Source organism: Perognathus longimembris, chromosome 1 (assembly GCF_023159225.1).
Source record: "Perognathus longimembris pacificus isolate PPM17 chromosome 1, ASM2315922v1, whole genome shotgun sequence".
Lineage (NCBI taxonomy): Eukaryota > Metazoa > Chordata > Mammalia > Rodentia > Heteromyidae > Perognathus > Perognathus longimembris.
In genome coordinates this window covers 107,888,172-107,956,744 of record NC_063161.1, presented here as the reverse complement: position 1 = coordinate 107,956,744, position 68,573 = coordinate 107,888,172, and the positions used below count along the sequence as shown (strand labels likewise).

The window sequence follows — 68,573 nt, the reverse complement described above, 5'->3', positions numbered from 1 at the left end:
TTATTCTTTCTAATGGAGGAGTAAAATCCTATTATATATAATATATATGTACTATATTTTCTTGATCCACACTCCTGTTTAGCTTTTTGCCACAAGACTGCCACTCTACCACTTGAACCATATCTCCATTTCTGGCTTTTTGTTTTGCTTTGTTTTTTGCCAGTCCTAAGGCTTGAACTCAGGGCCTGAGAACTGTCCCTGGCTTCTTTTTTTGCTCAAGGCTAGCACTCTGCCACTTGAGCCATAGCTCCACTTCTGGCTTTTTCTATATATGTGGTGCTGAGGAATCAAACCCAGGGCTTCATGTATATGAGGCAAGCACTTTACCACTAGGCCATACTCCCAGCCCTTTTTAAAAATGTATTTTGTTTTATTTTACTTTATTTATTAAAATTTTTTTTTCCAGTTCTGTGGCTTGGACTCAGGGCCTGAGCATTGTCCCTGGCTTCCTTTTTGCTCAAAGCTAGCACTCTACATCTTGAGCCACAGTGCCACTTCCGGCTTTTTCTATTTATGTAGTGCTGAGGAATCAAACTCCGGGCTTCATGCATGCAAGGCAAGTGCTCTAGAGAGCACTCTACTGCTAAGCCATATTTCCAGGCCCACTTCTGGCTTTTTGCTAGCTAACTGGAGATAAAAGTCTTTCAAATTTGTCTGTGCTGGCTTCAAACCTCAAAGAACTGCAGAGTACCTCAGGCAGCTGTTAAGGCAGTCAGTATGAATCAGTCTCATCTCAATATGATTTTCACCTGCAATCTGATTCTGGACTGTGTCTGGACACTGTCTCTCTCTTAGTGGTACTGAGGTTTGAACTTATGGTCTCACATTTGTTATGGAAACATTCTACCATTTTGAGTCCTAGTTATTTTTCATGCCTCACCCCCACCTCCAGGCTGGCTTGGACCACCATTCTCTCCATCTCCACCTTTGGGGTAACTGTGATTACAGATGTGAGTCAACACACCTGAACTAGACTCCTAATTTTTAAAATATATTTGATCTCCATATTTGGAATGTTTTCCCTGGCCTTCCTCTAGTGATTCCTATTATCCTTCAGGGGTCACAAGCATCTCTTGAGGAAGCCTTCACTCTTCTGTCAAGCCTCATTGCACCTGGGCTGAGGTACAGAGCTTTGTTCTCTTCTACTCAGTCGGTTTGGTCACTGGGGATGCACAGTTTCCTATTCTGTTACACCAAGTTATTGGGAGCATGATTCCTGCTCTATTTGTTTCCATTTAAGACTGACATTTTAGCTGGGTGCCAGTAGCTCATGACTGTAATCCTAGCTGAGATCTGAGAATCACAGTTTGAAGCCAACCTAGGTAGGAAAGTCCATAGACTCTTATCTCCTGTTAACCATCTGAAAACCAGAAGTGGCACTGTTGCTCAAAGTGGTAGAGCATTAGCCTTGAGCAAAAATGCTCAGAGACAGTGCCCAGACCATGAGTTCAAGCCCCATGGTCTATGGAAAAACAACAACCCAGTCACATAGTGTAAGGATAAATGTAAATGTATGCTAATGATTACAACTTCCAATTTTTGACTACAGTCAGGACCATTTCACAGACTGCTGACTATGCAATCCCAGGGATTCTGACTCAAGAGGGCCCTGCGTTTGGTGTAGTGTTCTACTGACACCACTTTAAGTTAATAATGAATTAAGAACAAATTATTAATTAATTAACTAATACTTTACTCTTTGAAGTTATTCTTTTTGTTTGTTTTTGTGTCAGTATCGAGTCTTCCACTCAGAGCTTGGGGACTGTCCCTTAGTATTTTAACTCAAAGCTGATGTTCTAGCACTTGAACTACACCTCCACTTCTGGTATTTTGGTGGTTAATTGGAGATAAGAGTCTCATGGACTTTCCTGCCATGATTGGCTTCAAACCATGATCCTCAGATCTCAGCTTCCTGAGTAGCTAGGATTACAGGCATGTCACCAGTGCCCAATGGAACTCAGGTTTTGAAAATTATATCCAATAAGATAATTTTCCAGGAGTACCGCACTTATTGCCTCCCTGAGACTAGGTTTTTTTTGTTTTTGTTTTTTTGTTTTTTTGTTTTTTTGCCAGTCCTGGGCCTAGGAATCAGGGCCTGAGTAATGTCCCTGGCTTCTTTTTGCTCAAGGCTAGCACTCTGCCACTTGAGCCACAGTGCCCCTTCTGGCTGTTTTCTATATATGTGGTGCTGGGGAATCAAACCCAGGGCTTCATGTATACGAGGCACGCACTTTTGCCACTAGGCCATATTCCCAGCCCCACTAGTTCTTTTTTGATACTGGAGTTTGAACTCAGTGCCTGGCAATTGCTAGGCAGGCACTCTTACCACTGAGCCATGCCTCTAGTCCTACCCTGGGACAATTTCTCAGTGGCTCGTTTATTTCCCTGAAATCCCAGGCCCTCCCACTGGCCCTCCCTTGGCCTGGTGCAGTAACCAGATCACGTAGGACCAAAGATGGATAGTGTAGGCACCAGAATGTTGGGTTCAAGTGTGTGAATTATGGAACCTCTAGGTTCTCTGGATCTACCCTGATCATCCAGGTTACCTGTGTGTCACAGATTAGGGAGACTGGCTTGACTCCCTCAGAGCCCAATCAGGCTGGCAGAGGAGCCCAGTCAGGGGCAGTGGATGCCTGTAACAGTTTGCACTTCCATGACTTTCCCAAGCTTAGGAGCTGGGGTTTCTTCTCTTTCAAATCTAGCTTGAGTTTGGCTCTTCTGTTCATTTTGTTGCTCCTCCTTTCAGAAAGAGCCACAAAGTATAGATTGTATAATTGGTGATTCTGCTTTTGAGCTAAATACATTTATGTTTTCATTTAAAGCTGACATGCACAGTGTAAATACAAGCCATAAAGCCATAAATGTCACAGTAATGATTGCAACGTTTTAGTTTTGCAGTAATGGTGTTTGAACTTAGGGACTTGTGTTTGCTAGGCAATTACTCTACCACTGGACCTATATTTTACTGTTTTAATTTTGCCTAGGTTAGTCTGGACCATAATTCTCCTATTTATGCTTCCCAAGTAGCTAGGATGGCAGGTACATGCCATGATACCCAGATTTTAATTGAAATGGGGATCTAACAATGATCCTCTCAAATCTTTACCTCCACAGTAGCTAGGACTACAGGCGTGAGTCATCATGCATGGCTTAATTTTTCTTATGAAAAGTCAGGACAGATAAAGAGATGTTGCATTGGTTACACCTTCAAGTATGGCCTGTATTTATCTTTTGCAGTGGGACTTGCATAAAACTTTCCCTTAGCATCTAGCAGAGAGCAGACTCCAGAGACTGCCAAACTACCTTGAACTTCAATAGCAGGTCTCATTCTAGACATGTTTGAAGTCAGTCTGGCTCACAGCTTGGGAATAAGATTCTGCCCCCACTCTAGCTGGCCTGTGTAGTGAACAGCTTTCCTGGCCAAGGATAGCCACTGTGTAGGGACAACAGGGCAGCTATAAGAGGAATAACTTCCTGGGACCAGTCCCCCAGGATTAACTTTGAGGGATTCCAGGAGAATGGAGTTCCTACAAGACAATCCTCACGAAACAGCAGCAGCTATCCATGCCTGTAGGCCAAGTGCCAGAATGGGTACTGAGTGATGTCCCCATGGCTCTGTCCCCTTAAGCTCCGGAGAGAGCACTCTATCCCTATAAAGAAACTAAAACAACCAGGCAAGAGTGCCTAGCTGCTCAGAAGGCTGTGATCTGAGGATTGAGTTTCAAAGACAGCCCAGGGAAGAAAAGTCTATGAGACGCATTCAATTAACCACTTCCAAAAAGCCAAAAGTGGTGGTGTGGCTCAAGTAGTAGAGCACCAGCCTTGAGCAAAAAGGCTAAAGGACATTGGCCAGGCCCTAAGTTCAAGCCCCAGGACCATCACAAAAGAAAGAAAGAACAAAAAAAAAAAAGGAAAAAAGGAAGAAAGGAAAGAAGGAAGGAAGGAAGGAAGGAGAGAGGGAAGGAGAGGAGGGAAGGAGAGATGAAGAGAGGGAGAGAGGGAGGGAGAGAGAGAAAGGGAAGAAAGGAAGAACAGAAGGAAGACAAAGCAAGGAACAAAGAAAGGAAGAAAGAAAAAAGAAACTAAAAATAAATTGCAACTACTCAGTTTCTATTATGAGCAGAAGTATTCAGGAGGAATAAAAAATATGTAGAAATGAAAAACTGCTCCATAATGAAAAACTTGAGACCTATATTGGAAGTATTGGTTTCTGTAAAATGGCCACTAAGTTTTCATCGCTCTCTTTCTCTTTCTCTCTCTCCCCTTCTCTCTTTATCTCCCTCTCCTTCTCTCTCTCAACATTAAGTCATTTTTTTGCCAGTCCTGGGGCTTGAACTCAGGGCCTGGGCACTGTCCCTTAGCTGCTTTTGCTCAAGGCTAGCACTCTACCACTTGAGCCACAGCACCACTTCCAGCTTTTTCTGTTTATGTGGTACTGATATTCTTCTTCAAACTTGTCTTATTTCTTGAAGTTTTAGTAATTTAGATGGATCTTAAAAACTCAGTTTCTAGTTGCCAGAAAAATTTTGGTTTTCTGTTTCTGCTATTAAATGACCACAGACTTGTGACTTAACAGAAACATACATTTTTTAACAGTTCATTGACTTAGTATTCCAATCCGGGTCTCCCAGAGCTAAGAACCAGATGTTGGCAATAGTGCATTCCTTTTGGAACTTCTGAGGCAGAAGCTGGTTCCTTGTGAATTCAGGTTGTTGGCCAAATTCAGTTCTTTGCAGTTGTAGGGTTGAGATTTCCATTTCCTGGCTGTTTGCTAAGGCTATGCCCCGTGCTTTCTGGCTGGGCATTGTTTTGTTTCTGGGTCCTGATGCTCTCTGAGGAGTAGAAGTGCTTGAAACAGAGTTTTGTAACTCTGTCCTCCCCCTCTCATCTTCCATTCCTCCCTTCCTCCTTCCCTCTCTCCTTTGCTCCATCCCTTGCTCCTGCCCTCTCTCTCTCTCCTCTCTTTCAATCTTTCAATATGTAGGCCAGTCTATACTACAACTCTCCATCCTCCTGTCATACCTGTGGTAAATTTGATAAAGCATGGGTCTCATGGCCATGACTAAGTGATGATGGAGGTTCCTAACTCAGCACACTAGCTTGGGATTTGGAACAAGTTGACACTACTACCTGCTCTTTCTCTTTTGAATTAGCTTCAAGGGTGGGGGCCAGTAGGAGAGGGCATGGGACTGAATATGTGGGGTGGCAGGAAGTTTTTGTAAAATGTTAACAGTATGTGGGCAAAACAGGTGCCGGTGGCTAGGATTACAATCCTAGCTACTCAGGAGGCTGAGATCTGAGGATCGGGGTTCAAAGCCAAAGCAGGTAGGAAAGTCTTATTTCCTATTAACCAGCAGTGGAGCTATGGTTCAAGTGGTAGAGAGCCATCCTTCCGTGAAAAAGCCAAGTGAGAGTAAAAGGCCCTGAGTTGAAGCCCCAGTACTGGTACATAGGAAAGAAAGAATGTGGGCAAATACAGAGGAGAGCATGTCTGGCTTGCTGAGGGCAAGACACGTAGACCTTTGTTCCCCTTGGTGGCCAAGAAGAAATGTTGTATGGACACAGGCTGTCTGATTAGGATATCTTTACATCTAATAGATGAAGCAGAGATCAAGCATGTCTGACAGAAACCCACACTGCTCAAAGTTCAAGTACAGACACCTTTCTTTACTTAGGTCTTGAACTTCAAAAGTCCACCATCAATTCAGGTCCTTTGGAGCTGAGTTCTATGTGGCATAGTAAGGCTGGCATGTGATTGGAAGCTATCTTGAGGGGATAAGATGGGGTGAATCCTGGAAATGCAGCAGTGCCTGCCCCACTCCACCTTAATTTCCACTCACAGTTTTAGGAGTTGTGATACAGCCCATTTTCCTGAGAGACAAACTGAGTATTGGGGCAAAAAGATCTGAATTTGGGCAAATTAAATGAAGCCACTTATTTATAGTGCCAGAACATGATGAATGCATTAAGAACAAGGGAAATTCCCTTGTTTCCTAGTTTTTATTTATTACATATCTTTCATTAATATAAAGAGAAAAAAAGAGGGACATGTACCAAGTCCCATCATATTACCTGTTTTCTCCACATTTTCAGAGACTGTTTTTAACAACTCACAGTGCCTGCGGTTCTGCCTTTCTTTTCTGCAAGTGTTTTTGGTGGCCATTTCCTACCCATGGCTCAGATCTTCAGGACCACCAGAACTCTTCAGGAGACAAAGGCATGTGCTCTAGGCTACATACAGCTCATGACTTTATTTTCAGGAATTTCCTCAGTATAGCAAAGGCCAGATGGAGACAATCCAGAGTTAGGAAGCCAGAGCTATCTTCATGGGGACCAGAAGTAAGCATTTTCTCCGTACCAAGCACTTAACCCTGGGCATGGCCTCATTCCTGATACTGCCTTACCAATTATGTGAATGTGAATGATCATGACAAATTTCTGGAAGCGGGGACTGTGAGACTGAGGTGAAGATTGTCTAGCTATATTGCTTCTCCTTGCTGAAGAGCAAGTTAGCAATATAGACCCATAGGAAAGAGCCTAACTTAACAGACCTGTATTCCCAGTGCAAAAAGATCACCAGATCTTCCAGGTGCTGATGACTCACATCTGTAATCCTAGTTACTCAAGAGGCTGGGATCTGAGGGTTATGGTTTGAAGCCAGCTTAGGCAATAAAGTCTGTGAGATGTTTATTTCCAATCAAGCAGTAAAAAGTTGGAAATGGAGGCATGGTTCAAGTGATAGAGCACCAGCCTTGAGTGAAAAAAACCAAGCAACAGAGCAAGGCCCTGAGTTCCAAGGTGAAGTGATCCACGTGTGCTGGGCAGCATGAAGTATGCTGAGCTTGCAGATGTTTGTCTGCTCATCTTTAAAATGGCCACATGAACATGTAAAAAATGAGTTACTATTCATGTAGGACAGAGGACGGCAGTTAGGGTTGGGTGGTAGGTGGGTCACTTAGTGCTGAGGTAGAGAGTTATACCCTTTGGAGAAAGAAAGTGATTAATCAGTAGTTTCTGTCCACTCCCACCTCGCTGTTGGAAACTCAAGGAGTGGAGGGTAGAAAAAAGCCCTGGGGAAAAAGCTGACCAGGATCCAGGAGGGTCTGAGTGGGAAGGACTTCCTGGTCTTAGGAGTATAGTTATTAATAGGGAAAAAAAGGAATAGGTTTCTGAGTAAGAAAAATATGCTTACAATAACACACATGGTAGATTATTTTTTTAATGGAAATCACATGAAAATAGTGGCAATACTGGCTGACTTTCACTAAGCAATGACCTTGAGCTGATCCTGGTCTCAGAACCATGAGCATTGGTTTTCTTCTGCATCTTCCAGCCACGAGGAGGGAGGGCTGCTAGAAAGTCTCCACTTCACAGAGAATACAAGGTCTGCTGCTCAAGGCGGAGGCTGAGTCCTGCAACTAGTAAGGTCATCTTTTTCCTTTCAAATATTTTCCTTGCATATTTATATTTTTCATAAGTAAAATTGGTGCATTCCATTTGTGAGGATTTTTCTGTGTGTACATACATACATTAAAAAGATCCAGAGCAGGAAGTGAAGACTTCTTAGTTCCTCCAATTTCTTCCAGGTCCTCTAAGCACCTCATGGAGGGTACCATAGGGAGTGGGTAGGGGGAGGGGATGGTAGCAGTGAGGACTTTAGACATTCCCCTGATGCATTCCAGATATGTGGGGAGATGGCAGGTGTATGACCAATGGACAACACAGGACAAACTCTTGGCTTGGAGGTGGACAGTTGGACAGCATTGGCCACTCAGAACTGACACTTTTGTGTGTGGGCCAATCCTGGGGCTTGAACTCAGGGCCTGAGTGCTGTCCTTGAGTTTTTGTGCTCAAGGCTAGCACACTCTTCCACTTGAGCCCCAGCTCCATTTCTGGCTTTTGGGGACTTAATTGGAGATAGGTCTCAGGGATTTATGGTTGGCTTTGAACCTGGATCCTCAAATCTCAGCCTCCTGAGTAACTAGGATTACAGGTGTGAGCCACTAATGCTCTGCTCAGAGTGGCCACTTTATGACTTCTGGTCAGTCTGTGAGCATTCTGGGCTCTGAGATTCTGAAAAGTTTGACTTGACCTTTTCACTTATAAGAAGAGTACATCATGGGCATGAACTGTGTGAGCTCCTCACCCACACTCCCTCCCCATCAAACACCACACCTAACCACACACCCACACCACACCATAATCTCACACATACACATATACACACACCACCTCTCTCTCACAACACACTCACACACATACACATATTTACACATAGCCTCCACACAAAGATCTCTCCAAGCAAATGCTCATTTCCCACTATAGCTCTCCTGTGCACAAAATAAATTGTCCACATACTTTGGTTCTGGCCTGTTGAAGGATTTCTGCTGCTTCAGGATGCTCTAACAGTCTGCCACAGGTGGTGTCTGAGCAGTGGTGTCAAGACAAATAAGTAGCCTTCCCTCCTGAGTCCTTTCCCAGCTCAAAGCCTCAGGGACTCATCTGCTCCCTGAGACCATAGGCTCAGGCTCACCACCAGCCCAGAGCCTGCCGCGTTGCCATGGGGACCAGCCTGTGGCATCCCAGGCTGTGCTCCAGCCCCTCCTCACTGTCTCTCCACGTGCTGGCTTTGTCAGGGCTCAGTGTGTCTCTGCAGCTGTGGCCAGCAGAAGACAAGGGGGCTGCCAGGGAGGCAGGACCACCCTGCAGGACCCAAGCCAGCTTCAGTCCTAGGCTGATTGGCACCTAGAAGCACAACTCAGCCCTTGAGATCCCGGAAGAGAGACCCACCTCCTGAAATCTTCTCCCCTTGTACCACACCCAGGGTTCTTCTAGAAGCTGTTCCCTGATTGGGAGCTGTCATCTGTTTCCAAGTTTGTCTGCTCCAGCCTGAGAGGAGACATGCCTTTGTTTGTTTATTTTTAACTGATTTTCATCTCTAAAAGAAGCTGGTAAGTAAGTTGGATTTCAAGTGGCTTTGGGATCCTGGGGGGGGGGGGGTGACCCATCCCCCTGCTAATTTCCCAGGGAGTAGAGCTGGCTCAGGAAGAGGTGATGCCTGCCTGGTATATAATTTGATGAGGGGCTCTCATCAGCCCTGTGCCCCCTCCCAAGCCTTCTTGGGGGAGGCTGGGCTGTTACGAGATTACCATAGCTACTCTTGCTGTGGATCTGGGGTCCTGAGCTTCTGAGAAGAATGACTTGGACTTTCATTGGACAATATGTGCTAGGATGGATGTGGATGCTTTGATGAGCCCTGGTTTGATCTCCAGATTTCTCCACCCTTGCCCCACTCTTCCCAATTGTTTTTTAAAATGGACAGAAGGGGAAAGTAGAATCTTTCAAAAATCTCAGTGCCTGTGAGGTTCTTATGATAATGAGACTTCATGTCAGATGCTAGACTTGTCTTCTTTTCTTTGCCTTTTGTTAGTGTTAGTACTGCTGGTCAACATAAACCTTCTGTTACTTTTTCTTTTTTTTCTTTTTCTCTCTCTTTAAAATAATGATATTGGGGTTTTAACTTAGGCTTTTACACTTACTAGGCAGGCTCTCTATCATTTGAGTCACACTCCTGGCCCTTATTGTTTTTGTTATTTTTCTAATAGGGTCTTGGGCTATCCCAGACTTCAGTCTTCCTATTTATACTTCCCTTATATCTGGTATGACAGAAGCATATTACTATGTATGTTTGTTGAGATGGGAGTCTCACTAACTTTTTGCCCTGACTGGCCTCAAACTGTGATCCTCCCAACCTGTCTTCTGGGTATTGGGGATTATAGGCATGAACTTCCATGCTTGGACTTGGACCAGCTCTTGGGAGAAAATAAACCAAGGTGAAAAGAGGTCTTTGACACTGCTGTGGGGGAAGTTTGCGATTCATTAAAGAAACCTGCTCCTTCAGATGAATGTGGATAATCAGAACGTTCTGGAAAAGCTACACAGTACAGTTTCTTCTATACTTCACATCTTGGGTCCCTGGCACTTCAGGTTGTTCCTGCTCTTTGTATTTTCTTATGTTTTATATCCATCCATGAATTAGGACATCGAGAAGGTTTTCATTTTTTCAGGATAACCTGAGAATTCAGACATCATTGTCAGCAATCTATCTGGAGTAAAAAGAACAATGTGTGTATGTATCTGTGTACATGTGTACATTAATGAGCAGGACTCATTTTGTGTATTGCATAGATAGAGGAAACCCTGGCACTAGTGAGGTTGTCATAGGTTTTACCTGGTACAGAAAAGTTAACAATTTCTTAGCAGCAAGGAAGCCTGGCTACTCTCTGGCACAGACTGTGGCTCCTCATTTCCCCGGGCTAGGCAGGGCAGCTGGTGATCTACTGTAGGACCACCTGAGGGTCGTGTCGTCACTTACCCAGAGCTGATGGCCTTCCAGTCTTTCTGCTTTAGGGTGAGACTGTATCCTAAGAGCATCTCATTTTCATAATTGGGACTCACAGACATGATTGGGTGGAGTTTGGGCTAGAGTTAGAGGCTTCAGTTTTTTTCTCATCTGCAAAAGGAGAGCTCATCTCTTAGATTCTTGGAGAAGCTCCTGGATGACCTCAGGCTTCTTCAAGTCCCCTAGGGTTCTGGATGTACTCCAGGTGTCTAAGGGCCTGGTCATGCATGGTCTAAGAGCTAGAGTAGAGCATGTCCACTATGAGGATTATGAGCCAGTGCCTCAGTTTCTCTAGCTGTAAATGGGGTGTCAACTGGACATGAAGAGCACAGGCAGGGCCTATTTCTCTCTAGTGGTGGAGTGTTACTGGCTGAGGCAATGCAGCTGCCCTGTAACAATGTTGGAATTATCCTCTATTCAGTGTTTTAGGGTGGGGGCGTGGCCATCTCTCTAATACTTCCGTTTTTTATGCATCGCTCTCGCTATTTACACATCGATAATTTTTTTCTTACAATATAAAGAAAAAAATAAAAGCAGCAGGCACAGCCCATGTGAAAGGGTAGAGCTTTTTGTTGAAGATAAGAAGAAACAATTGCCTCCACTTCAGGCTCAAATGTTATCCTAGCAGGCTGCCAGTACGACCCTGTAATTACACCCCCTGTCTGAAAAGCTTTCAAAATGTCACTTTAGCTATGTGTGGAAGCTGAGATTGCTCCTGTAGTTCAAGGCTAACGGGTCTTTGTGCTAAGATGACTAAACCATCAAGTATTTTTAAAGCAGCTCTTCTTTTGTTAACAATAAGTAAATGAGGGATGATTAATCAACTATTACTGAATTTTATATGTCTTTCTCCATGGAGTCGTCTAGTGGTCTGATGTTTTATTTTGGGGTGAAAGAGTTCACTTAAGGTCAGTTAGCTTGGCTAAAGTCCTAAGTGGGCATCACAGATTCCAGATCTGGGCTTGAACACTCTCCAGCTACCCAACCAGAAGGGAAGTTAAGTGAAGGTAAGTTAAAAAAAATATTCTCTATCTGTAATAAATGTAATTTCACTTGAGTTCAAACTAAAAAAAACAACTTTTTTTTTTTTTTCAAAAACTGTTTCCAGAAAGCAAAATTATACTCAGAGTCTTTTCCATCTTGGTTTCATGACCACATTTTTTTTTCCTCAGAGAGATTTAGGACAGCGAAGTACAAATTAAAATTTCCATACGTAAACAGACGTGGAGACAGCTGGCTTTCATTGTGCAAGAGCTCTCGCCTGGGAATCTTGGATGAGCAACGAGAAGCTTTTATTTTCTTACTTTTAAACAGATTGGCTTTGTCACGATGACAAATATTATAAATGTTCTTTATGTAAATTTATATGTTATTGAGAAGTATCAAGAAGAAAATGAAAATTCCCAGAAACTCACCACCCAAGGACAGCCACATAAGCAGTGGTCCACACCGTCTCCAGGGAGCATTTGTTTCCTGGGGTCTAGCCTATTGTTAGGTTGAATGTTCAGCAGGAATTGTCTTAGGGGCCCAAAGCTGACAAAGAGGTCCCCAGTCCCTGCTAGCTGGAAACAAACCCTGTGAGACCAACTTCATTCCTGCCCTGCTAAGATAATACTGCTCTTGTCTTGATAAAAAACCGATGAGAAAAACGTGAATACTTGGAATCTGAGGGTACCAGGAAGGATGTGGGACCCATGGCTCTGAGTTCCTAGAAACAGGATAGGGTGATTGGAGAAAGCAACTGGGCTCTGAGCACCATGCCCCTTGTCACTTGCTATCAGCTTAACAAAGGAGCCAGCACAAGGTCACCTTGCTCAGGAGGAGTGGCAAAGACTAGGACATCTGTAAGTTTCCTATAGTAACTTCCTTCAGGGCCTGCTGGATAAACTTCTGTATTTAGTAGCTGCTTAGCAAATGATTGGTAACCAACTGAGTGAAGGCTTTTGATTTCCCTTAACCTCAGTGGTAGATTCATCTCACAACCTGGTGCCTCTCTCTTCTACTACCAGCTCTGCCCTACAAAAACCTGGTATGCATTTGGAGTTGCTGAGTATGGGAGTGAGGCCCCACTTAAGTAGACAACCTTTGGGTATGTACAGAGAAACTTGCCACTTTGTGGAAATGTTCAGGAAAGTTACCCTGGATTACAGAAACCCTCCTTGTTATTGGGTCCTTTTATTGCTTCCTGCAGTGGTAGCTTGAGTTTATTTGTCCTCTATTTGTATAACCTTTTCCAAGAGCCAGGCACTGGCACAGGTGCTTCAAAGGTGGTTGTTCACAGGGATACTGCTTCCCCCCGACACCCCATGCCCCTGTGTGTTGCTCCCACTCAACAACAAGGAGATGGAGGCCCACAGGTACTGTTTGTTTTGAAAATTAGTGTTCAGGATGGATTAAGAAGGCTGTAATGGAGCCTGGTAAATTGAGGAGATGGATGGAATAGGAAAGATAGGGGAAAATGATGAAAGGGGTGACATTGGTCAAGATTCATTGTGCTCATAAACTGACACATCCAATCAAAATCCCTTTGTACACTATTTAAAAATAATTTAAAAAAATAGCTATGTGCTGGTGGGTCACATCTGTAATTCTAGCTACTCAGGAGGCTGAAAACTGAGGCTTAAGGTTCAAAGCCAGCCTGGTCAGGAAAGACTGTCAGACTGTTATCTCTAATTAACCAGCAAAAATCTGGAAGTTGAGCTGCAGCTTAAGTGCTAGAGTGCCAGCCTTGAGCCCAAATCTCAGGGACAGTGCCCAGGCCTTGAATTCAAGCCCAGTACCAGTGTGCATGCATGTGCGCATGCACACACACACACACACACACACACACACACACACACACACACACACCCAGCTTAGGCAGAAAAATCTGCAATACTCTACCTGTAATTAACCAGCACAAAGTCAGGCTGTTGGCATGACTCAAGTGCCAGCCATGAACAAGCAAGCTAAATGAGAGTGTGAGGTCCTGAGTTCAAACCCTGGTACTGGAAAAAAAAATCCATTTGTTATGGGGCCTCTCCATTCATGGCCAGTTTACTGTTTACACCCATGAAACCCATGAAGGTCTGAAGAAGATTCTAAGGGGGCTTCTGGATCTGCCAGGATTGGCCAACCCATGGTAGATACCTCCTCTATAAAGACCTTTGAAGCTACAGGTCTACTTAGTGAAGTCCATTGAGACAGATGTGGGATAGTGGTCATGGCAGGTCCTTACCCAGAGTACCCAGGGTTCCTGCCCAGTAGCCTGTTCAGTTTTAACCCAGCCTGGGCTGCTGTGGCGATGGGGGTGAGAATTGCATTTTTAGGTCACCCTCACCCTCTGTAAATGAGGCCCCTAAGAACCAGTGAGCCAAGCTCCATCTCAGGCTGCTGCGTAACAATCCGGAAATGTAAATACATTGTCGTTTTGTGACCCATATTGCGAAAATAAAAAAAAGGAAGTTCTATTGCTACTGCATGAAGTTTCAGCCCCTGGAGGAGAAACCCGCTCTTCTTGGAGGGACGGTGAGTAGGGATGGGTTCCCAGGATCCTCTCCAAGTATCTGTCTGGTGTTGAAAGGGGTAACTTTGGGGTTACAGAGAATACGCAGAACAAAACAAGAGCCACTTGAGGGAGACGGGTGTTTTCAAGGCAGGAAACTGTCCCGTGATGTGTGTGGTGTCTTGTTCTGTCCTGTTGTCTGGCTATGGATTTCTCTAGCATTATTGTGAGGTATGAAAAGGTAAGTGTGAGAAGGTTTTGTAAACTTCACAGTGCCAGGCAGTGCTGGCTGCCGTGCTCGGGAGCAGCACAGGCTCACAGGATGGTTGGGGATAGTCAGTTACATTCGTGCCTCACAGGAGTCCAAGATGGTAACAAGTCCAAAGCTGACCCCATTCAGGGTTGACCTCATACAGGCTGACCTTATAAAGTAGAGCTATGACCCCGACCCCTCTCATGTCATCCAGACTTGGGGTGATCTTTTGCCTAAACTCAATAAGTATTAATTAATTAATTTTGTTTATTTTTGTGTGTTGGTTTGGGGGCTTGAACTCAGGGCTTTGTGCTCTTGGCTTTTTCCCTCAAGGCTAGCACTCTAACACTTGAGTCATGGCCTTTTGCTGGTTAATTGGAGTTAAGTGTTTCATAGACTTTCCTGTGTAGGCTTGCTTTGAAATGTGGTCTTCAGATTTCAGCCTCCTGAGTAGCTAGGATTACTGGCATGAATTACTGGGGCCTGGCTATGGACTATGAAATTTAAATTACAGGTGTGCCTATCTAATGGGGTACTACTAGGAAATAGAGTTGAGCCCATTGACCTACTGGGCATTGGGGATTGGGCCTGGACATCTCAGGGCAGTGGTAAGGCCATCTCAGGAGGCTGGCAGCCTGAGAGCAGGGTCCTAGCAGCTATGATGGTACAGTCTGATACCACTAGGATAGTTTATGTCATGCAGTATGGAGACAGTGGGGGCAATAAGGCCCTAGGGACCAAATGTGTTCTAGAAGTTGGGGTCTTGGGTCTGTGGGATTTGTAGAGTAGGGAACCTTTGTCATTGTGGATGGCTAGCCCATTTCCATTTTTTCCTGGGGTCAGTGAGTGCTGTGGGGTGTGAGCCACTGTATGGGGAAACAGAAAGGAGGTCTGGGGCTTCTGAGACACTGATGGAGAAAGGGAGCCAGGCACAGGGCAGTAGGGAATGTTGCTGGAGTGGGGCCCAGCATTGTGACTTTAAGCAGACTCCATTTCCCTGGCAGTGTAGCTACTCTAACATTCATACTGGTCCTCCCCAATATGCAAGGGTGGTCTTTGTCAGCCTTTTACATGAGACAAGAAATCCAGGCACAGAGCATTCTGCCTGTTTGTTTCAGCTCCCCTACTCCCCTTAAGCCTGGGAGGTAACTGGCTGGCCCCACATACAACTTTTCTGAGCCGGAAATTTACACAGTAGCTGAAAAGAGGGTAAGGAAGGGAGGAAGTGGTTTTCCTCAGCTGGGCTTTTACAGACAGTTTAGAGGCCCAAGTTCTGCTCTTGGGGTATGGGGCTGGCTCTTGTGTCTGTAGATACTAGAATCCCTCAATGTACAGAGACCCTCAAAGCCACACTGGGCTGCAAGCTTTGTATAACTCAGGCCTGGAGCTTGTTGTTCTATGAGATCAGAGCTGACATGATCTCTGATGCCACCGTACCCCTGCCCTCCTCTCCTTCCCTCCCCGAGGCCACTGGGCTAGAACCATAGCTGTGCAATCTCAGAGTTCTTATGGCACCCTTTTCCCTACCTGTTCCAGATGGGCTCTTTGTGATTTCCATTTACAGATCTGGAAACTGAGGCTCTGTGGTAAATGGAATAATCAAGACAGGCAAATGTAGCAGTTGTAAAATGCAGGCAACAGTGAGGTTGTGGAATATTCTGGAGGCAAGTGTGCACTGGAAACAATGAACAAGGCCTGAAGAAAGCAGAGCTGATCACTGCAGTGACAGCCTGGCTCGGCCTGTCTCTGGGCCGGGTGATTGACAGTGGGCTGGTTCTGAGCTAGTCCAGGAAGGAAATGAGGTGAGAGGGCCCCGCCTTCACCATCGGCATTTCCCTCTGGGTATTGGATCCTCCTGGCCACAGGTATTACGAGCCCTGGTAGGTGATGAAGAGACCATCTCAGGGTAGGGGAGGGATGGTGATGGGCAGAGTGCCAGCCATGGACAATCTGTGCTAACAACAGGGTGGAGTAGACCCTCTGAGAAATGGGACATCATGAAGATCTGGATCTAATTGTCTGGTGAGAGGTCTTGTGCCTTTGGCACTTTCGGCCTGGGGATGAAATGGACACTTGGCCTAAGCCCTGTTTCTGCTTTGTGTTTTTCTTTTTGCTCTTTTCCTATGCTGGTCTTAGAGCTTGAACTCAGGGCTTGGGCACTGTCCCTGAACTTTTTTGCTCAAGGCTAGCCTCTACCACTGGAACCACAGCTCTACTTTCTGCTTTTTGGTAGTTAATTGGAGGTAAGAGTTTCATGGACTTTCCTACTTGGGGGCTGGCTTCAAACTATGAGCCTCAGATCTCAGCCCCCTGAATAGCTAGGATTATAGGCATGAGATACCAGCACCCAGCATTCTTGGTATTTTAACTTAAATGCTAATAGCCTCTTTCATGATCATCAACAGGTCATGTGACTTCTGAGCCCCACAAATTGACCCTCCTTCCTGTCTACAACTATTTCATAACTTGTATCAGACTCATTTTGTTGGCTGAGTCCCACAGCTGCCAGCTATATGGAGATGCCTCTTCGTCCTCCCATTCTCATACCCTCTTCTCCCCCTCAGTCAGTGCTCCCCATCTAGGCAACCGTACCCCATATGGCCTGGTTTATTCACTGAGCCTCTGAGTCTTCCTTCCCTTCCTGCTGTCTCCAATGCTGTTTCCTACCCAGAAATGTGGGATTCCTTTACACATTGGTCTTAAGAGGTGGAGTGACCTAGACATGCAGATCCCATGAGGTGGGGTGTCCCAGTCACTGGGCACTGCGTTCTGTCTAATGATGTTTTCCAAATCAGTGTTTGGGGGGGGGGTCTTTGGGGATATCAGGCACTTTACTACTTTAGTCATACTCCAAGAGCTTTATACTTAAGGGATATTTATTTATTCTTATTTATTTGTTTATTTTTTGAATAGGGTCTCACACATTTGCCAGGGAATAGCCTAGACCACTATCCTTTTACTTATGCATAGCTGTGACTGCAGTCATGTGCCACAGCACTCAGCATATTGTGTGTGTGTGTGTGTGTGTGTGTGAGAGAGAGAGAGAGAGAGTGAGTGAGAGAGAGAGAGAGAGAGAGAGAGAGAGAGAGAGAGAGAGAGAGAGAGAGAGAGAGAGAGCTGGTGCTGATACTAGGTACTGGGGCTTGAACTCCAGGCTTCTCACTCATCACTTGAGCCCTGCCTCCGCTTCTGACTCTTTGCTAGTTAATTGGCAATAAAGTCTCTGTGCAGACCCTGAAGGGTCTTCCCTAGGGCAAAGTCAGAGCAGGGGAGGAGGAATGGAGGGAGAGGCAAGAATGGACAGTGATGTGAAGAATTTCAGCAGTGTAGATGGGAGGTCCTTGTTTGTCTTATTTCACTGCTTTTTTTTTTTTTTTTTACCATTGAAACTGTCAAACATAATCAAAGGTAGCTATAAAGAATTACATAATGGGGGCTGGGGATATAGCCTAGTGGCAAGAGTGCCTGCCTCGGATACACGAGGCCCTAGGTTCGATTCCCCAGCACCACATATACAGAAAACGGCCAGAAGCGGCGCTGTGGCTCAAGTGGCAGAGTGCTAGCCTTGAGCGGGAAGAAGCCAGGGACAGTGCTCAGGCCCTGAGTCCAAGGCCCAGGACTGGCCAAAAAAAAAAAAAAAAGAATTACATAATGAACCCAAGCTAATTGAGAAGGTAGCTTGGACTCATGGAAACAATGGAATTCATAACCTTTCCTTTGTCAAGAAAAGGCCTGAGGCTCTTGGGAGCTTTGAGTTAAATTGTTTTCTCCTAGTACATGTGTGTATGTGTGTGTGTGTATATGTGTATGTGTGTATTCCCGATCCAGGTTCAACCTCGGGGCCTCACATTCTTACTTAGCTTTTTTGCTCAAAGCTGGCATTCTATCGCTTGAGTCACACCTTCACTTCAAGAATTTTGGTAGTTAATTTGGATAGAAGAGTCTTTTGGATTTTGTCTGCCTGGGCTGGCTTCGAATCAAAATCTTCTTGTCTCTGCCTCCTGAGTAGCTAGGATTATAGCATGAGCCACCAGTCCTGGGCCCTTTCACAATATTTTGTTCTGAAGATTTTCAAATACATGGCCAGGCTCAAATAATTTTAGAGTGAGCACTGTACACCTGCCCTCTGAGATTCTACCTGCTATATCCTACATCTATTTTATTTTAAAGTTTGGATTTTTGTTTCTCCCATTGCTTTATATGAATGACAGCAGATGGTGGTGTTTTATTCATGGCTGTAATGTTTGTGTTTATGTTACTTCTCCATGAAAGAAAAAAAGGAAAAGGAGCAGAGGAAATTAGCTAGAGGCATGGCTCAAGTGGAAGAGTGCTTGCTTAGCAATCCCCAGAGCCACTGAACAAATAAACAAATAAACAAACCCAATTCCCTATTAAATACTAACTCCCTGCTTCCCCCTCCTCCAGCTTCTGGCTGCCATTATTCTTCCTTTTTTTCCCCCTCTCTATGAATTTAATTAGAGAGACTTTGGGTTGGCTTATTTCACTCTAAATAGTGTATTTAAAGGACACCCATAGAGCAGCTGTCAGAATTTCCAATCTTTTTATAAGGATGGACAATATTCCATTGTATGAGTAGATTGTAGTTTGCTTATCTATGTGTGTTAGTAAGTTTTCTGTTGCCATACCAAATACATGAAATAAATCATCTTATAAGGAAGAAAGGTTAATGGTTTCAGAGGTTTCCATTTATGATCACTTAGCCCTATTGCTTTGGGCTGTGGAGGCACAATACACTGGAGCAGACGCATGTGGAAAAAGAGGCCTGTTTACCTCATTGTGGCCTGGAAGTGAAAAGAGACAAGGAATGGCTAAGGATCTCACTATCCCTTTCAATAGCATGCCCCAATGACCTAAGATCCACTAGATCTCACCTCTTCAGATTCTACCACCTTCCCAGCTCTTAACATATAGACCCTTAGGAAACAGGTAAGATCCAAGCTGTATCAGACTCCTACAGTTTTTTAGAATTGTTATTATAAAGATGATATACAGAGGGATTATAGTTACATAAGACAGGTCATGAATATATTTCTTTATGGACAGCCTCACCCCTTCCCTTGCTCTCTCCAAGTTTTCCAGTCTCTTCCCACCCTCAAATTGTATAGTTCATTTTCAACATAGTGTCTAGTGAGTACCACTGTTGCATTTGTTCATCCTTCGTCCCTCCATTTCTGTTCCCTCCTCTTACCCTCCTAAAGACAAGAACAAACAAACAAGACAAAAAGAAAAGAAGACAAAAATGACAAAGAAAAAACCCTCGTTTCCATTTCCTGAAATTCATTTTGATAAATATAATTTTACATGACCAGAGGCACATAGGCATTCTACTTTTGTGTTCCTCCCCTAAGAGTGTCCTCTTTTGGTCTCACTGTGTGTGAATGCCTAGAGTCCTGTATAATTTATCATGTCCCTGGGTATTTTAGATCTAGCTTCCATATATAAAAGAGAACATACACTGTTTCAGACTCATACAATTTTAAACAGTATGTTTTGCACTGGTTAAACAGTTTGTTTGTTTGTTTGTTTTTAAAAAAAAATACAGCTACGTTTTAGAGGTGGTAGTGTGAGCTGAATTTGCCAGTATCTGATCAAGGTGTCTCAGCATACAGACTCAATGTTGTAAATGTTTCCTTGCATTGGTGCCCCTGTCCTGCTCTGAGGTTCACTGACTCAATGTCATGGTCTGAGACAGCCTACCATGTTCTTAGCAGAGAAAATGGAGACCCTTGACAGCATGCACTACTGTCCTTCTCAGGCTGAGGCTCCATGTGAGTAGTTAGTGCTCCTGGACAATTGTGGGTGTTAATTCACCTGGACATGGCCAAGACACACTGGGCCTTGCTCACTGCCTTGGTAGGTTTTAGAAGCAAAGCTATTAAGTTAAGCCAAAAAGGAACCCAAGCAGGGACCAGCACAAACTATGATTAGCAACCACTGTGTCATTATTTTTTTTTCACTTTGTCTTTATTATTTGAATATAGACATACTATCTTATTTATTTACTTATTTTTGTGCCAGCATTAGGGCTTGAACTCGGGGCCTGGGTACTGCCTTTTAGCATTTTTTTGTTGTTGTTCAAGGCTGGTGGATCTACCACACTTAAGCCACAGATTCACTTCTGGCTTTTTTGGTGATTAATTGGAGATAAGAGTCTCACAGACTTTTCTGCCCAGGCTGGCTTCAAAAATCTTCAGATTTCAGTCTCTGGAGTAGCTAGAGGTGTGAGCCACTGATACCTGCCTTTAATGTTTTAATATGCCCTGTCTACTATATCCAACATCTGTGTCAGTTATGGAACAGATTCAACTGACAGAGGGTTTTTTTTTCTTTTCATTATGTGGTATTAGTTCCTTTGTACCTGGTAATTAAAAACTTTTTATTCTCAAGGTGATGTACAGAGGGGTTATGGTTATATACATAAGGAAATGAGTACCTTTCTTGTCAAACTTGTCAACTTCTCCCTCATTTCTCTCATTTTTCTCCCTCCTTCCCTCCTCCCCAATCCCCCCCAACAGTTGTACAGTTGGTTTGCAACATATTGTCTTGTAAGTATTGCTGTTGCATTGGTTCACCTTCTACTCTTTGTCTCACCATTTTGATGTTCCCCTTCCCTTCCCTAATTCAGACAAACATATATACAACACCCAGGGTACCTAAATCAAATACAGTGACAACAGGGGCTAAACCATAGGGAAGATAAGATAAGAAAAAAGAAATAATTTCACATAGTATATTAATCATAACAATAATGACAAACCACTTGATTCCATATCCTGGAGTTCATTTTGCTTAGCATCATCTTATGTGATCATATTGTACTTGGTAATTTTTTTTATTATGAAAAAATCAACTGTGTGTTTTTTGTTTTGTTTTGTTTTTTTTTTGGCCAGTCCTGAGGCTTGGACTCAAGGCCTGAGCACTGTCCCTGGCTTCTTTTTGCTCAAGGTTAGCACTCTGCCACTTGAGCCACAGCGCCACTTCTGGCCGTTTTCTGTATATGTGGTGCTGGGGAATTGAACCCAGGGCCTCATGTATATGAGGCAAGCACTCTTGCCACTAGGCCATATCCCCAGCCCCTCAAATGTGTTTTAATATGAGATATTTTAAAACTTTCCATCATTGCAGGATTAAAAAAAACACAACAGAGTAATAGGGTCTTGCAATCTGTGTATGTGTGTGTTACTAGGGATTGAACCAGGGCTTTATGCTTTTAAGCAAACATCTTTATCACTTAGCTACTCTCACCTACTATTTTTTTTAGTTTTATTTATTTATTTATTTATTGTCAAAGTGATGTACAGAGGGGTTGCAGTTTCATACGTAAGGCAGTGAGTACATTTCTTATCAAACTTGTTACCTCCTCCTTCATTTTTCTCCCACCTTCCCTCCTCCCCTTGACTTAGTAATTTTTGATTGGATGTCAGACATTATGACTTTTACCTTGCTGGATGCTGTCTTTATTACTATTGTTATTATCCTTATTTTTTAAAATTAATATTATAAATACTGGTGTTTGAACTCAGGACCTTAACTTAATAGGCAAGCACAGAACTTGGGCCACACCTATAGCCCTTTTTGCTTTTTAGCTTATTTTTAGATTAGGCTAGCCTAGGACCATAATCCTCTTAGCTGTGCCTCTCATATAGCTTCAATCATAGGCATACATTCAATACCCAGCTTGTTAGTTGGGATGAGGATCTTGCTAACTTTGCCCAGGCTGGCCTCAAACGATGGTGGGTCTCTGGAGGTGGGTCAGGCTAGATGGTGGAATAGGCACAACCTTGTCCTCTTTGAATATCAGAGAATGCTCCCTTTGGTCCTCTCAGGGTTTTTGTTGTTGTTGTTGTTTTGTTTTTTTCCCCTCTCCAGCCTCATGTGGTTTCCTAACACCCGGGGTCCCTCTGCAGGTCTCCAGGTTCTTTCTCTGTAGCTCTCTCCTTTCCAGAGCTCTGTCCTGTGAGCTTCAGTTTCCTTTGTCCCCCAGACTCCTAGTGCTGTCTTTTCTATTTGAAGAGTCCCAAGAGCTTCCTTATCCAGCTTCTTCGCCCAGAAATGTTTCCTATCTCTCAAGAATCACAGGGCTTTGCTATCTGGCATACAGTGTCTTGTAAACTGTTCTTTGTTGGTGTGCCGTAAGAAAAAAAATCACATTTCTGCATTTCCTTCTTGGAGAAGCGTAATTTCCCCACGTGCTCCCTGCCCGTAGGTATGGTTGGACCCATCTCTGTCCTGCCAGGCTGCTGCTCCTGACTACACCAAAGCTGAGTCTGGCTCACATTCCACCCATGTACTCTTATTGGCCGTATCATGTCTGACTTTTGGAAACCTGAGTTTATCTCTGGTGCTATGACAAGAATGCAGAAAAACATGTATTTTCTGTTTGGAAAGCTTAATGTTTCTGCCCATTAAGGTTGTTAAGTATGCGGCAGTAGCGAATGGTAAAAGTCCACCTGAAGTCATTTTGAAACAAACAAAAAAAAAGTTCACTCAATGGTAGTTTTGCCACTGGAAGGTAAGCTCCTGAGCCTGTGGGAGTGGGAGGAGCTCTATCCTGGGCCTATGGCCTTCCGTAGCCCTGGGGGAGGAGGGAGTGGGGAGTGGGGGAATGACACCACCAAGCTGACCCAGCACCCAGCCCTGTAAGGCATTCTCCGCAGAGGCCTTAGAGGCATCCAGGTGCAGCTCAGAGACGGAAAGCTGTGTCCTGTAGGAAGTGTAGGAAGCTGTCAGTCTGTTTATGCTGCTTAGCAGAGGAAGGGAACACATAAAGAGGTTGGGATAGAAGAATATCTGAGGGTGAGTGTGTGTTGTGAGTGGAGTGTATGTGAGCCAGTGTATTGGACGCTGGTGCCACCTTGCCCTTCTTGGGCTTGGGGTGTTGTTAGGGAGGCTGAGGATATCTGTTGTCTGGCTGAGATCTGCTGCTCTGTGGTGAGGGGGCTGTCCTCCTTCCCTCCCTCCCTTTGAAACTCGGGGCCTTGAGCTGCTCTGATCACCATTATCCTCTCTTGTTTTGCTATGACCTTCTAAACAGCTCCACTTCAAACTAGTTTGAGCAAGAGATTCCCAAGAAATCTTTCCAACCTCTGATGGCCACCCTAGAGTCCAGAAGGAAGCAGGCCAGTCTACCAGCAGTATCCTCATAGGAGAGAGTGACAGCATCAGGTAAGTTGTCCTCACCTGCAGCCCCTTGTTTTCTCTGCGGTTGAATCTTGGGGTCTAGAGCAAGATTACAGGAACTGTCACTCTCTCTTTTGGTCTGGTCTCACCTCAGAGCTGCCTGATGAATTCTGTGCAGTAGGAACTGAGACTTGGATTTGTCACCAGCCCAGTGGTCTAAGAGAGACTGATATGTAAATACACACTTTACATCCCAGTGCCTGCGACACTGCAGGGCCTCATTTCCTGGGAGTATCATACTCACTAGAAACACCATGGATCCAGAAGGGTGTTACAAATAGAAGCCACTGTGCTCTTGCCGACTACTGTCATTAATTTGTGCATATATTTTGAATGTATTGAGCAACAAGCAGCCTTGTGTGATACCACAAGATTGCTACTTTTTTGGTGGTAGTGTGTTGTTTATTTGTTTTGGTTATTTACTTATTATTTATTTAGTAGGGTACTGGAGTTAAACTCAGGGCTTCCCAGAGGTGTTCTACCATTTGGGCCACACCTCCAGCCTTTTTTTTTATTCCTTATTTGAGGGAGAGGGTCTCAAGTTTTTGTCAAGGGCCAGTCTGGACTTTGATCCTCGTATTTATTCTTCCTTCATAGCTGGGATTACAGACACATACCAGTAAGCCTAGCTATTGACTGAGATAGGATCTTGTGAACTTTCCCCTGGGCTGGCCTCCAACCATAATCCTTTAGATCTCTGCCTCCTAAGTAGATGGGATTATAGGCATGATCTGCCAAAGCCATATGAGGATTAGTAGGAAAAATACTTTTAACATATTTTTCCATTTGCCATTCCCTTAAAGACTTTCTGAATAGGACCTAAATAAAGTCCACCAGGGTGTTGATATTTCAAAGGCAACCACAGCTTAATTCTGAGAGGCTGACATTCTCTGGGGGGCTGTTTTGGGGTGCTACATTTAGGTTAACTCATTTCTTCCTGACAGGAAGCTCCTGGCCAGCTTCCCAGAGAGTTCAGCTTTGAGGATGGAATCAGATGGGGGATCCTTATCCCCACCAGAAGCTGTCGCCCCTGTAGAGGTATCCAATGCTGGGCCTGGCAGCTCTTCCCTGGGGAAGCCCCAAGTGCTCCCCATTCGGCCCAGCACCTATCAAGGGGAACTTGGCAGCCAGTGTACAGCAGGGAGCAACCTTCTAGATCCTGGCCTGAAGATCCCCAACCGGGACAGTGGAATTGACAGCCCATCCTCCAGCATTGCCGGTGAGAACTTCCCTTGTGAGGAGGGCAGTGACCCCACCATGTTGGGGTTGCATCCTGAAACAGCCATGGACAGTCAGATATCACAGAATTCACTCCAAGAAGAGGACAACAATGATGTGGATGAGGACCCTGACGCTGAGAACACCCCCTTGAAGGCTGACGATGTTGGCCTGGCCCAGGTAGGCTTCTATTCCAGGGCATGAGTGCAGAGATATCCCTGGAGGGGTTTGAGATTTGGGGTGGTTGACCCCCATAGAAATGGAGCATACAGACTTGTTCCACATGAGGGTAAGACTTCCAGGATGGAGACTGCCAGGAAAGCCTCAATCCTAAGCCTGGTGGGCACACCTCAGGAAGGGATGATGGTGAATTTGACTGGCAGTGCCGCCTGCAGCTGCCCATTGCTTGCTGTAAGGCTTTTGAAGGAGCTGCATGAGCAGCTCCTGTTTTCTAAATGGAGAGATTGAGGCCTAAAGACTATGATTCTCAGATCATCCATAGGGCACGGCCCAAGCTGGGTGCTCTGTGTTCCTCTGAATGTGGGTACATGTCACAAGGGGCTGGGCCTGCTGGATCCTCATGGTGATATAGCTGTTAACACAGTAAGCTCAGGGGACAGACCTGTCAGGCAAGGGACAGCCAGTGGCCAGTCCACTGTGAGATTCGCAGAGGGAAGGCTGGACTGTGTTTTATTCAGGCATAACCAGCCAGGGAAAACATAGTTTGATACTCACAGTTCCCAAGAAAGGCCACCCTGCCATGGAGGCCACTTGGGGAAGTAGGAGGGCCAGTGGGCAAGCAAGGGGAGGGAGGGAGGGTCAACTTGTGGGCAGAGCCTTGTGGTTTACACAGGAAGGAATGGATGAGTCAGGGTGAACAGGCTCAGTACTGCTGCTAGCTTGAGTAATTTCAGCCAGCTCTAGAGCAGAGGGCTTTCCTTACTACCTGGCCTTGGGGTGATGAAGGCAGGTAGATAGTGATCCAGAGTGGGGCAGCACCAAAGAGGTGATGGGAGGAATGTGCATTTGGGGTTGATTGGTTTGCCTTTGTATGGTACCGTCAAAGGTAAATCCTTCATTATTTCTAGAAATTGGCCAGTCCTTGGAGACAGGGACCAGCAAGGCCCAAAAGTCAAGATGCCCTGTATATCTATACACAGGGCATCACCCCAGGCTCTAGATGGTGAGCTTCAGCTAGGACTGAGCCATATCTCTCAGCTTCCTATAAGATGGGAAAACTATAGTTCCCCTCCCCCAGGTCTGTGGTAGGAAGATGCTAGTGTTCCCTTCCCAGTGGGAATGGGTTGTTGGGTTGTCTTCTCCACATTGAGGTTTCTGGTTAGAACAAGCATTGGTCCAAAAGCCTGGCACCCCATGTCTCCTCCCCTTGTTTTAGTCAGCCTTCTGTCACTACAAATACCTGAGCTAGTCATCATTTGAAGGGAGAATGTTCATTGTATTCCTTTTTTAAAATTATTTTTTAATTATTAAAAAGTTGTACAAATGAGTTACAATTCCACAGAGAAGGTTCTTTTTTTCTCTCACATTTTTAGAAGTTTCAGACCATGATCAATTGGACCCATTGGGTTTGTGGAGACACATCTAGCCAGCAGCTTATGAAGAGCAAAACCATTTATTTCAGGGCCAGGAAGTGAAAGAGAGGAAGAGAGTTAATATTACTTCATCTTTCCATTTGGAATGTCCTGGTTTGTTTAGGTATTTTGCTTTTTTGCTCTGTCTAGGACTTCTAGTACCACATGAATATAGTTGACAAAGGCAGACATCCTTGTTTTGTCCTTGGTCTTAGGAAAAGCTTTTGTCTTTCACCATTATGTGTATTTTCTGTGAGCTTCTCTATATGGCCTTTATTATATTGAGATTGTTTACTTGTTGCATTTTTTTAATCACAAAAGGGTGTTCAATCTTGTTAAATGTATCTTCTCTATCCATTGAGATGACCATAGAGTTTTGATTATTCAGCTAATATGATTTTTGATCATTCTGTGAACATGGTATATTGCAATTTGGTTTTGATAATTCTACTAATGTAGTGTATTACATTGGTCGTTTTTTACATTTTAAATCTTAATTGTATTCCAGAAAGAAACTGAACTTGGTGACCAGTGTATGATCCTTTTCATGTGTTGTTAAACTTGATTTCCTAGTGTTTTGTTGAGGAATTTTGCACCAATATTCTCCCAGAATATTAGTATGAGATTTAATGTCTTTGTATGGCTTTGGTATCATGTTAATGCTGGCCTCATTGAATGAGCTTGGAAATATTCTTCCTTTTCAGTTTTTCTGGGAAGAGTTTTAGGAACACTGGTCTTAATTTGTCTTTAAGTGCTTTATAAAATTCACTGGTGAAAACATTTGGCTCTGGACTTTTCTTCATTGTGAAGTCCTTGTGTTTTTTTGTTTCTTTTGTTTGTTTTTGCCAGTCTTGGGGCTTGAATTCAGGGCCTGAGCACTGTCTCTGGCTTCTTTTTGCTCAAAACACTCTGCCACTTGAGCCACAGTGCTACTTCCCAGGTTTTTCTGTTTATGTGGTGCTGAGGAATTGACCCTAGGGCTTCATGCAAGCTAGGCAAGCACTCTACCACTAAGCCACATTCCCAGCCCCATTCATTGTGAAGTGGTTTTTATTTTTTTATTACTAATTAAATGTCCCTGCTCATTGCTGATCTTTTCAGATTCCAAATTGCTATGATTCAATCTCAGAGACTCTGAGTTTCTAAGCATTTATTTATTGTTTTTCTAGGCTATACAATTTGTTGACATATTAATATTCTCTTACACCCTCTTTATTTCTGTGGCATTGATTGTAATGGTCCCGCTTTCATTTCTGATTTTAGTTATTTGAGTCTAGTTCCTTTTTTCTGAATTGACCTGGCTAAAAATTTGTCAATTTGGGCCTGGGAATATGGCCTAGTGGTAGAGTGCTTGCCTTGCATACATGAAGCCCGGGTTTGATTCCTCAGCACCACATATATAGAAAAAGACAGAAGTAGCACTGTGGCTCAAGTGGTAGAATGCTAGCCTTGAGCAAAATGAAGCCAGGAACAGTGCTCAGACTCTGAGTTCATGCCCCAGGCCTGGCAAAAAAAAAAATCCTCAGCTTGTTGATCTTTAACAACAGCAATTCAGTTATGGTTAATTTTTTACATATCTTTTTCTATTCTCAATTTTATTTATCTGTGTTCTAATCTTCCTTCATTCCTTCTTCTAGTTTTTTCCTTAGCTTGCTTTTCTTTTTCTACTCTCCTGATATGTAAAGTTAGGTTATTGGCTCAAGACTTTTTTTTTTCTGAACACAGGTCTTTATGAACTCTAGGCAAACAGTCTAGCACTATGTTATATCCTTAGCTCTTCTTTTTAAAATTTCGTACTTATAATTGCTGTTACTGCCTTGTAGAAATTTGTTGGTGTGTGTGTGTGTGTGTGTGTGTGTGTGTGTGTGTGTGTGTGTGTGTTGTAGGGGATGCAATCTGGGACCTTGAGCATACTAAGCAAGTGCCACTGAGCTACATTCTAAGTCCTATAATAGATTTTGGTGCTGTGTGATCAATGCTTAAGAAAGATAGACTCATCTGGCTGTGGTTGCTTAGGAACACTGGGCAAAAACTTTTCCCTCAGAATGTTCCATGGAAATAGCATCTATGAGAACTGAGCACCACATACCAGTCCCAGCAGCCTCCTCTGGCCTCCCACATCCCCTGGTCACCTTGGCACATTGTGGGTAGCCCTTGGCTGGGGCTCATTTCCCCCTATTGAGCTGTTTCCTTTCTCTCTGCAATGCTCCCACCACCAGAAGCTGCTCCAGATCGCCCAGGAACTCCTGCACACGGAGGAGACCTATGTGAAGCGGCTGCACTTATTGGACCAGGTAACCTACACAACTCAGCACCCACCTCTGTCCACACTCAGAATTCCAGTGGGAAGTTTCAGGGCAAAGTCTTCCCTCCTCCCTTAGCATTAGTTAGATATTACAGTTGGAATAATGTAAGTCTGATTAAGAAATGTGTATTTGAGGCTGGGAATATGGCCTAGCGGTAGAGTGCTTGCCTCATATACATGAAGCCCTGGATTTGATTCCTCAGCATCATATATACAGAAAAGGCCAGAAGTGGCGCTGTGGCTCAAGTGGCGGAGTGCTAACCTTGAACAAAAAGAAGCCAGGGACAGTGCTCAGGCCATGAGTTCAAGCCACAGGACTGGCAAAAAAAAAAAAAAAAAAAAAAAAAAGAAGAAGAAAAGAAATGTGTATTTTTAAAAAGTGCTTGTGGTTCCTGGGGCAAAGGTCTTATCTTACCACCTTTGGGACATTTTTTCTTGGTGACTAGACTATTTGAGGACATAAGTGGCTGCTAAGTATTTCTCTGTATAAGCAGTTGATACCATGGGGGCTGTTTATCCCTGTCCATGAAACAATAGGGAAAAAAAATACCAATGGAAACCAGGCTTAGTAGCCAAATGCAGTAGCTCAAGCCTGTAATACCAGCGATTCAGAAGGCTGATGGAAGTGAGTAGGCTTGTGTTCTAAGGGTAGCCTGGCCAAAAAGGTAGTGAGATTCCCCTCTCAACAAAGAAGATGGAGATAATGATATATATGTATAATCCCAGCTATACAAGGAACATAGATAGGATGATCATGATCTGAAGCCAGCCTGGACAAAAAGCAAAAGACCATATCTGAAAAATAATAAAACCAAAAGGTGATGGCAATATGGACCAAGTGGTAGAGTGCTTGCCTAACAAGCAGGAGGTTCTGAGTTGAAATCCCAAAACTGCAGAAAAATAAATAAATAAAATAAACCAGGCTTAGACAAAGTGTATTGTTTCTGCCTGAATCTTACAAGTCAAAGAAAGAAATCTTGACCAAGGTTAAGAGAGGGATAAGGAAAGATGATCGGCCCTTTCCACAGGTGCGGCCTCTGCCTCACCCACAGTCCTTAGCCAGAATAGACTTGTGATAAGACCATGAAGTAGTTTGAGCCAGTTTGATGACAAGGGAGAACAATGACTCTGACATTCATTAAGAAAGCACATGGTGTTCTTGTACTCTGTGTCTGAGTACCCACATCTGTGGCAGATTTCCATGGTGGGTCACACTCAGGGACTTCTGTATGCCTAGGTTTTCTGCACTCGGCTGACAGAAGCAGGTATCCCCCAGGAAGTCACCACTGGCATCTTCTCTAACATCTCCTCCATCTACCGCTTCCACGGGCAGTTCCTGCTTCCTGAGCTGCAGACACGAATCACTGAGGAGTGGTGAGTGCCACCCACAGCCACCCAAGGGTCCTGAAACCCAGAGCTCGGGAGCTTGAAAGCCAGGCAGGAGCCTGTGGACACGGTCTCATGGTGGCCTGGGTCCAATCCCAGCCCCATCCCTTCCTGATTGGGAACTTTGACCAGCCATTTTGTGTTTCTAAGCCATAGTTATGGAGGAAGTTGATATAGAAATAGAGGATTTTAACAACCACTCAGGACTTTCTAGAATTTAAATGAGGGTTGAGGAGCCCAAGACAAGAAATTAATAGTGCTGGCTGGCTGGATTTTTCTCTCCTAGCTTATACTCCCCAGCAGTGGAACCTAGATTCTCCTCTTTCTGCCTTTCTCCTGCTTCTCTGCCCATTTTTTTTCCTTTTTTTCTACTGGTACTGAGGCTTGAACTCAGAACCTGGGTACTAGGCACTATCTCTTAGCTTTTTTTCTGCTCAAGGCTGGTATTCTACCATTTGTGCCACAGCTCCACTTTTGGCTTTTTGATATAGGCTAATTGGAGGTAAGAGTCTTTCCTGCCCAGTCTACCTTTGAATTTTGATCCTTAGGCCTCAGCCTCTTGAGTAGTTAGGATAATAGCCATGAGCCACTGGCACCTGGTAAAAGTCATGTGTTGTTTTGTTGTTGTTGCCAATCCTGGGGCTTGAATTCAGGGACTGGGCACTGTCCTTAGCTTCCTTTTGCTCAAGGCTAGAACTCTACCACTTGAGCCACTTCTGGCTTTTTCTGTTTATGTGGTGCTGTGGAATGGAACGCAGGGCTTCATGGGGCAAGCACTGTACTGCTAAGCCACATTCCCAGCCCCAAAACTCATGTTTTGAAAATGAAATCCAATGGCCCATTCTTAGCAAAGGGCTGTCTTGGCAGGCAAACCACAATTAATGAAAGACACAAAAGAAGACACCAGTTTGCTAATTCTCATTATGTACCCCCTTACTGTGAGAAACCTAGCACCCCTGATTTTTTACTTCTTTCCCAGCCTGGCTTTTCTTTGGTGTCCCTTAAGGGCTTGGCTAGGGTTTTATTTTGTTTTGCTTTTTCTTTTCATCTGTGACTCAGGGCTTACCCACCATGTGACTCTTCAGAATGACAGAGTCAGCTACAGAACAAGTTACACTCTGTCCACAAGGCTGGATGTAGCCCTGTGGATGAAGAAGTCTGAGCCTGATAGAGGCAAGAGTTTCCCTTCCAGGCCACAGTGATTCAACTATAAGTGTGCAAGTGGCCTCCTCAACCTCTTTTATGACAAAGATACAGGAGTGTGGCCACTTATCTGCTGTCCTGTTTTATGCACCTGTGAAAAAGCATGTCACCACAGTGATGGCTTTCTGCCTGTGTCTTTTTTCTTTGATTTTGACTATTAGGATAAACTTCCAACAAAGAGATTTTGTTCAAAGACTGATATGGTACTATGTTTTTTCACTCTTGGAACTTAAGTGCAGAGCCTTGTCCAAAGCAACAATGTTCTCATTATTTGTATTACTCTCCTTGTGACTGGCAGATTGACTAGAATAGTCATTGCCTTTCCTCCCTCCCTCCCTCCTTCCCTCCCTCCCTCCCTCCCTCCCTCCCTCCCTCCTTCCCTTCCTTCTTTCTTTTTTCTTTTTTGTTGGTTGTAGGGCTTGAACTCAGGGCTTGGTTGCTGTCCCTGAGCTCTTTTGTTCAAGGCTAGTGCTCCAGCACTGTGAGTCATAGCTCCATTTCTGGTTTTCTGGGGGTTAATTGGAGATAAGAGCCTCACAGACACCCAGGCTGGCTTTGAACTAGGATCCTCGGATCTCAGCCTCCTGAGTAGCTAGGATTAGGAGTGTGAGCCATCAATACCCAGCAGTCTTGCTTTTTCCTTTCTTTTCTTTTCTCTTCTCCTTTCCTTTCCTTTCATTTCTTCTTTTGTGCCAGTAATGGACTTGAATTCAGGACCTCACATTCTCATTTGCCTTTTTCTGCTCAAGGCTAGTGCTCTACCACTTGAGCCACACCTTCTCTTCCAGCTTTTTGCTGATTAACTGAAGATAGAAGTCTCTTTGATTTGTCTGCATAAACTGTCTTGCAAGTGTGATCCTCAGATCTTCAGCCTTCTGAGTACCTAGGATTACAGGCATGAGCTATCAGCTTAGAGTGGCCATTTCTAATCTTTGCACACTTAGAAGGTATGAAGTGGTACTTCATTAATACTTTTTCATAACGGTAGCCCATTAATCCAGCCCATCCATTACTAATGTCTCCTGTGTTTGCGCACTGATCCTCAGCATGTTCTTCAGTTACTTAATAGACCTTTCTCCTTTAATTTCCAGGGACACACTATTTTCTACCCCACAAGACTTAAGAAGAAAAAAGGCTTAGAGAGAGTGACCAATGAGCCCATCAGTATATAGTACTGATTCAGTTCATTGCCCTCAGCCCCCAACAGTCCCTTGGTAAAGTTTATTTACCAAGGAACCCCATTCCTTCTGATTGTTTTTCTGATAACCTTACTCCTCCACAAAGGGACACAAATCCCCGGCTTGGGGACATCTTGCAGAAGCTGGCTCCATTCCTGAAGATGTATGGCGAATATGTCAAGAACTTTGACCGGGCAATGGCGCTGGTGAGCACATGGACCCAGCGCTCACTGCCATTTAAGGATGTAATTCACAGCATCCAGGTGGGTGGCCACGAGGTATGGCAGATATCCTCATGGGCAGCACACAGAGCTCTGTGTGTGTGTGTGTGTGTGTGTGTGTGTGTGTGTGTGTGTGTGTGTGTGTGTTAAAGACATAGGTTTTATTCTAAAAAGTAACAGGTGAGAGCCAGGTGCCAGTGGTTTGTGCTTGTAATTCTAACTACTCAGGAGACTGAGATCTAAGAATCTCAGTTCACAGCTAAGACTGGCCAATCCTCTTATTTCCAATTCCAGCAAAAATAAAAAAACAGTAGAATGGGGGCTGGGGATATGGCCTAGTGGCAAGAGTGCCTGCCTCATATACATGAGGCCCTGGGTTCAATTCCCCAGCACCACATATACAGAAAATGGCCAGAAGTGGCGCTGTAGCTCAAGTGGCAGAGTGCTAGCCTTGAGCAAAAGGAGGCCAGGGACAGTGCTCAGGCCCTGAGTTCAAGGCCCAGGACTGGCAAAACAAAACAAAACCAAAAAAACCCACAGTAGAATGCCAGCCATAAGCAAAATTTTACTCAAGGCCCCAAGATCAAGTCCTAATACTGTCCCCACAAAAGTAATAGGTGACATTATTGAAATTTGGGAACACAGAGAAAAACCGGGACAATTATTAGATAGGTCACAATGCTTGACTGAAGCTTTGATCCTCACAATTAATTTCCAGAAGTGAGTTATCAATTCCATGGCAGAGACAGGAAAACCAAGAACCAGCAGGACAAATTATTATTTGATAGAACCTGGGTTCAAGGATAGTCTCTGATTTTATGATCTCCATCAATGTGTAGGGGCAGGCAGAATATCATATCAATCTTTCCTTTTATTTTTTTGGTACAAGTCCTGGGCTTGAACTCGGGGCCTAGGTGGTGTCCCTGTGCTTTTTTGCTCAAGGTTAGTGCTCTAACACTTGAGCCACAGCTTTACTTCCAGCTTTTTGGGGTGCTTAATTAGGGATAAGATCCTCATGTACTTTCCTGCCTGGGCTGGATTTGAACTGCAGTCCTTAGATCTCATCCTCCTGAGTAGCTAGGAATGCAACTGTGAGACACCAGAGCCCAGTCTGATCTTGTCATTTGTCTGCAAACAGCCTGTTCTCAGTCCTTGTTGCCTGATCTTTTCCTGTTTGTCAGCAAACAGCCTGTTCCCAGTTTTTGTTGCTCTTGTCTACTGCCTGTTGGTCTTTTAATTGATCTACAAGATTTGTATATGAATGTAAAGTATTATTTATTGTTCTTGTCACAAGTTGTGTTTTCCTGAATGATCTATTAAAAAGTCTTATGTTGATAGTGGACATATAAAATTTTTATTTTAAATTATTTGCATTCACTTTTTTTTCTTTTTGGTGCTAGTACTGGGGTTTGAACAGGACCTCACCCTCTTACTTGGCTTTTTTAGTCAAGGCTGGCTCTCTACCACTTGAGCCACACTTGCAACATTTTTTGCTGGTTAATTGGAGATTAAGAGTCTTACAGGCTTTTCTGCCTGAACTGCCTTCAAACCACAGTCCTTAGATCTCAGCCTCTGAGTAGCTAGGATTACAGGCATAAGCCTCTTTTTCCAGGAAAAGCACATCTTAAAATAATTGGTGAATGCAGTAGGGTGCTGTGTTGATGACTCATGCCTGTAATCCTAGCCACTCAGGAGACTGAAATCTGAGGACTACAGTTCGAAGCCAGTCCAGGCAGGAAAGTTTGTGACACGTTTACCCCAAATTTAGCACCAAAAAATTTGGAAGTGAAGCTGTGGCTCAAGTGTTAGAGTACCAGCTATGAGTAAGCAAGCTGAGTGAGAACTTGAGGGCTTTAGTTCAAACACCAGAATAGGCACACACACAGAGAAAGGAAAGAAGCTATGCTTTTGAAAAATCCTATAAATGCATTTTGCACTAGCAAAGATTATGTAGATTATATTTTTCCTTTAATTATATGGTTTTATTTAAAAATGGTAAAAGCTATTAAAATGTGTGTGTGTGTGTGTGTGTGTGTGTGTGTGTGCGCACATGCATGCACACATGCATGCATGCCCAGTACGGGCTTAAACTCAGGGCCTTGTGCTCTCTTTTGGTATAGCTGGTGCTGTACCACTTGTGCTACAACACCATTTCCAGCTTTTTGCTGGTTAATCTGCTCAAGCTGGCTTCAAGTCATGATCCTCAGATCTCAGCTTTCTGAGCTAGGATTACAGGCCTGAGCCACCAGTTCCTGGTTTTCCAATGCAATTTTCATATGGATTGTGGAATGTAGAAAGAGCCCATATTCATAATAAGCTGCTTGTCCCAACATCTCTAGTGGCCCAGAGTGGCTGTGCCATCCTAACATGCACACACACACACACACACACACACACACACACACTCCTCCTGCACCCCTTCTGTAGTTTAATGGGCTCTTGGGCTCCGAGTGGCCACTGTAGGAGATGTGGAGGCAGGGCCTAGATGTGGGCCGACCCCTCATATCTTCCCACAGGGGACCTATCACCAGATCACCCATAGCTCCCAAGCATCTCCAACTCAGTAGCACTATGCTAGAGAAGAGAAATAAATATATCCTTACTTGAGCCCTTCTTTCCCCCTTTGCCTTCTTCCCTGTACATCTTGGACCCTCCCTGCTGACTCTTATCCTAGTTGCTCCCTATTTCATGGGACCGATCAAAGTCAGTAAGCTCCACCTTTTCCTCACCCACTTGGGAGCCTGTGCAGCCTGCATCTGGGAGACCAGCTCCAGTCTTCTATATCTGCAGTGGCAGGACCAGCAAAATAGAATCTCTTTGAGGACAGAGTATCTAGGCCAGCACGTGTGCTGTGGTTCTGTGCCCTGTGGAAGAGACAAGAACAAAGCCTAACTTTCCAAGATATAAGCTGCAACATGGTTTCTTTCCCAGGAAGTATGTTCTTTACAATCTTATCAACAGCCAAGGCATCATAAATTATGAAAGGGGATTGTTGTCAGGGGCCCCGGAAGCACCTCCCTTCTCCAAGCCCCAAGCAGTCTGCATGTTCTTTCTAGTCCTAATGTTTTAGTCTGCTGCTTTTCTTTTTCTTCTCTTCCCCCCCTTCTCTTCTTCATCTTCGTAATTATCATTGTCATTATATCATTGTCATTATGCTATGATTGAGAAAGGTGAACTCTGTCTAAATTTGCAATGGCCAGCAACTGGAGATGTGGCTCAACTGTTGTAATCTTGAGTGAAAAAGCTAAAGGTGAGTGCCCTGATCCTGAGTTCAAGCCCCAGTAACTGAATAAAAATAAATAAAATAGCTGGGTACCAGTGGCTGACACCTGTAATCCCAGCTACTGAGGAGTCTGAGATCTGAGGATTGCGCTTTGAAGCCAGCTCAGGCAGAAAAGTTCCTGTAGGACTCTTATCTCCAATTAACCACTCAAAAACTGGAAGTGGAGCTTTGGCTCAAAATGGTAGAGTGCTAGCCTTGAGTGAAACAGCCCAGGGACAGAGCCCAGGCCCTGAGTTCAAGCCCCACAACTGACAAAAATAAATAAATAAACAAATTCAATTTGCAATGGCCAATTTAAATCTATTTGGTTATTTTGAGAAAGAACAGAAAACAAACGCAAACTTGGGGTTCATCTAGTTTTCTTCCCAGGTTGCCTATCAAGCAGGATGAAGGATAAGGGAGGCCATACTTTAGGATTTTGTCTGTCTCTCAGGAGATGCTGTGACACTAAAATATGTCACATGGTTTCCCAGCATGATGATATATGTGTGCTCAATGAGCAGCCTGCTTCTGAAGGTGACAAGTGCTTGGCCTGGCCTAGGCAGCTGCCCCATGTTCAGACGGGACAAACCAGGTTCTTGGGTCCAGTCAGCCCATAGGTGACAAAAGACTGTCAAGATTGGGCTGACAGACAGTTGTCTGCAATATCTGTACCACCACTAACTTGTCCTAAGCTATGGGTGATGCTAGGGACACTTTCTGGCAGACCTGGTCTATAGTCCCAGCCAGCTGCTAGCTGGCTTTGAGCACTGGGCTGGGAGGCATAGGGACAATTGTGCACCTTAGACTCAGCCCAGCTCAGCCATTCTTTACAGATGATTTTGCCCCCAGAGACCTAGACCACATCTGGTGACTTTGATGTTGATTCTAGCATAAGCTGGGAATATTCTACCACCCACACCAGACATCTACAGGTTAAGGCTGTGAAACCCAGCCACAGACAAAATGGGATTGGATGATGCTTGCATATCCTATGACTGATGAAAACTTCATTTGTTTTTCATTAAAAAAAATTTCTTTGTGCTGGTACTGGCGTTTGAATTTAGGACCTAGACATTGTCCCTTAGCTTTTTCACTCAGGGCTAGTGATCTACTACTTGAGCCAAACATCCACTTCTGGCTTTGTGGTGGTTAATTGGACATAAGAGTTTAGCAGACTTTGTTGCCTGAACTGGCTTCAAACTATGCTCCTCAGATCTCAGCCTCCTGTGTAGCTAGGATTACAGCCATGAGCCACCCACCCAGCCTGAAGATTTCCTTTGTGTAATCCAAAACAGAGTGAAAAATTGTTTAAACTGAAAACAAAACTTCAGACATTTACAGAGTTGAAATAATAAAAAAGTGTTAGAAGCAGATAACATCTATCCTGTTTACCATCCTCCCTGAACACATAAGTATCATTTAAAAATTTTTGAAACTAAATTGCAGATACTGTAGCTCTGAGGCAATTTTCCCACATGTACAATGATCAAAATGAGGAATTTTAAATTGATGTCATAGGATTACCTGCTCCACAGCCCACACTTAGATGTCAACAGTTGTCTCAATAATGTTCTTTTTCATTTGGGGGGAGGGGTCTATAACTCAACCTAAGACCAATATCATTTGTCTCTCCATCTAGACTAGGCCTCTGTCCTACCCTCCTTAGAAGATTAGCTCAGTTATTGGTTAACTTTCCTTCAATTTGGGTTTGGCCATAATTGGATTCAGGCTGTGTTTTTGTGCATTTCCTTGGAGTGAGGTTGTAGAGATGCTTTGAGGTCATTACATTTCCTATGCCTCCTCATCCCTTGAAGATTTTCCCATGAAGTAATTGTTTTGATTGACACTTCTACGCCTGTTATATCCAAGACGTGTGTGTGTGTGTGTGTGTGTGTGTGTGTGTGTGTGTCTTGAAGTTAGGGCTTGATCATTATCCCTTAGCTCTTTTACTCAAAGCTGGCATTCTACTACTTGAACCATACCTTCCTTCCAGCTTTTTGCTAGTTAATTGGAGACAAGAGTCCCATGGACTTTCTTATCTGAGCTGACTTCAAACTACAACCCTCAGATCTCAGGCTTGCCAGTAGCTAGGATTATAGGCATTAGCCTCCAAGTGCCTGGCTCCTAGGCATTTTTGAGCTCCTCTGAGCTGGAAGTTGTTTGGTTCTGGTCCCTGAGGCAAGCACAAGTGCTGAGGACCTGTAGCCGCGGGCAGGGCCTGGCAGTAGGTGGACAGGGCAACAGAGCGTCGGGTCCTCTCAGCCAAGATGAACTGCCAGTGTGCATGTGGGGGAGGAGGAAGTAAGGTGGCCAGGCAGGAAAATGCAAAGGGAGACAGAGGCAATGGAGTGGTGGCAGCGGCACACGTGTTTGGGGCTTGCCTGATGGATCAAGGATCTGGAGTTCTCAGCAGCAGTGAAGAGGAAGTGAAGCATTTGAAAAGAAGAGCTGTGATCCAGAAAGAGAAGGGGTGTGGGGAGCCATGAGCTGGGCTGGGCAGAGTGGGGATCACCAGGGTCTCAGCACAAAAAGCTTCTAGTCCTGATTCCCTAAAGGGAGAATCCAGCAAAGCTTGGTTCCATTGGAGGAAGGAGAGTGGAGTCAAGCTTAGGCTCAGGCTGATCAGGATGCGGAGAAATCTAGAGGAACGGGCTTCATCCTGGCACGTGTGTTCTCAATGGGAATGTGGGTGAAGGGAGAGATCTGGGTACAGAGTCAGCCTGCCTGAGTCATGGCTTCATCCTTCAGCCTCTCTGAGTCTCAGTTTCCCCAGCGGTAGAATGTGTCTTTAAAAGTAGACAGTTTTGATGGCCTCCTGGGGCCTCATGGCTAGAAGCAGGTTCAGGGACAGTACACACATGCATGCATGTCCTCAGGTACCAAAACTGCTCTCTTTCCCCTCCAGAAGCAAGAGGTGTGTGGGAATTTGACACTGCAACACCACATGCTGGAGCCTGTGCAGAGGGTTCCCCGTTATGAGCTGCTGCTCAAGGACTATCTGAAGAGGCTCCCCAGAGATGCTCCAGACTGGAAGGATGCAGAGAGTGAGTGGCCCCAAGGCTGAAAGATTCCCCAGGGGGCTAACATAACTGGGGGAAGGGGGAGGGAATGCAGAGAGAGAGAGAGAATGCAGAGAAAGGGAATGGAAAGACAGATAGACACAGAGAGTTGAAAGGGATACATAAAGATTGAGACAGGGAAAGGGGATAGAGATTAAAAGGAGAGGAACAAGCAAGGCACCATTGGCTCACACCTGTAACTCAGGAGGTGGAGATCTGAAGATCTCTATTTGAAGCCAGCCCAGACAGGAAAGTCTATGAGAACCTTATCTTCAATTAGCTACCAAAAAGCCAGAGTAGAGCTGTGGCTCAAATGGTAGAGCACCAACCTTGAGCAAAAAAGCTCAGATGCAATACCCAGGCCCTGAGTTCAAGCCCTAGGACCAGTACAGGAAAAAGGGGGTGGAGTGGGAATATGGCCTAGTGGCAAGAGTGCTTGCCTCATATACATGAATCCCTGGGATCAATTCCCCAGCACCACATATATAGAAAATAGCCAGAAGTGGCGCTGTGGCTCAAATGGCAGAGTGCTAGCCTTGAGCAAAAAGAAGCCAGGGACAGTGCTCAGGCCCTGAGCCCAAGGCTCAAGACTGGCAAAAAAAAAAAAAAAAAAAAGGGTTGGGGAGGGAAGAGGGAGGGATGCAGGGGGGAGGGGGGAGGAAAAGGGGGAGCAGGAGAGGTGAGAGAGAATACCTAATTGTCAGGAAATAGCTTAGTGTTTTTGTTTTTGTTTTTTTTGCCAGTCCTGGGCCTTGGACTCAGGGCCTGAGCACTGTCCCTGGCTTCTTTTTGCTCAAGGCTAGCACTCTGCCACTTGAGCCACAGCGCCGCTTCTGGCCGTTTTCTGTATATGTGGTGCTGGGGAATCGAACCTAGGGCCTCGTGTATCCGAGGCAGGCACTCTTGCCACTAGGCCATATCCCCAGCCCTAGCTTAGTGTTTTTGAAGGCAGAGATAAACATCATGGGCCTGGAGTGTGAAGGGGACACTGGCTCTGAGGAAGGTACTGCCGCCTGGCTCTATCCAGAGCTTAAGCCCCAGCAATGGGCCCTGTGATGTCAGCAGGGGGCACACACTCATAGCCTAAGGGCATTGACAGATGTGGCTGGTGGCCTAGGACAGGGATCTATGAAGGAGTGGAGTGGCCTTAGCAGCCCAGCAAAGGGACTATGTCCACATGCTGGGCTTTTGAGGATATCTGGGGACCCTCATGAAAGGCAAGTACAGGGACAACACCTTCCCAGTATAGGCAGCTGCCTGAAGCTCCCAAGTCAGCTTCTTGTGTCAGCCCAGACTGACGTGGGCTCTTTCTCCTGCAGGGTCGCTAGAGCTCATCTCCACAGCCGCCAACCACTCCAATGCAGCCATTAGGAAAATGGTAAGTGCGACTGCTGTGAGGGTTTTCTAAATGGTGCAGGGAGAGTGGGGGTGGGTGGGCTAACATCAGCAAGCACCTTACCCCATCAGGGAATACCCACTCCAGGGGAGCTGTCCCAAGGGTGGTCAGAGGCTCTGTCTGCAACTGAACAGGCCTGCTCCTCACTATACCTGTGACCTTTGGTCAGTTATTTAGCATTCTGTACCTTAGTTTCACATCTTCTTAATTAGGACACTGAAGGATCTCTCTTGTTAGGCTTTATGGGGATTAAAAGAGTCACTTGCAAGCTAGGTGCTGGTGGCTCACACCTGTAATCCTAGCTCCTCAGGAGGCTGAAATCTGAAGGTCATGGTTTGAAGCCATATTGGGCAGGAAAGTCTGTGAGACTCTTATCTCCAATTAAAGCACCAAAAGAGCCAGAAGTAGAGCTGTGGCTCAAATGGTAGAGCATCAGCCTTAACACAAAAAGCTCAAGGACACTGCCCAGGCCCAGGGACAGTGCCAGGCCCTGAGTTCAAGCCCCAAGACCAGTACAGAAGGGGAGGGGGTAGGAATCACTTGCACATCATGTGCTAAGAGCAGGACCTGGCACCTTGTCAGGTCTCACTGCTGGCATTATCCATTCATTCATCGCCCTCACATACTGTTTTTCAGTTCACTTGCATCCGCTGTATCCATTCTTGAGACTGAGAGGGCCAGCCTAAGCTGCTTGTTTCCAGTTGTACAAGCTGAGCTCACTCAAGTTCAATGAAGGGAGGTGCAGATGCACAGTGCATACAGATCCAGACATTGCTATTGTTGAGGTCCCTCCAGGCTCCATTCTGCTTTCTGTCATGTTGGCCTCTAGCCCAGAGCGGGGATTGTGAGTTGCATCCCTGTCCCATCACATGACCATTTATCCAGTCACTGTGGCTTGAAGCAGTGACATATGTATTGGCTCAGGTGGAGTCATGCCATTCCACTGACCTTTCTTTGCCTTTTCTGTAAATTGGACTAACAGTTGTCCCACATTATCAGAATTAAATTAGTTAAATCCATATTGTGTAGAAAAGCCCCCAACACATAGCAATGGAGGTACTCATTATTTGTTGTTGCTGTTATTATTGCTGTTGTTGTTACTGTTATTCTTTACATGATGAACTTCTAGTCATTTCATAATCAACTCAAATGTCACCACATTTTCCCCTCATTTTCAATATCAGCAGGCTCCTTGGTCCTGTTGGGGTCCTGGGATGCAGTTGCAGAGCAAGTTCACCTTGCTTCTAGACCCCCAGCAGACTCTGAAGGCCTTTGGTCACCCTGTGACTGTGCACCTACCAAAGTCCTGTGTCTCTTACAGGAAAAAATGCACAAGCTTCTGGAGGTATACGAGCAACTGGGTGGAGAAGAGGACATTGTCAATCCAGCCAATGAGCTGATAAAGGAGGGCCAAATTCAGAAGCTGTCAGCCAAGAACGGCACAGCCCAGGACCGCCATCTCTTCTTAGTGAGCTGGGCTCTCTGTTCTTTTTCCATTTACCTCTAGGTTCCATTTTCTCTTCCAACTCCTCTCCTTCCCCTTCTTCTCCCCAGCTTCCTTGTCCTCTTCCTCCTCCTCTCCTTTTCTTTCTCTTCTTTCTCCTCCTTTCTTCTTCTTCCTCCTCCTCCTTCCTTCCTTCCTTCCTTGCTTCCTTCCTTCGTTCTTTCTTCCTTTTTCTTTTTTTGCCAGTCCTGGGCCTTGGACTCAGGGTCTGAGCACTGTCCCTGGCTTCTTTTTGCTCAAGGCTAGCACTCCGCCACTTGAGCCACAGCACCACTTCTGGCTGTTTTCTATATATGTGGTGCTGGGGAATTGAACCCAGGGCTTCATGTATATGAGGCAAGCACTCTTGCCACTAGGCCATATTCCCAGCCCCTCGTCTTTGTTTTCTCTTTTTCTTTCTTCTCTTTCTCTTCTTCCTTCTCTTCCTCTTTCTCTTCTTCCTCCTTCTCTTCCTTCTTCTCCTCCTCTTTCTCCTCCCCTCTCCTTCTTTTTGTGCTGCTAGGGATCAAACCCAGGTCCTCCCTTGCTTAGAATCTAAGTGCTTTATACCCACAGCCCAGCTTCTATTCTTTTTTAAAGTTTTAAATTTTTACTTTCAGGAAGACTCTCTATGACTAGTTCTGGCTTTGAAAAATATAACCATTGTAACTACAATCAAGTGACAGAATAATTCTGTCCTTTTCACCCCTCAACCTCAATTCCTTTTTCCTGTCCTGGTGTGGTTAAGCACACTCCTAGCCCCTGGCCATATTGATGTGTTCTCTGTTTATATAGTTCTCCTTTTCCAGTAGCACTGCATAAATGCCATGGGACAGGTCTTGCTTCTTTCACTAGACACATGAATATGGGAGGTTCATCCATGGTAGCACATGTGTCAGTAGTTCATTCAAAAGTTTTGTTTTCTTGGGCTGGGGATATAGCCTAGTGGCAAGAGTGCCTGCCTCGGATACACGAAGCCCTAGGTTCGATTCCCCAGCACCACATATACAGAAAACGGCCAGAAGCGGCGATGTGGCTCAAGTGGCAGAGTGCTAGCCTTGAGCAAAAGGAAGCCAGGGACAGTGCTCAGGCCCTGAGTCCAAGGCCCAGGACTGGCCAAAAAAAAAACAAACAAACAAAAAAGTTTTGTTTTCTTAGCACACATTTAGTGCACATGCACAGTGAACAAACTAAAAACTAAGAACTGGATGAAAATGAAGCTATTGTCCAGACAGTTCTCTAAAAGATATAACCATAGCTAGAAATGACTGTACATATGTTTTAAAAATTACATTTTATGCCAGGTGTTGGTGACAGGCACCTTTTATTCTGGCTACGCAGGAGGCTAAGATCTGAGGATCATGGTTCCAAGCTAGCCTGGGGAGGAAAGGTGTGAGACTCATCTCCAACTAACCACCAACAAGCTGGAAGTAGAACTGATAGGAGTCACAGAGCACCAACCTTGAGCAAAAAGTTAAAGGAGAGTGAGAGATCCTCATTTCAGGCCCTGCTGGCATAAAGCAAGCAAACAGATTTTTAAAACCCTATACTTTACAGCCTTAAAGGAAAGCTTACCAGGGGTTCCTTGTAAGGAGCTTACTATGGCCCCTCACTAAGCCATCCTTCTTGCAGTTCAACAGCATGGTCCTCTACTGTGTGCCTAAACTGCGGCTCATGGGCCAGAAGTTCAGTGTCCGGGAGAAAATGGACATCTCTGATCTCCAGGTAGGTGAATCCCCCACCCCTCTCTCATACCTGCCTGAAGGGGGCCCCAACCAGTGCTCCTGGCCACCAGCTCTGTCTGGGATCTTATGAAAACATCATCTCAGCCCTAGTGCCCTGGACTGGAGAGTTAGAACACCATTCTCTCTGGCTTGACTCATATTGAAAGCCCCTGCCAGCCTCATGAGACAAAAAAGTTAGAAAGTGAACAGCTTCAGGAGATGTGCTGGGGCGTGTGTGTGTGTGTGTGTGTGTGTGTGTGTGTGTGTGTGTGTGTGTGTGTGTGTGTGTGATTTAATGAGGCTGGGACTCAAGATCTATCAAAATACCCTAAAGTATTGAGTTGAAGGGATGAATTAAGAGTGGAGTATGGGCTCCTTGCCCAGCCTGGACCCTGGACTCCAAGCTTTCTTTCTCTTCTGTTGCACTGTCAAAGCTAGAGAATGGTTTGCAAATGACCTGTGCATCTTTGATGTCCCCCAGGTCTAGGAGACTGTTCTGTGTTTCATGGTGGCAGTAGGAATTGGAATGGATTTTGTACAATGTAGGGAGGGCTTTGAATTAATGGGCATTTCAGAAATATTGGCTAATACAAAATATTAAAGATTTGCTTAAATGCCAAAGGAAAAAAGTCCTTTTTGTGAAATGGTTCTGGTTATAAAAGACAATTACAGCCAGGCAATAGTGGCTCATATCTGTAACCTTAGCTGCTCAGAAGCCAGATATCTGTGGATTACCATTCTAAGTCAGGTCAGCCTGGGCAGAAAACACACCAGTTAACCACCAAAAAGCTAGAAGTAGAGCTGTGGCTCAAGTGATAGGGTGCCAGCCTTGAGTGAAAAAGCTAAGAGATAGCACGCAGGCCCTGAGTTTAAGCTGTACCACACATACCATCACCATCACCACCACCACCAATAATTACAAACAGTGACATAGAAAACAGGACTTTTTTCTATAGTCAGAAGACATCTTTTCCAGTGTTTCTCCTGGAAGTCAGGAGTCATTCCTGTTATAATGAATCTGATGTGTTACTTAAGCCCTCATTCTGTAATTGAGCCACCAGCTGGCTGGTGAGGGATAAGAATTCTAATAAGTATCACTGATAGGGCCACAAGGAGCCCCAGCTTTGCCACTATGCTCTGTGGTCTTATGCTGAGGGAGCAGAGGCAATCTGAGAACCTACAAATAAGTGGCCCTATTTTGTCAACATTATCTGGATACATATTTTCCCATTAAACTTAGGTACATCTGCCCACAAGGGCTCAGGTGTCTGCAGAGGGGCTAGGGGTCTCCTGGGTGGTTTTCTCCTCCTCCTCCTCCTCCTCCTCCTCCTCTTCCTCCCCCCCCTCCTCCTCCTCCTCCTCCTCCTCCTCCTCCTCTTCCTCCCCCCCCCTCCTCCTCCTCCTCCCGAGTCCTGGGGCTAGAACTCAGGGCCTGAGCACTGTCCCTGGCTTCTTTTTGCTCAAGGCTATCACTCTGCCAGCTTGAGCCACAGCACTACTTCTGGCTTTTTCTATATATGTGGTGCTGAGGAATTGAACCTAGGGCTTCATGTATAGGAGGCGAGCACTCTTGCCACTAGGCCACATTCCCAGCTCTCCTGGCTCTTCTTGTAAGATTTTCATCCCTTCTAAGGAGGGAGGTGTTACTGCTGGGAAGTGGTACCCATGGTGCCAGTGGGGAAAGGCTGGCCATGGCTAGCTGGAGGCAACTTTTAAACTTCTAGAAGAGGCTTGAGAAGTGGGTTTGTTCAGTAGCATTACGAATAAAGAGGATGAGAAGTTCCAGCTCTGGGTGGGCAGGATCACTGGCCCATCCATGCCCTGGACCAACTCAAGCAGCAACCACCATGACTCCAAATCTCAGTATCTCTTTCTTGCAGACCTGAGGTCCCATAGTTGCCTCTGATAACCTCCTCAAGGAAAAGTCTCTATGTCAGCAATGTAGGGTTGGGATTGGGGAGCAACGAAGATGACTGGTTTGTGTTTGCTTATGTGTTGTTTCCTATTTGCCCTGCAGGTACAGGATATTGTCAAGCCAAATGCAGCACCTACATTCACCATAAAGGGAAGAAGAAGGTCCTTGGAGCTCCAGACTCGGTATGGCACAGGCCTTCACTAGTCTGATGTGAATGTCTTTGATCTGAGGTTTTAGCAGATGGCTTCTTTTCTTAAATGGAATAACCTATCAATATGTTTTTATGTATTTATTTATTCATAGTTCAACATTTCACAGTAACAAGGGGGGTCAATAAAAAATTAAGCCTATGCCTACCTCTTGTTCCCCAGGTCTGGTAGACACTTTTAACCATCCCATGTACACTCCAGAAATTTCCACTCATTTATGTATAAAAGCATGAAAATGTGTTATATATGCGTAGAAATATGTAATATATTCATAGAAATGTATTGTATGCTATATATGCATAGAATATAAAATATATAACATGTAACATACAAATGATAATGTGGAATGCATATATGTTTTATATGTCATATAGTGTATAATTTCAATAGCCACTGTATTTCAGTGGCTATTGTCACTTTACCTTCTAAAGCCAGGCTTGTGCTCTCACTGGTAATATGTTGGAAATTTGGCCCCCTCATACCTCATCAATAGTGTGAGAGCTTTAGAGTTGCCCACTAGGGTTCAGGAAAGCATTGGTCTACAATCCACTGCACAGCAGATAAGAGAATCCCATATGGCCAAAGTGTTTTGAGTCTGAAAGCCAACTTTCTAGCCTTGACCTGTGAATGGCTAGGTGTGTGCTACAGGCCTTAGGGGTTAATAGTCAATATCCAAGATGGGATTGATAAAACACCATTTTTGTTCTTATAGGACAGAAGAAGAGAAGAAAGAATGGATTCAGGTGAAACTTCTAAATTTTGAAGTAACCAAACCCTCAAGTTACTGAGCAGTATGCCCATTTCATGTTAGAGCCAAGAGTAGAGGGGGTGGCCCCCAAGATCTTCTCCTCCAGGCCTGCCAATACCTGTCCCTGGGTCCCAACCAGAAGGGAGGCAGTGCATGCCTACATTTGCTCCTCCAAATGCCACATTACCTCTAAGAGCCCTTCATCATTAAAGAAATGAATAGATGTAAATGAATCAAGAGAGGCCATGAGTTGGGTGTCTTCTCTGGAGCAGATCATTCATGGCCAGAGGCTCCATCAGTGCCAGGACCTCATGCTTAGGACAGAGGCAAGCATGTCTCTCAGTGTCAGTGTCCTCCTCTTGCTCTCTGACAGCCCTATGGCTTTGCTGTGTATCCAGGTCATTCAGGCCACCATTGAGAAGCACAAGCAGAACAGTGAGACCTTCAGAGCTTTCAGTGGTGCCTGCAGCCAGGATGAGGAGTCCAGCTTGTCTCCAGACTCACCCGTGAGTCAGAAGCCTGGGTCAAGGAGGGAAGGGGACAGTTGCCTGCCAGGGAGAGAGGTGCAGGTGTGTGTGTGGGGGGGGCACCTTGACCACTTTTACTCAGTATTCACTGCAGTCTGCTGAGCATCAGGGCCACTAACCCTGGCTTAGTGACCAGACCACAACACTCTTCCTGCATGTTACTTTGAGCAGCCTACCATATCCAGTAATGGCAGACATCAGACATTTTTTCTCTCTCTCTGTCTCTCTCTCTCTCTTTCTCTCTCTCTGCAGTTGTATGATCTTCCCCACCCCCACCCCTGTGTCCCTTTGTTCTGGGAGATGTCAGCTCAGAGCCCTTTGAGGGAAGTAGCAGGGCATCTCATCCCTTGTCTTTTATGGAGCTGTCCTGGGGCTGCTGGGGACAGACTCAGTGTGAGGAGGTGGGCTGCAGGGTCTCCATTGAGTATCCAGGAGGGGAAGATTGGGCTGAGGCCCCAGGCTAAGCCTCTTCTTCCCTCCCTCCATCTGTGAAGTTGGGGAGAAAATTGGATGTGGAGGTTGATCTCTGCTCAATACAAGGAAAGGTCCTGAATAGCTGTTTATGGGAAAGTTTTAGGGGGCTGGCGCTATAGCAAAAACATCTGGGAAGAGGTGCTCACTTGAGCTCATCTCATGCTGTTTTCAGTGTTCAGTGGTGGTCCCCCATTTTTACTGGGTATATGTGAAATAATTACCATGCCCAGCCTAACCCAGCAGATCTATGCCTACCTCCAGTTAGCCCTGTCCTCCTGGCCCTCACAGAGTCTACTGATCACCTAATATTTGCACCACATCTACTTGCTTTCCCCCTGCTTCCTGGATGTATTTTGGAGGCTCCCTAAGTTGAGGTGGCCTAGAGACAAAAGGTGCTAATAAGCTGGACGTCATGTTATTGTTAGTAGGCTGAGCTCTGCAAGCATGAGGGTCTTCAAACTCTCCACAAAAACCCCTTGAAGGATGAAGAGAGAGCCCAGAGACCTCCTCCTTGCCACAGATGTGATTTAGAGCCTCTGATCAAGGTGGGCCACAAAGATCTCACCTGCTAGTGCCCACCACACTGGGAAATGCTAATTTTGCCAAATGTCTTCAGCTCAGTGACAGGCTCAGGAAGCAGAGCAGCTCCTCAGAGTCCCTGAACTTGCTAGGCTGTGCCTTTGCCCTCAGTGCATTGGAATGTTTCTCAATGCTTGATAAATACTCCCTCATCAGTGCCCAGGAGAGATGGCCAGGCAGCCATCTTACACTCAGCCTCTGGGTTCTTTTCTAGGTGGTGAACACAAGTTCTATGGAGCCTGTGGGGGTGACTGACAGCAGTGGGAGTGCCACAGGGGTGAGTGACACCCCCCCAATGGTCAGCAGGGATAGGAGGTATAGGGGAGGAATCAGACGAGGGTGACCTGGAGGGTTACAGTTGAGGGGGCAGTCTGCCCCTCCCCAGTTGCTGAAGGCCTGATGTTAAATGGGAGATTATGCCTGAGGTCAGATGTTGGTGACTTAGGGGCCAGCCATGATCATGAGTGGAGGCTCTTGACTGAGGCCATGCAGAGCTGATGGTGGTCCTCTCTTAGCTGTGTGCCCATGGAGGAATTCTCTGAGCTGTCCCTGTGAACATTATGCTCTTGCTCTATGCCTTGATAAAGCATATAATAATGCGGTGCTAGGTTCTTGTAAGCACCTCAGAAATGCAAAGAAAGTAGGTTTATTCCTCACCCCAGAAGCTCACCATGAGCTGGCAAGGGAGGTTAAAAAAGCTGAAGACACAGTGAGCCCCAGTGCTTGAGCCACATTGTTAGCTGTGGGGCCCCATACTTGCCAGCACTTCCGGTGACAGGGAGTCCAGGACCACCCTGAGCAGTAGCTGGCTCAAAGCTGTCTTGGTCCCTCCCTGAAATGGGCTCTTTCTCCTTCTGGGGGTCTCCTCCAGGTAACATTTCAGGGCTGAGCCACACATCCTCTTCCCCTCTTCTTCCTCCTTTCCCTCATGCTTGCTCTCTGTCTCCCTCTCTTTTCTCCTTATCTCTGTCTCTCATTCTGAATCTTTGTATTGCTGTGTGTCTTTCTCTTACACTTTGAGTTCCATGATTTCTTTCTTCCTTCCTTTCTTTCTCTCTTCTCTCTTCTTTGCTTCTGCCTGTCTTATGTTCTCTGCCAGTCTATCTCTTTGTTTCCATCCTTCCTCTGCCTATATCTAGATCTCTCTGTGTCTCTCTTTGTCTGTCTGTCTTTTTCCCTCTGTCTCTCACACATACCCCAGGTCTCCCTGTATCTGGGACAGGTGTGGGCCACCTGTCCTAGAGCAGCTGATGACTCTACCTGATCATAAATTCCAGCCCTCCAGCTCTCTGTGAACCCAAGCTCTACTAAATTATTGTTCCTGTCCTTGAGTCCTGTCACGTAGCCTCATTTAAGAGGAAAAGGCAGGCTCAGGATGATCACATGAGTTGGCCTAGAGGTAGGGAAAAGGACTGGCTATGGTTGCAGAGCCATCCTGGGGTAGAAGACAGGAGATGGCTATGGAATCAGCACTCATTCCTGTGGTGACCTAAATTGTCAATGTGTGACATCTACCCCCTTTAGGGATAGTGTGGAGCCATGACTAAAGGGTATGTCTGGTGGTCCTGGATAGTAATCTGCTTCCTTCCCCATAGCCTGAACTTCCCCAGGTCTATGGGGCTCAGAATCCCAGACATTGGACAACCTAGAGAAAGCTTGTGAGGTTTTGGGAAAAGCTAAAGCATTTCAGGATCAGGAGGAGGAAGAAGGGAGAGAGAGAGAACCTCAGACAAGAGGAGAGACCCTTTATTTGGGTGGTGCTGCTGTCTGGCCCCTGAAGAACAGATAAGCACCCAGAAGGGAAATTTCACTGAAATTGAAAATCAGGAAGTGTGGACAACACCAAGACAGCAGGCCAGGGGAAATGAATATCTCAACTTTCCCAATAGCTTCTTGCTCTCATCTAGCCACACCTACTTCCTGCTCCTCCCTCACCCTGCCCCCCTCTCCCACCAATGCCTTGGCCTCCCTTATGCTGCCAGACCCTAGGGCCTTTGCCTTTGTGCTGTCTACCTTGCTCACATCCATGAAGTCCCATGGCCTGCCCGAGGGGCTCTTTATGTGAATCAGCCCACTATGAATCATCCTGTCAACAACTTTCCAAATTGCTAAACCATATGTGTGATTATGTTGGCTGTCCTAACCATCAGGAAGTTTCTTTAGTCCTTTTTCTGGAGCCTTTAGGAATGTATGAAAAGCAGTGTGCACCCATTGGAGGTATGGCCTGCACCTACTGATTGAGCTGCCAGAGGGGTGTACTGACCATCACCTGGTCAGTACTCTGTACTAAGTACTCTGTAGCTCACACACATATGTATGAAGCACTCCCCAGTCAGCCCTATATCCGTTGGCCAGAATGGTCAAAGAAGGTCATTATCTCACTGATGATGCCCTGGACTGCAAGTTCCTGTAGTCCTTGGCCTTGTAGAAGTATCACTGGTCACTAGCTGGCTACTAAGGGATTCCCAGACTCTCATCAGTGTGATTTTCCCTGAGGCAGGCCAGTGCACTCTTGAGGTGGCCTTCACTATCCCAGGGATCCAGGGTGGAACTGTGGTTAAAAGCAGTTTGTAGGAACAGTGGTACCAGGGCTGGCTTCAAGGGCTTTAGCACAAGATGTCTGCTTGGGAGATGGAGTTCTATCATGGAGGTTAGTCAGTCAGTACTCGGAGTGTTCTAGTTGGAAGGAACCTGACAGGTTATGTTTTAAAGGGTTTTACACTATAGAAAGTCAGTCACAGAGCTGGCCCTGGATTGAAGGCTTAGGCAAGTGTTGCCCACTCAAGCCTCAGTTTCCTCTGTGCAGGGAAATCAGGGAAGCTTCTAGGTGCTTGACATAGGAGCTATGTCTACTGGCCACCCTCTTTCTTGATGGGAACCTCAAAATTGAGGGCTCAGGCTATGTCCTATGGTCACCAGACCTTCTGGGGATATGGCCATACTTAGATGCTATCGTGTTTAGGCAGTATCACGGGAGACAGAATGAGGATCCAAGTATGAGCATATAACTCTACTAGGAGCTTCTGTATAGTTGGCACATGTTGGCATATGGGTACATACATTATGTTTGTGCATGGGATGTTCATGGGCACAGTGAGGCTCTCCCTGCCCAACACACTGGTGACATCTAAGCCTTAGGTGTCATGTGCCACCTGTACAATGCACTCAGTTTTTCTCCAGCTTTGGCTCTCACTCATATTTTTTCAGACATGCCAGATAAAGTTATTGGTCAAGTTGCTCCAAACATAAAGAACCTGATCTGCTTGGAATGTTATTCCATATAATGTGTGATGTGCTGGGTGGCCCGTGGGGGCAGGGCCAAGAGGAAGAGTGTGGCAAGCTTGGCTCTTTTCTTCCTTTCCTTGCACATTAATATGCTTGGGCCTTGAGTGTGTGTCGCTTGTATAATTATGGGTTGTTCCTCCATATCCTGGTGGACCACACACTGTATAACTTATGGCACCTTTTTGTCTCCTTGTAGTTTGAGTCCAAAAAACTATCTTCTAAGACCAGACGTGACAAGGAAAAGCAGAGCTGCAAGAGTTGCGGGGAGACTTTCAACTCCATCACCAAGAGGAGGCATCACTGCAAACTCTGCGGGGCGGTGAGTAGGGTGTGGAAAGGAAGCAACTACTCAGAGAAGAGGCAGGTGACCGCCTGCTGGGTTCTCACAGGTCCTCATGCTGAGCAGCAACCACTGCCACTGGGTAGCAGGCATTGCTTGTCATCCATATACACAGCTGATGGCCTCTCTGTAAACTGCACAGTAGACAGGTAAATGTGCATTCAGCTGGGTGCCAGTGGCTCATGCTATAATCCTAGGTACTCAGGAGGCTGAGATCTGAGGGTTGTAGTTCAAAGCCAGCCTGGGCAGGAAATTCTTTTTTTTTTTTTGGCCTGTCCTGGGGCTTGAACTCAGGGTCTGAACACTGCCCCTGGCTTCTTTTTACTCAAGAGCAAGCACTCTACCTCTTGAGCCACAGCTCCAAGTGGCCTTTATTCTATATATGTGGTGCTGAGGAATCGAACCCAGGGCTTCATGTATACAAGGTGAGCACTCTTGCCACTAGGCCATATCCCCAGTCCTGGGCAGGAAATTCTTATCTCCAATTAGCCAGCAAAAAATCTGGAAGTGGACCTGAGGCTCTAGTGGTAAAGAGCAAAATTGTGAGTGAAAAAGCAAAGGGACAGTGTCTAGGCCTTGAGTTCAAGCCCCAGTACTAGCACCAAAACAAAACAAAACAATTGTATCCAAATCTCATCTGTTGGATGCAGATGCCCTTGAAAATGAAATTGTCCCTCTGAAGTGGAAGCTGATCGCATTCCTTTGATCACCCCTGGTGCCTGAATATTCCTTGAGGCTGAGAAAGTGTTAGATTTGGTACCACAGTGCACCCTAGCCTTGAGAACAGTGCCCTTGAGAACAAAGGAATGATCATGTTCTCATGCACAGTGTGAAGGAGGGAAGCGAAGGGAAAAGCTGTGGTCAGGGCAGAAGCACTATCCTGATGGCTTGTGTGCCAGTACTTCAGTGGTGCTGAAGATTGCTTGGTCCATGTGATGAGACTCTACCTCTGACTGGTCCCCCAACTTCATGCCATCTCCATTCCTCCTCCCTCATTTCCAAAGTCCTTGTTCCTGACAGTGGGCTGCTGAACCCTGAACATGGAAGCCTCCCTAAGCAAGTTGCTGATTATTCAAATAGTTTTAGGATAAGATATAAAAATTCCTAGCTCCAGTAGATCACACCTGTAATCCTAGCTACTGAAGATGCTGAGATCTGAGGATCATAGTTTGTAGCCAGTCCAGGCAGGAAAATATATGAGACTTTAACTCACCAGCAAAGAGCCAGAAGTAGAGATGCGGCTTCAGTGGTAGAGAATTAGCCTTGAGCAAAAACGCTAAGGGACAGTGCCCTAGGTCCTGAGTTCAAGCCTCAGTACTAGCATGTGCATGCATGCATGCATGTGTGCACACATGCACGCGCATACACAATCAAAATTGCCTTTGCCTCTGAGGATGGGAGAGATCTCACCATAAAGGTGACTTGTAGCTTTTTCCAAATGGTGCCAGTAGCCTGTGCCTGGGGTTCCTTGTTGCACCTTTTCAAAAAAGCCTTGTCATGCTGGCCATAGGATAGGGGGACAGGGAGGAATAAACAGGTAAGTCCTTGGGTGGGTGGATGGATGGTTGATTGGATAGATGGATGGTAAATGGATATATGAGTAGATGGTTGGATGGATGGGCAAATAAATGCATGGATGGATGAGTGGATGGATGAGTGACAGGCTGGGTAGATGGGAAGAGAAATGTTGGGGAATATAGGATACCCACAGGTCATGGCCCAGGCCCATGGTGAACATAGGCTTAGGGAAGCCAGCAAGGCCAGGTAGAAGATGGTGCTTCTAATGATCTATTTGAACACACAGAATACTTAAAGAGGAGGGAGGAGACATTGAAGTCTATCATCTCTAATAAGGAAAGAATGGAAGAACAAGTGGTGTGAGAGCTGAGTTATCTATAGCCTGTGGTGCAGTGGAAATGGGGGTGGAGCCCAAGCAGCTAACTGACTGGAGCGGGGTGGGGGTGAGGAGGCTCAGTTGGCCAGGCCCAGGAATGGAGACACCTCTACACTCTTCTACATTCCTGATATGCAAGGAGTCTACAGGATATGTGAGATAGTCCAAAAGGAGTGAGTATCTCAGGAGAGGAAGTTCATGTTGCAAAGACTTGTAAGTGCTATGACCAAAATCATCCTGTAGTTGGTCACAGGAAGCCTAGGTTGATATAACTCTGCCAAGGGCATGTCAAGGTCCAGGAGAGAGGAAAGAAGGGCATGGAAGGTGCTGAGACAGGAGGAGGGATTCATGTGCTAGGAGTAAGATACAGCAAAGGAAGAGATACTGAGGCAAGATAGATAGGATAGCTGATGGTAGGAGACCCTGAGGAACAGAGGGCTCTGGGTAGGATGGGAGGGTGAGGTCCAAGCTCTGGAAGAGTCACGGAGGGACATCCCTTGGTTTAAGGTTTAAGCCCAGTGGGATGTGCATTCATTATACTGCCTGCCCATCTGGATAACATCACACTGTGGGGATAATGCATGATTTTCTTATTCCTCCAACAACAGGCACTTGGGTAGCTCCACCTCTTCTGTTGTGAATAGTGCTGCAGTGGTCATGGCTGCACATGGTCTTTTTCCTTTCCTTTCCTTTCCCTCTACTCTCTCTCTCTCTCTCTTTCTCTCTCTCTCTCTCTGTGTGTGTGTGTGTATGCTAACATACATGTACCTGTACACATGAGTACTAGGCACTGTCCCTTAGTGTTTTCACTCAAGGTTAGTACTTTACCACTGAACAACAGTGCCCCTTGTGGCTTTTGTTGGTGAATTGAAGGCTTATGCATTTTCTTGCCTGGGCTGACTGCAAGCCATGATTCTCAGATTTCAGCCTCCTGATTAGCTAGGATTATAGATGTGAGCCACTGGCACTTGATTTTGCTTCTTTTGAATAAATGTCCAGAAGTGACATTGATGGGTATATGGTAATCCTTCCTTCCTTCCTTTCTTCTTTTTCTTCCTTCCCTCCCTCTCTCTCTCTCTTTCTTTCTTTCTTTCTTTCTTTCTCTCTCTCTCTCTCTCTCCCTCCCTTCTTTCTTTTTTTTAAATTGCCAGTTCTGGAGCTTGAACTCAGACCCCCATGTTCTCATTTGGCTTTTTTTTTTTCTTTTCCTTTCTTTTTTTTTTTTTTTTTCCTCATGTCTGGTGCTCTGTCACTTGATCCATGCCTCCATGTTTTGCTGGTTAATTGGAGACAGAATCTTGCAGACTTTTCTTCTCAGACTGGCTTTAAGCCATGATCTTCTAGTTCTCAGCCTCCTGAGTAGCTAGGATTTCAGTCTGAGTCATTGGCACCCAGCTCTGTTTCATTTTTGAAGAACCACCATATTGTTTCCCATGGCAGTTAACTATTCCACATTCTACCAACAACAGAATTGTTATTTCCAGTTTGAGGGATAATAGCCATCTTAGGGGTGTGAGTGGCTTCTCCTTAGGGTTTTGATTTGCATGGGTCAGCTGGCCAGCAATATGGGGGTTTCTTATGTGAAAAGTGGCACTGTTCCCTTTTCTTTACTTGCATGTTGGTCCTAGATTCAAGGCCATCCTGGACACCTTATTCTCTTCCCTCAATCAAGGTTCCCAGCTCCCTGCCCTGGGCCAGGATAAACACAGTTAGGTGTCTTCTGTTCCTCCACTCAGGATGTGGGGGTCACAGATTCCTCTGTCTTGCAGGTCATCTGTGGGAAGTGCTCCGAGTTCAAGGCAGAGAACAGCAGACAGAGCCGTGTCTGCAGAGCGTGCTTCCTGAGAGAACCAGTAGCTCCCATGAAGCCCAGCTCCGAAGCTGCCACAGAGTCCAAGCAGCTCACGGAGGTGAGCTGGGACCAGACAGATAGGCAAGGTGCTTCATTGGGCTCCACGGGTCCTAGAGAGCCACTAGGAGCAATGGAATGTGAAACATCATGCGGGGATATACTTATGGCTTCTAAGGACAAGTCAGGGCTGGATGGGGAACCATTGCACTCAGAAGTTAGATGTGGCAGCTTTGCTTCTGCCATGCCAATTGTAGGATATGGCGATAGAGCTCCCTTCTAGTTCAGGCATTGAGCTCCAATTGGTGTCAACCTCACCTCCAGCTGCCTGGGAAGGCAGGGTCTTCCTCAGGAGGCAGTTGGGGGTGGGGGCTACAGGGTGAGAGGAGGTTTCCTTTGTTTCCCTATCCCTTTCCTCTCTCTCTGCTTCTTCGTGACTGTATCCACTACCTTCCTGGCCCTGCTTTCTATAGGACCCAGTTCCTACTTTATAGAATGACAGGAAATCTATAAAAAAGAAAACATAGTTTTCCCGAATCATGCATTTTCCTTTCCCTCCAACTTGACACGCTATGAGGTACTCAGAGCCAGCTACAAGTTGGGATCTTTTTTTTTCTTTCTTTCTTTTTTAGCCAGACTTAGGGTCTGAGCACTGTCCCTGACTTCTTTTTGCTCAAGGCTAACACTCTAACACTTGAGCCACAAGGCCAGTTCCAGACTTTTCTGTTTATGTGGTGCTGAGGAATTGAACCCAGGGCTTCATGCATGCAAGGCAAGCACTCTACCACTAAGCCACATTCCCATCCCAAGTTGGAATCTTTTGGAAACTTTATATATTTTTTCTCTCCTGGGGCTTGAACTCAGTGCCTGGACACTGTCCCTGAGCTTCTTTTGCTCAAGGCTAGCACGCTAACACTTGAGCCACAGCACTACTTCTGGCTTTTTATGAGTAGTTTTATTGGAGTCTCATGGCCTTTCTTGCTTGGGCTGGCTTTGAAGATCGCAACCTCTAGAGTAGCTAGGAGCTATTGGTGCCCAGGTGGGAACTTTTTTCCCCCCTGGTTCTTGGGCTTGAACTCAGGGCCTGGACACTGTCCCTGAACATCTTTTGCTGAAGGCTAGCACTCCACCACTTGAGCCACAGTGCCACTTCCAATTAGATTTTGCAATTTATTGGAGATAGGAATATCATGCACTTTCCTGCCTGAGCTGTCTTCAAATCTCAATCCTCAACCCTTCTCCATTGTTGGTGGGAGTGCAAATTAGTACAACCACTTTGGAGAACAGTATGGAGGTTCCTCAAAAAGCTCAACATAGACATACCCTATGACCCAGCCATACCACTCCTAGGCATCTATCCTGAACAACAGGTCCCAAGATATCAAAAAGACATCTGCACTTCCATGTTTATCACTGCACAATTCACAATAGCCAAAATATGGAAACAACCCAGATGCCCCTCCACAGATGAATGGATCCAAAAAATATGGTACCTATATACAATGGAATACTACATAGTGATTAGAAATGGTGAAATATTAGTATTAGCAGGGAAATGGTCAGAACTTGAACAAATAATGTTGAGCGAGACAAGCCTAGAACACAGAAAACAAAGGGGCACGATCTCCTTGATATATGACTGTTAAGGTGGGGGAAGGGGGAAACAGTAGAGACCAGGTCTGCGAAACCAAAAACTTCTTGTCAAGTGGTATTTTCCACAGGTTTGGGTCAGCGACCCTTCATTATGTAACTAAAACCAAACAACTACTTAACATATAAAGGTCAAAAATAGACCTCTCAGTGGATCACAATAGCTCAAAAGCTATGTATGTACGTTCATATAAGACAAGGATAAGCAAACTCTATTGTTGACATTACATTTAAAGCCCTAAGTAAATTTCCTTTGGTGTAGGCCACGTGGCTACTGTATATGTTTTTGGTACACTGTGTATAGTATATATGTCTACCTGATCTAGGGAAGGGAAAGAAAAACAGGGTGTAAGATATCACAAGAAATGTACACACTTCCCTATTATGTAACTGTACCCCTTTTGCACAGCACCATGTCAAAATTTTTTTAATTAACAAAATTAAAAAAAAATTCCAAATCCTTAAAAAACAACAAAAACAAAAAAATAATCTCAATCCTCAGATTTCAGCCTCCTGACTAGGTAGGATTATAGGTATGAACCACCAGTGCCCAGCTTTTTTTTTTTTTAGAACTTTTTTATGTTGTTTTCCCTCCCAAAGTTGGTATAGATGGACTAGAATGATAAGTTGTCAAAGCTCCTTGCTGTCCTGGTTTGAGGCATCCAGAAACACTGACCTTGTTTTGTTTAGGATGTCAAGGATGTAAGGATCTTTTTTCCCCTTTAAAAATTGTTATTATGGGGCTGGGGATATGGCCTAGTGGCAAGAGCGCTTGCCTCGTATACTTGAAGGCCTGGGTTCGATTCCCCAGCACCACATATACAGAAAATGGCCAGAAGTGGCGCTGTGACTCAAGTGGCAGAGTGTTAGCCTTGAGCAAAAAAGAAGAAGCCAGGGACAGTGCTCAGGCCCTGAGTCCAGGACTGGCCCAGGACTGGCAAAAAATAAATAAATAAATAAATAAATTGCTATTATGAAGGTGATGTACAGTGGGGTTACAGTTACATAAGTCAGGTAAATAGTACATTTCTTTTTGGACAATGTCACCCCTTCCCTCACTCCCAGTTTCCCCTTCCATTCCCATATACAAGTTGTGTAGTTCATTCTCAACATAGTGTCTAGTGATTGTCACTGCTGCCTTTGTTCACCCTTTATCCCTCCATTGCTGTGAGGATATAAGGATTTTAGGACCAGGGCAGAACAGCCATGATGGTAAAGTCCCTGGCTCTGCCCATTTGACTGCCTGCTTTTTCAATGCCAAGATGTATTCTGAGAATTCCAGGACTGTGGCCTCCAGAGGGCACCAACCCTGAACGCCTATGGGGTAGGCTCAGGCCTTGAGGAAGCACATGATTTTAGGGGTGGTCAGGTTCAGTAAGTAGTGTCAGAACCTTGTCCAGATGGCTCAGGAGACTTGTCTCCAGAATGACTCTAAACACATCAGGAGAGAAGCAAGGTATATGTATGAGGTGTGTGTGTGTGTGTGTGTGTGTGTGTGTGTGTGTGTGTGTGTGTGTGTGTGTGTTAGGTTGCTGTAACACGTACAGGTGTTCCCCTAACACAGGTGTCTGTATGTGATATATGTGGCATGGGGCACAGGTATAGGAGTTTATGGTATGGGTATGTAATATGGGGGTTATGTAGTCTTTTTGTCCTATGATTCACAGATCAAACTCTTATTATTTCTCCTGGTACCTTGATGCCATCTTGATGGGACCCATGGTCTTACTCCCTCAGAATGCCTGTCAATCCTGCCTGAGATCACATGACACCTGTGCCCCTCAGACTGGCCTCAAGTGATCCAGGGGAAGCTAGGCCTAGCCTGTACTAATACTTCAACTGAATCTCTGTGATCAGCTTCTTCTGAGCAGTGGCCTGGCCCTGCCCTAGCTGCTTCAGTAGAGACAGTGACCATCACAGGTGAGACCACCCCTAACCTATGTCTTTGTGTCCCCAGAAGCCACTTGCTGCAGATTCCAGGCCCAGCTTACTCTCTGGCCCCCTAAGACTGTCAGACAATGGAATGGACTGGAGTGAGGTATGGGCCGCCATCCCTGAATCAGACTCCCAGGTGCTGGACCTGCAAGGAAACAGCCAGGTATGTGTATCTGCTCTCTACTACCATAGCCCAGAGCCTCAGGCCTGCAGCAGGTTTGTTTTGTTTTATTTTGTTTTTGCCAGTCATGGAGCTTGAACTCAGGGCCTGAGCATTTTGTTTTATTTTGTTTTTGCCAGTCGTGGAGCTTGAACTCGGGGCCTGAGCACTGTCCCTGGCTTCTTTTTCCTTAAGGCTAGCACTCTACCACTTGAGCCACACGCCACTTCTGGCTTTTTCCATATATGTGGTGCTGAGGAATCGAACCCAGGGCTCCATGTGTACAAGGCAAGCACTCTACCACTAGTCCATATTCCCAGCCCCCTGCAGCAGGTTTGATTCACCAACCCACTCCATCAGTAACCCAGCCCTCAGTTTATTTGGCTTCCTAGAATAACCCTCTGTTCTCCATGTACAGAAGGTAGCCTCCCACCTCTCACTATGCCAGGAACCCAGAGAGAGCTAGGATATGGGTGGTATAGAGGTAGCCAGAACAGAGGGAAATTAGATGGCATGGAGGCTGACCCCTCCTTCCCGCACATATTCATCCATTAGCTCTTCATTCACTCACATGTCCTGGGTAGATGCAGTTGTCAGGTAGACTCAGAAACCTTTGCCTCACCTCTCTCAGCCTCAGATGCTATACCAGTGGCTGTCCTGCCTCACCTGCTCTGGGGCCAGGAAGTTAGAGGGAAGTTCAGGAAAATAGGAGAGCCCACTCCCAGTGTCATCCCTTAGAGAGAGCTGTGAGCCACTGGTTCTTGTGTAGACAGAAGTCAACACAGTTGTGTCTGCCAGATTTGCCTATGTCTGTCTGCCTTGCACCATGTGGGATTGGTTGGGCATGGTTGCTTAGGAAGCTGGGGAATTGGTCACTGGTGTGAGCCTAAGGTCTGGCTGATCCTCTCTCCATCCTGCAGGCTGCTCTACTGCCATGCACCATCCATCTCCCTGGCTGCACAGTGAGTGTACCAGACCCCGAGGAGCACCCACAGGCAGGGCACGTGTGGAAGCTGCAGAAGGGCCAGCAGACCTGGTACCTGAGTGCCTCCTCTACAGAGCTACAACAGCGCTGGCTAGAGGTCCTGACCACCACTACTCTTGGAGACACCATCCAGGACAGCCCAGAAACCCTGTAAGTCCCAGGACATGACAGCATGGCCATTCCATGAGCCCAGCCCCACATGGCCCTTTGCACTGCCATGTCAGACCTGTGATCTGGGAGGTGACATTGGAGGTTACATGAAGGAATGAAGACTGCCACTGGCCCAGAGCTTGGAGCATTTGGCTTTGGAAGTTTCCTTTTGCTTTGGAAAGGAGGAGACAAAAGCTCAAACACAAACAGCCACTTGTCCAGGGGCCATCCAGCAATTCCTGGGCAAGAGCTCAGCTTCTGGTTCTTAGCCCCAGAGATGTGGCCAGAGCAGTGAGCATGGGCCACTGCCAAGATAAATGTCACTGAGCTGGTTGTGTGGTGGCATCAACTAACAAAAGGCAGAAAGGAGGCCCAGGGATGGTCTGCTGTTGCCCCTGGATTAGGCAGAGCTGCCTGTGGCCCATCTTGGCTTGTGCACATCCTGTCCACTATGTGAACTAGACTGTGACTCACCTCCCCTTTCTGCCTTTTCCCAAGACTCTGCCTCACAGTGTATCTCCCTGGGTGAGCAAGAGGTCGACCTGCCCCATTTCATCTGGACACATGGTTCCTGAACACCACACTGGAAAGTTCTTCAGGGAAGCTGGTCTTGTCCCTGAGTGGCAGGCATGTGAGGCTTATGGCTGACCCCTTAGAGGGCAGATGCAGTGCTTGTCTATGTAAATAAATGTTGGCTGTTAGCAGCAGGTGTGGCCTCAGCATCCTCTACCCCTCTACCAGGCAGATGAAGTGTGGGGAACCAGGATGGCAGAATTGCATGGACCGCATGCAGGCTTACAAAGCAGCTCTGCAACCCTGGTGCTGCCTGAAGCAGGCAGACATCTGACCATACAGCAGAATGGAGAATGTCATAAAGGTCAGGGGTTGAGATGGTACTCTGAGAGGACTTAGAGACCAGTGATGGGATCTGGTCCTTCAGGATACTCCCCTCTGACATCCACACTGCTTTGGAATACCTGAGCAGACATGAGAGGCACCTCCCATTGAGAGGGAGGGGCTAGAACCAGAAATGGGTGGTTGTCACAGGTAAGGTTAGGTGTGAGAGAGGGCACAATTAGAACACAGGTAGGTTTATGCAAAAGCTGGCTGGAATGTTTGTGGGATGCCAAAAATGACTGCACACATCTGGGCCTCTGAGTGGCACTCACTATGAGGAAACTGAGGCTAGGGTCAGGAGCAAAGCAGCTAGAGAACTTCCACATTGGATGGTGCCCACCTGGGAGAAATGGACTGCCTCCTTCTGGCTGCTATAACTCAAGTTGGGGCAGGGGCAGTGGTGCAGGGGGCACAGGTGTCCACAATGACCTCAGAAGGCTCTTAGATGGACAAAGAGATGGGGCTCAGTCAGGTAAGTGAGCAGAAACCAGAGCAGGAAAATGTGGGGAGCCCCAACCAATGTTCTTCTTCCTTAGACTTCTCCCTTCTACCTCAGGGCCTTTATATCTGCTGTTGCCTGTGCCTGGGGCTTTTTCTGCAGATTCTTCTAGGGCCTCCTGAGCCATTGTCTACTGTTTTGTTTAACTCTATAATCTCTTGTTTAACATATTTCCCCATGTAGAATACAAGCATGAATTCTTATATTCATGATGAAGGTGAGTGTGGTGGCTCAAATCTGTAATCCTAGCTACTTGGGAAGTAGAAATAGGGGATTGAAGTCCCAGGCCAACCAAGGCTTAAAAATGTCAGGACTCCATTTAACCAATGGTTGGGTATGGTGGTACACATCTGTTATTCTAGCAATTGGGCTGGGCCCAATTTCACATCCCTATCATCTCCAGTGACTTAGGAAAACACAAGTTGAAGAACCACAGCCCAGTCTAGCCTGGACATAAGGCAAGATGTTATCTCAAAATAACCAGCACAAGTTTGGGCACTCTACCATTTGAGCCATGCCTCCACTACCACCTTTTTGTTGGCTAATTGGAGATCAGATTCTCACAAACTTTCCAACCCAGGCTGGCTTTGAATTATGACTTGCAGATCTCAGCCTCCTAAGTCGCTGGGATTATAGGCATGAGGCTCTGGTGCCCACCCTGATGCTTTCAAGTGCTACCCTGAGATCCAGTGCCTTCAGGGCTCTTAGAGTTCAGGGTCTGTTGTCTGGGCAGGCAGCACTTGCCACTGGGTGGATGGGGTCCAGTCCTATCCACTCCCTTAAGATCCTTCTCTCCCTGGAATGAAGCAGCCAGGTGGGCCCTGCAGCAGTTAGCTGTCCCCTGCCGATAACACCTCTACCATAGACCTTGATCACTGGATTAGAGGGTCCTATCTGTAATCCTAGGGTAGAAAAGTGAGAAGGGAAGGGATCTACAACCACAAAGTCCTCCTCTAAGACTGAGGCTCCTCACTCAATTTTAGCCATGTCAGTTGAAGCCAGGCTGGAGGTCTGAGTAAGCCAAGGAGGAAGGCAGTGGGGTTAGGACAGGCCATGGGAGAAGAGCCAACCCAGCCAAGATTCTGCACATTCCTCACCTTAGCTGCCTGGCTTCAAGACTGGCCATCACAGAGCTTCCCTGCCTGGTTCATTGGCCCTGGGGCTTTCTGGGCTTGGTACCAACTCTCAGGTGAGAGTTTACACAGAGGCTCATGCAGTCATTGGAAGGCTATATCTTAGACACAGTAGCAACACATGTGACCAATGGGGGCATTGACCACCTCCCAGCCTGTCAGGTTTCTCTGGAACTCAGGGTGCTCAGGCCTCTTCCTTCCAGATCACAGAAGGCCCATGCCCTGATGCTTCTCTAAGCACAAGTATTCCTATGGGTCTTAGAAGATGGCACCCATCCCTCACTGTTATCTTTGCTTTCTCTGTGTCTTATCTTCCCCCGTACCCAGTGGTGCTCAGTCCAGCAGTTCATCTCCAGGACTCAGCCTATGACTCAGACTGGGTGCAGCCCTTTCTGAACAGCCAGGGTAGTACAATATGAGGCCCCACAGGGCTGAGAGACAGCAGTGGGAATCAATTCAGTGAAGACATGGAAGTATGGCCCCAAAAGATATATAAAGAAATATACAATCCAGGTGCCAGTGGCTCATACATGTAATCCTAGTTAGGAAGTTTAGATCTGAGGATCGAAGTTCAAAGCCAGCCTAGGTAGGGAAGTCTATGAGGCTCTTATCTCCAATTAATTACTAAAAAGCCAGAAGTAGACCTGTGGCTCAAGTGGTATAGTGCTAGTCTTGAGCACAAAAGCTCAGGGATAGCTCCCAGCCTCTGAGTTTAAGCTCCAGGACTGGCATCAAAAAAGCAAGCAAGCAAAAAAGAAAGGTACTTACCTTCTGTATACAGTGATGTGAGCAAGGCTACAGACATCCTAGCTTTGGTCATCAGGACTGGAATGTGACCTGAGATGCAGGGTCATGTGACCATGAAAGGAGCAGGTGACTCCTGAGCTCAACCATCTTGGGGCCAGAACGAAGAGGCAACAGATGAGGCACAAAGGCAGCAGCTCTGATTTCATCTAAAGCAGTTACCTGAACAGATTAATTTTCCTGTGAAGTCCAATCTGCTGACCATTGCCACTCCCCACCTAATGGATTCTATTTTTCCAGCCTCTGCTACCCCACCCCCCAAATCTCTTGCCTTGTCTAGGTTCCTTCCACTCAGATTCTAGGCTCACAGCAACTCTAAGCGGGCCAAACTTTTCCTTTTGTTCCAGGCCCTCTGTTCTGTTCACTAGAAATACTATGTGCTTCTCCTCAACTCCAGAAGGGAAGTGTAGCTTTCTTTTCCTTTATCAAGATTCAAAGCAGTAAACTGTCCTCCCCTCCAACTCCAACTCATATCCTCAAAAATACATTGGCGTCTGGGTGCTCATCCCTGTAATCTTAGCCTCTCAGGTTGCTGAGAACTGTCAATTGAAGTTTGAAGCCAGTCCAGGCAGAAAAGCTCATAAGACTTATCACCAACTAACTAGCAAAAAGCCCAAAGTGGAGGTGTGGTTCAAGTGATAGAATGCCAGCCTTGAGCAGAAAAAGCCAAGTGAGAAGAACAAAACCCTGAGTTCAAGTCCCAGTACTGATACACACACACACACACACACACACACACACACACACACACACACACATACACTCAGTGGAAAATGTTGACACCCCGAACAGCCCATGCATTTCTAAAGAAGGTAATTTTTCATCATGAATCACCTCACTTCAGACTCAGGGGCTGATCTCTGTGCTGTTCAGTGTCCCAAATCTAGGGCCTTGAAGGATTCTGTCCTCTGCCCTAATAGGAAGGGACAACTTGCTCATCCCTCTTACAGAGGAGACTCCTGCTCTTCAGCACGAAGAGGCCATGTCTATGTGGGTCATCTCCGTGGAAGACTCTGCAATACTGATTTGGAGGCAAGCAGTTCCTTTGGGAGGTGCTGGAGGAACCATCAGGGGAGTGGAGAACAAGTCAGGAAAGGGATGGAAGCTAATACAGAATGTCATGTGTTGGGTTGTGTCTCTTCTCAGTTCATTTCTTCCTAGAATGAAACTGCCTGGAACCTTGGAATGTGACTTTATTTGGAAATAGGTGTTTGCAGTTGTAATTAATTTAACCAAGTAGAGGTGTGTGAAATGAGGAATTTAAGTTAGGTTTGGTGTTGTCAGCTGTGGCAATCAGGGACATTCATACAGATTGATGAAAAGACAAAGCTTATTATTCACAGAGCCCAGAAAGCAAGGATCAGCTCACCTCACAAGTCAAATGGAATGCAGGGCCTTTTGGAACATGTATGCTCAACAAGCAGATATAGTTCAAGAGGGTACCTGTAGATCCAAGCCCTTAATGAGGTCCAGGGGGGTTGCCAAGGTGGTTTCCACTGGGGACTAGGTTGAAGGGTGCATAAAGCTAAACACAAGAATTTAAGTTGCATTGTCAAGTTCACCAGAATTAAAGCAGAAATGGTCATGTGGTTCAAGGCATAGGGCCTTATCTATGTAAAAGAGAAACTGGATAGGGGGCTGGGGATAGGGCCTAGTGGCAAGAGTGCTTGCCTCATATACATGAAGCCCTGGGTTCAATTCCACAGCACCACATATATAGAAAAGGCCAGAGGTGGCACTGTGGCTCAAGTTGGCAGAGTGCTAGCCTTGATCAAAAAGAAGCCAGGGACAGTGCTCAGGCCCTGAGTTCAAGCCCCATGACTGGCAAAAAAAAAAAAAGAAAGAAAGAAACTGGATAGGACCTCAAAAGCTGGAGGTTCTGTGTGATAAGCTGGAGGCTCAACAAAACCATGAGAACCAAAAGCTTTCATATGAATGAGAGTAGCAAAGAGCCACATCGGATGATTGATGGTCTTACAAGAGGTAAGGCCAAATGCTGGTGGCTCACACCTGGAATCCTAACTTACCAGAAGGCTGAGATCTAAGAAAAGTGACTCAAATTCATCCCAGGCAGTAAAGTCTGTGTGACTCTTATCTCCAATTAACCAGAAAATAGACAAAAGTGGAGCTATGGCTCAAGTAGTAGAGCACCGGCCTTGAGTGAAAAAGCTAAGGGACATTGCCCAAGCCCTTAGTTCAAGACCAGGAACCAACACCAGGGAAAAAGAAAGCAAAGAAAAAAAGAAGAAATGGAGAGGACACACAGAGATACAAATAGGAAAGTAGTCCATAGGATGCTGGAGGTAAAGACAGAAGTGATATGGCCACAGCCCAAAGACTTCTTAGAGTTGCCCAAAAGGAAAGACAAAGGAAGGCTCCTTCATTAACATGTTCAGAGGGATCATGGCCCTTCAGATACCTCAATTTCAGACTCCTGGCTTCCAAAACAGACAATAAATACATTTCTGTTGTTTTAGGCTATCAAGAAATGGTGTGTTGGGCTGAGAATGTGGCTAAGTGGTATAGTGCTTGCCTAGCACGCGTGAAGCCCTGGTTTGATTCTTCAGTACCACATAAACAGAAAAAGCTGAAAGTGGGGCTGGGGATATAGCCTAGTGGCAAGAGTGCCTGCCTCGGATACACGAGGCCCTAGGTTCGATTCCCCAGCACCACATATACAGAAAACGGCCAGAAGCGGCGCTGTGACTCAAGTGGCAGAGTGCTAGCCTTGAGCGGGAAGAAGCCAGGGACGGTGCTCGGGCCCTGAGTCCAAGGCCCAGGGCTGGCCAAAAAAAAAAAAAAAAAAAAGCAGAAAGTGGCACTTTGGCTCAAGTAGAAGAGTGCTAGCCTTGAGCAAAAGAAGCAGCTCAAGGACAGTGCCCAGGCACTGAGTTTAGGCCCCAGGACTGGTGAAAGAAAGAAAGAAAGAAAGAGAGAGAGAGAGAGAGAGAGAGAGAGAGAGAGAGAGAGAGAGAGAGAGGAAGGAAAGAAGGAAGAAAGAAAGAAAGAAAAGAAAGAAATGGCATGTCCTAATAAGCCATCAATGGTCATTTGCACAGATACCCTAGCAGACTAATAAAGATTTTGTGCCAGACAGTGGAGTGTTGCTGTTACAACACTTGAAAATGCGGAAGCAGGTAAAGATGAAAGGATGGGGACTTTGCTCATAAATGTAAATAAATGGACTGTATTCATCTTTATTCATTCTCTTTGTTATCCTTCCTTTCCATTGGTACCCATCCCCCAGCAGGACCTGTTTTACTTTACTAACATTGATTTGTTTTAGTGTGTATTAATTATACCAAGGGTTTTCATTATGGTATTTTAAACATGTATATATTATGTTTTTCTCAGAGTAACCTTCTCTAGTGCTTTCCCTTCCCCCATCATCTCAATCATCTATTGATAAACAGCTTTCACTGAGGTTCTTTATGATGTATTCATACATATTTTACTGTATTTTGAAATTATTCACCCTCAATCTTTCTTTTTCCTTCTCCCCTTCTCCTAATTATCCTATACAGTCCCATGGTTAGAATCATGTTCTGTGTGTGTGTGTGTGTGTGTGTGTGTGTGTGTGTATAAATACTTAATAGATATCCATGAACAAAATGTATGTCTTTTAGGTTTAGTTTCCACATATGAGTGAAAACATGATATTTGGCTGTTTTAAGCCTGGTTTTTCTCTCTCAACATGATATTCTTCAATTCCATCTTTTTCCTGCAAATGATATAATTTTCATTTCTCTATATGGTAGTGTAGTATTCAAACCAAATAGACAAAAAAAATGGACAAACAAGAGACAACAGAAAAATCCCAGTGTTCTTTCTTTGTTTGTACCAGTACTTGGCTTGAACTCAGGGACTGGGCATTTTCCCTTCTTTTTTTTTGCTCAAGGCTAGTGCTCTACCACTTGAGCTTAGCTCTGCTTCTGGCTTTTTTTTTTCTATTTTGGTCATCAATTGGAAATATAGATCTCATGGACTTTCCTATCTGTGTTGGTTTCAAAACATAATCCTCAGATCTCAGCCTCCTAAGTAGCTAGGATTACAGGTGTAGCCACCAGCACTTATAGTGCTATGACTTGAATGTGTCTTTCCAAAAGCATTTATTCGAAACTTAGTCACCATAATAACAGTGTTAAAGAGGTAGGACCTTTTAGGAGTATGGATTAAAGTTGTTATCATGGAGTGGGTTCCTTATGAAAAATGAGTTAAACTTCTCCCTGTTTCTGTATCTCTGTCTTTCCCCCTTCTGCCATATGGCGTAGATCACAGTGCAAGAAGATACCAGCCCTTTGAGAAATTTTTGTTTATAAATTCCCCAGTCTGTGGTGTTTTGTGATAGCAACCCCAAATGGACTAAGATATTCTTCTTTCCTTCAGATGATTGTTGGTAGAAATATGAACATGTACTTAAGGGTCTCCTTGTGAGAGCTTAGACAGAAAGAACAGTAAAATCTGGTATCACCCTAGAGAGTACATTAATAACCAGGAACAGAACATTAGCAGAAGCAGGAACACAAGGTACTTCTACTGAAACTTTAAAACAACATATTATTAGATACTGGAGAACAAATGATCTTTGTCCTAGTGGCAGAAAACTTGGCTGAATTGTTTCCCACTGATGGATGGAAAATAGAACTCAAAGGCAATGAACTTGAATACCTAGCCAAGAAGATTTCCAAGCAAATTGTGGAACACGTGGCCTGGTTCCTTCTTGCTGCTCATAGAAATGAGTGGGAGGAAAGAGATAACTGGACGAAGGAAACATGAAGCTAAAATTAGAAAATGGGTTGAGAAAGTATGGTCTGAAGACAACATGAAAGTTGATGTATATTTTTGTTGATGAGATTGTGGATGTGACTTGTGGAACCAATGGTCCACTTCAGAGTCCAGGGAGAGAGAAAGCTTGTCTAGGAATGATCCGAGAAGAAGCCTCTTTTCTGATGGCAGGAGCCCTGTGAACTACATGGAACCCAGACAGCCTGGATTGAAAGGAGATGGGTGAGCTGGAGCTGATGGAGATGACCATGGGAGATGGGGAAGCTGAAGGAAGAATGACTTGGAGGCAGTCGGAGAAGTCAGGGCTGCAGCTGCTACCCAAGACCTTATAGGAAGAAGGCCACTTCTTCAGGTCCAGAGGACAGAGCATCGAGCCATAAAACCT

At 45.5% G+C, this 68,573-nt stretch overlaps 1 protein-coding gene across 2 annotated transcripts; it reads left to right on the top strand.

Moving 5' to 3' along the window:
• Window positions 1-22,805: 22,805 nt before the first annotated feature.
• On the top strand, window positions 22,806-61,675 carry Fgd3 (FYVE, RhoGEF and PH domain containing 3). 2 transcript variants are annotated; one of them, XM_048343810.1, is made up of 17 exons: window positions 22,806-23,325; window positions 24,285-24,738; window positions 28,355-28,444; window positions 29,693-29,829; window positions 32,329-32,485; window positions 38,614-38,752; window positions 40,087-40,145; window positions 41,485-41,631; window positions 43,279-43,371; window positions 45,388-45,467; window positions 46,207-46,237; window positions 46,641-46,748; window positions 48,037-48,099; window positions 51,304-51,426; window positions 55,111-55,251; window positions 58,798-58,991; window positions 59,269-59,465. In XM_048343810.1, exons 2-17 carry the CDS (start codon window positions 24,325-24,327, stop codon window positions 59,330-59,332), a joined length of 2,040 nt encoding a protein of 679 aa, XP_048199767.1. In that variant the 5' UTR covers window positions 22,806-23,325; window positions 24,285-24,324; the 3' UTR covers window positions 59,333-59,465. The 2 variants fall into 2 exon arrangements, with proteins under 2 accessions (XP_048199767.1, XP_048199685.1); XM_048343728.1 differs by lacking the exon at window positions 59,269-59,465 and adding an exon at window positions 59,856-61,675 and having other exon boundaries at window positions 22,808-23,325; window positions 58,798-58,938.
• The last annotated feature ends 6,898 nt before the right edge of the window (window positions 61,676-68,573 follow it).

Coding starts and splice junctions, on each gene's coding strand:
- Fgd3 (XM_048343728.1), top strand. CDS start 24,325: ATGGAATCAGATGGGGGATCCTTATCCCCACCAGAAGCTGTCGCCCCT. Junction 38,753..40,086: donor AGACTGGAAGGATGCAGAGA/GTGAGTGGCCCC, acceptor TTTCTCCTGCAG/GGTCGCTAGAGCTCATCTCC. Junction 46,749..48,036: donor GCTTGTCTCCAGACTCACCC/GTGAGTCAGAAG, acceptor GTTCTTTTCTAG/GTGGTGAACACAAGTTCTAT.